This window comes from Vombatus ursinus, unplaced genomic scaffold (genome assembly GCF_900497805.2).
Source record: "Vombatus ursinus unplaced genomic scaffold, bare-nosed wombat genome assembly UNPS02014861.1, whole genome shotgun sequence".
Taxonomy (NCBI): domain Eukaryota; kingdom Metazoa; phylum Chordata; class Mammalia; order Diprotodontia; family Vombatidae; genus Vombatus; species Vombatus ursinus.
Genome location: NW_020954639.1, coordinates 15,573,475 through 15,645,563, shown reverse-complemented (window position 1 = coordinate 15,645,563; position 72,089 = coordinate 15,573,475). Strand labels below are relative to the sequence as shown.

The 72,089-nt window shown below is 37.7% G+C and overlaps 1 long non-coding RNA gene across 1 annotated transcript; it reads right to left on the bottom strand.

The window, feature by feature from the left end:
- Positions 1 to 22,899: 22,899 nt before the first annotated feature.
- Positions 22,900 to 52,532, bottom strand: LOC114027468. The gene is made up of 3 exons (XR_003567262.1): positions 52,433 to 52,532; positions 51,764 to 51,856; positions 22,900 to 23,056 (listed from the first exon to the last, which is right to left on the bottom strand). It is a non-coding gene; the product is annotated as an uncharacterized LOC114027468 (long non-coding RNA).
- Between the last annotated feature and the right edge of the window lie 19,557 nt (positions 52,533 to 72,089).

The following is a 72,089-nucleotide window of genomic DNA, read 5'->3' as shown; positions in this document are numbered from 1 at the left end:
AAAGTTCACTTCAACTTTTGAATCTGAATCATTTGATGCTAAAATTCATAGTTTTAAAGACAAATGCACTATTCTAAATATGCATCTTCTTTCCATCCTTCCATCTGGTAGTAATCTATTGTTATCCATGAGCTTGCATTTTCCTTTCTCTCTGACTTGGAATTCTGGATTTTTCTGTTACTCTCCCCAAACCCTTGTCTTCCTGCTGACAGATCTTGCAAGCTTCTTTGCTTTCTTGATCCTTCCCCACCCCTTATTCTCTTTGATCAAATATTTAAATCATATCCTAAAATTTCATTCCCTTTCCACCTTCTTAACTTCCCAAATGTGCCTTATCATCTTCCTGTTAACATTTATGTAATGAGAAAGTTTCTTTGATATTAATAGATAAGTCTTATAGTTCTAGTTCCTTCAAGGCAATTTAGTGTATGATGTACTGGATAGAGTGCTGGTCTTGAAGTAGAGAAAGACCTTGGTTCAATTTTGTCATCTAAATGCCTTCAATCTGTGTGAACATGAGCAACTCAGTTAACCTCTCTGGGTATTAGATTTCTCATCTGTAAAAAATGGGGATAATAATACTTTTACAATTTCTCTCAGAGGATTATTAGGAGTCTCTAATGATATAATATAAATAAAAACTTTGCACACATTACTAAATAATTGTCAATTATCATATATAATGATGGAACAGTACAGTAATACTACAAGACAGTATATGGGAGAGCTCAAAGATGAGTAGTCCTAATTAAAAACAAGGACAACAACCACCATGCATTCAGAGAAGGGAGATACTAATGTGGACTTGAATGGTTGATGGAAGGCCTTACACATGAATATCTTGGGTGAGTCCTTAAAGATGAGTAGAATTTGAATAGAAAGGGAAGAGTAGGAAAGGGAGTCTTATTTGCAATGGAAGTAGGAGTTAAGATCAAATAAGATGTTAAATAGGACAAATTCAGGGAACAGTCATGGACCAATTTAGCTAAAGTATTGCTTTCACATCAGAGAAGAGCTAAAGTAAAGCTTAGATAGTTAGGTTTAGGCCATATTATAGGAGAAAATGAATCCCAGGCAAAAAAAATTACATATATCCAACATACAATAGGAAGTCAATGAAGGGTTTTCAATCTGGAATGTCTCTAAAGCTTAATGGGTTGGTATAGGACCACATCCATACAAGGGCATGAAGGGACTTCATTTCATTTAAGGACTAACCAGAGTTCAACTGGAAATTCACTCCTTTTTCTGTTAGATTCCTTTTCTTCTTCTTCTTCTTCCCTTTTTTATTAGATTTTTTTTGTGCTCTATAACTATTTATGTTAGTTCCACATTCCTGCATATGTCTCAAATATGATTTGAGGAAACCATCCATGATCACATGTCACGTAAACTATGCATTGATTCCCTCAAAACATGGTTCTAGATGTAGTAGGTGCTAAATTTAAAAAAAAAATTATATCATTGAAAAAAATGTGTTGTAATGTGAGATGAAGTATTGGACAAGAGGGTAGAATAGAACTGCCCAGCTTCATGCCTTTCAAGGTCTTGCATATAAGAGCTGCTACTTTACTTAAGACAACACAGAGTCTATTGTGGGGACTATCTTCAAGTTGATTTTCCTTTAAACTGGTTATACTTACCATTATTCATTTTTCCTCCTCTGATTAGATTATTGTCTTTCATTCACTCCTATGTTACACCCACTATTGTAAGGTAGATGGTATTATTGTCACCTTAAACATAATTGGTATTTATTCAATTTGATCTTTGTTTGCAAACCCAAAGAGGCCAGATGATGGATGCTATGCAAAATGAACAGGATCTATTGGGCATTTTCAGCCTTCCTAACATGACTGCAGTTGTTTGTCAAATCAAGACACAAGCACTGCAGACTTCTTAGTGAAACAGGGACCAGTAATTTCCATTTCATTCAAGAGAGAGGCAGCAAGTCATTGGTATAATGCATTGACTTGCTCACCAGCTTTGCTCTCCATCTGAGATTTGGTTTGTACCAGCTAAATCTGGTCAGCAGATGGCAATGAGCATCTGGGAAGAAAGAAAAGTAGTTATTGGTATTGGGAAAGAAAACAAAACAGGGTCAGGGTGGGAGGGATAAAATCAATGAAGCTATGTTGTGGCAGAATAATATCTACCTTGTTAGAGTATTTGGCTGCCTTATTATTTGAGGAAGGGAAAGAAGGAGGGAAGGAAGGAAGAGAGAAAGGAAAGGATGAAGGGAAGGAGAAAGGATGTTAATGTATAACTTGAAAATTTTCAAAGTCCTTTATGTACATTATATAATTTGATCTTTATATGGTACAATATTTTTTTAAAAAGCCCTCTTATAAAATGTCTCCAATCCCTAGAAAATTATTTTTCACCCTCTCTTCATCCCTCCCCACTGAGCTCTACTCCACCTCTTTGCCTGGAAAAAAAAAAAAAAACAACTATAACAATTTCATTATATGGCCAAGATAGTAAAGGAAATTCTGAGTCTGAGGTTAGGGTGGGGTGAAGCCCAGCTGGATCATGGTATGCTCTTTGCTGCCTAGTATTGAGACTGAGGTTCACCACCTTTGTACTAGTGTACCATGGAACTGTGGGATATCAGGTTGCAGTGCTGCTCCCCTGCTGGGTCCTGTCCTTCCAATAGTTTCTTCTTTTTCTGTTCATCTTGGCTGTTCTGCATGCATCTGGCATTCCAGTCTGTTTCCTACTCCTGAAACAGGCCCCCTCTGAGAGGAGAGATAGCTAATTTAACCTGTGTGTCCTCATCTTGGCTCTTATCTGGCGGTTGCTATGGCAACTCCCAAGGCTCCCTGGCAGCATCCCTGACTGACCAGCCCTAGAAAGCCGTTCTGGGATTGACAGCACTATATTTGGGGAAATTCTAATGGAATCACAGTTTGACCTAGTTTTAATGCTTCACAATGAAAGGGCAGGGTAGTGATGTGTTCCTAATAGAAAGTGTTGATTATTGCAAGAAAGATGGGAAGACCATAGATGGTCTGTGGGGTTGGGGAGTGAGAGGAGATGTCAGCGGAAATAAACCACCTTTAGTGTTTGTTGAGCCACAGCAAGCGAAAAAATTTTTGAAAAGTTTAATACAATAGTTGACCTGCCACAGGTGGATTAAAAATCAAAATGGGCAATAGAACAATTTTCTGTAATACAAAAACAATAAGGTTCTCTGAGATTAAATTCAAGTAACCATTTTTATAAGAAATTCCACGTATTTCTCCAAAAAAGAGATTTTATTTTCCAGGAATGAAAATTACAAACAATTTAGACTCGAGACGTCTTTGTGCTAGTCATATTTTATTTTTCACTTAGAAAATATTTCCAAGCATTATACAATTTGTTTCTTATTTACTTTCAGGTCTTTCTTATAGAAAGGAGAGAGAGAGAGAGAGGGAGAGGGAGACAGAGAGAGAGAGACAGAGAGAGACAGAGAGAGAGAGAGAGATACTTTCCATCTCTTGACTACTATATTTCTGACTAAGAACATATTTATGCTAGGTAATCATTGTCAGAAACATTTTGAATGAACTGACCAATATAATTGATTTATTTTTATCATTACATTTAAAAAATACATGAAAAAACTGTTTCAATGCTATGCAGACATAGATTAAATGAATTCTAGATGTGTTTCAATCCCTCTTTCCTATCAGTTTCTTATAATCAAATGATTCCTCATCTATGTCAGGAAAAGGACTTGTTCAACTTATAAGAAGAGAAATTGAGGAAGGCAAAGAAGGAGGGAAGGAAGGAAGAAAGAAAGGAAAGGATGAAGGGAAGGAGAAAGAATGTTAATGTATAACTTGAAGATTTTCAAAGTCCTTTATGTACATTATATAATTTGATCCTTATAACAATCCTATGAAGCAGATGTTAGGAACTGCATGACAATGAGAATAATTAAACAGAGAAGTCATTTCAGGATGGTTTCTCTGAAATTTTTAAGGGTAGGTATGGCAAATATGTTTTGAACAGACTAGGCATAATAAATCATTAAGAATTTTTTTACATGCTGTAGTGGACAATGTGGGGCCTATAAAAGAAACCAAAGGTGTGGCCCTCTGCCTTCAAGAAGTTTACAATCCAGTTAGAAAGAAAAGACTGACACATGAAACAAATTAGAGCTATTAAGTAGTCCTGCTGGACTGACTGCAGAAATTTACCTGGAAGAAAGACCTCATAGTGAAAATATTGCTGGAAGACTCTAACTCCAGGGTTCCACAGTCTGTCTGTCAATTCACAGGAGAGGTATTTGCCTCTTCTCTCCCTCTGTGTCTCTGACTTATAGTGATACCAGGTCCCACCTATAATGGCCAAGAAAAAGACTGACCATTCTAATTCACTTTTCCTTAGTACTTCATGGTTGATAAAACAATCTTTTCATGACACACAGGATAGGTATTAATATCACCCCAATTTTAGCAATGAGGAAACTGAAAATGGGAGAAACTAAGTGACTTTCCCATGATCACAGAGTCAGGAAAGATCAGATCCAATGTGTTGAACTCAGGTCCTCCTAAATCAAAGGCCAGTGGTCTTTCCATGAACCAGGCTTTCCCCTTACGGAAGGCAGAGCATGGCACGCTGCTTCACAGACTATATGTTCACTGGGAAGCTAAATGTTCTGAGTTTAGATAATTATGTGAGACATGGGGTCAAGAAGATTAAGGAGTAGAGGACTGCCATGGGCTCATCAATGCCAGGATCCCACCCTGAACCTTCTGGACCTGAATTCCCACATGTGTGAAATGGGAATGGTAATATATGTACTGCTGATCTTTCAGGGTTGTTGTAAGGAAAGTATTTTATAAGATGTAAAGTTCTAAACAAATGCAAAGACAATAAATAGTAATGATGGTGATGGTAATAATGATGATGGAATTATTGTCTAGCCAAGAATTCTGGCACAGAAACTTCTATCCCATTAGAGGCCTTTGTTTGCATATCAGCGATAATTGCTGAGCTGATCCCATTTCAGGTTTTCTGCTCGAGGCCTGCAAAATCCCTAGTCACTCAGAGACCCTTTAACAGTGACTTTCTTCCTAGGATAGTCTCTTTCTGACACCTTGGTACTAAAATCTCTGCTGCTTTGGCTTTCTACAACTACTTTTATTATTCATTACTAATAAAAATTTCAACTGCCCCTACAGCCCTACCAATTAGTGAGGAATGCCTCACTCTAATGTCAGAAAGCCAGAGAAGACACCCACACAACATTTTCTCCACCCTCTTGAACCATTTCTTATTCATCATCTATATTTGTGTGTTTAGCTGTAGATTTGTATTAGGTATTAGGACATTTAAGGGTAAAGGTTATGTCTTCTCTGTGAGGTGGTGTCCTGCCTCTTAGGAGCTTTCAGGGCTTCAGTAAATGACTCATTTCCTGTCTGGCAAGGATTTCTGGATGTATTCTGTGCAATCCTCCATCTTCAGGGACATTTATCTCATTTATCAGAGGCCATTCATTATATTTGTGAACTCCAGAAATATTTGAAAATGTGTTTCAAATTTTGTATAGCTAACTTGGAGGGTGATTTACATCTACTCATATTAAGTCACTGGTCAGAACAATTTTCTTCTACTACAATCCTGTAACTTCTCTTGCTACAAAAAAAAAAAAACAACACAAAAATAGATATGGAGGTTAATGCTAATTTGAAGAAGGACTCACCAGACAGGGACAAGAGGAATTTAGCAACTTGTCAGCCCACATCTGCATTCACTCTTGTTGTAAACATAATATATTTTAAATTACCTATTTGGTGTACTATTCAATGTTTATAGTTATTTTCTTCTAAATAATAAGACAGTAACTGGCATTTATAGCATGTTTTAAGGTTTCCAAAGGGCTTTACATTCATGATATCACTTGACCCTTAGAGCAGCCCTAGAAGATACTTACTACAGGTATTATTATCTGATTTTACAATGACAAAACTGAGGCTTAGAGTGATTAAGTACGTTGCCTCTAGCCACACAGCTAGCAGATGTGGGAAGGAAGATTTGAACCCACACTTTGCATACTCCAAGTGCAGTTATTGTGGAAGTAAGTATAGGCTGGAAGCTAGGCCCATTTACCCTTGCTTGCAAACATCACCCCAACCTGGGAATATGCCTGGTATTTGACCCCAGGGTAGAGAAAATACATTGCAAGGTAACACTGGGCTTGTTTGAATTTGAACCAAAAATTATTCACACACGGACCACAGTTACTATTTAGCCACAACTCTCCCCTCTTCCCCCCCCAAAAAGAATGATTTCTTAGCTATAACAGAAGTTCTGATTTGTATGGAAGAAATATCCAGCATTCAAGACATCTCTGGGGAAGGGCAACCATGTGGAGCAGTTATCAATGTTAAGGTTCATCTGGAGACTTCTAACCTCTAACTCCAACTAACCATCAACAAAACCTATGCATACAAACTAATCATGCTTATGTCCTTTACCTTAGACCAGGAGAACCCTTTGAACCCAGAAGCTTGGACTAAGACATTTGATGGCAGTAACGGCTTTCCTGACTTTCTGTCTACATATTATCCTTCTCTATAGATTCCCTTCATGTGCTGTTTGTCTTAAATGATAAGAGTCTACTCATCAGAGATCATTTTTATTAGTGGTAGACTAAATTAAGGACCAAATGGACGTACTAACAATTGTTAGACTATATCTACAGCTATAATATCTCAGGAGTTCCAGACTTATGATTTCAATGGCATACTGAATAACTCTACCTGAATGTCATGAAAATATCTCAAACTCTATATGTTCTAGACTTAATCTATCATTCTTCCCCATGCCTCATTGATTCTTTTGACTTCCCCATTTCAGTTACCCACAACACCATTCTTGAAACCTCATTTTTATTTTTGATTTATCTTCTTTCTTGAAATGTACATCCAATCAATCACAAAAGTCCAATGAATTTATTACTTCAATATTTCTTGGCTACTCTCCCTGTCTTTCTCTTCTATCTGTTTGAGTCATCAATACCTTTGATATAAATTATTTGCAACCATCTTTTAGCCAGTCTTCCCACCTCCAGTCTCTCTCCCATCCAAATTGTCCTAAAGAATACTGCTAGATTAATCTCTATCCGTCTGAATAACTCTAACCCCATCATTTTACTGCTGAAAAATTTTAGCAATTACCTATTGTGTTCTGAATCAAGCCCCAAACTCTGTATGAAAGTTCATTTCAATTTAATTCAACAAATGTTTAAGTGCTTACTATATGCAAGGCATTAGAGGCAGTGAGAACCAATCTGAGTCAGGAAAACTTGGGTTCAAGTTCCCCTCTAATACATACTTTGTTACCTTGTCCAAATTACTTAACCTCTCAGTGCCCTAGGCAATCTCTAAAACTCAAAGTTTCAAGAGTTTTGATCTGAATTGCTGGAAGCAGTTCCATCACCAGAAATTCCCAACACTGATGAAATCTCACGGCTCTCTCCAAAATAATAATGTCTTGTATTGACACTGGGCTTGGCTGGGGATATAAACAATAAAAATGAAAGAATTCCTGTTCCTGCCCATAAGGAATTCATATCCTATTGAGAAGATGAAACCTGTACCTAAGTAAACATATAAATACAACGTATAAATAATGTAAATTCAAAAGAGACAGAGTTATTTTCTTGGCCTTGACCTTTAATACTTGATTTTATATTCCTTGAAGGCAGGCATTATCTTTTATTCAGCTTTTTATCCTTCCAGCACCTAGCAGAATGCCTGTCCAAGAGTAGGACTAAGTAAATATTTGCTGAATTTAAATGGTTAAGATAATTTGTTTTTTGGAAGTTAGATGGCAAATCATGGTCAGATTGACAATTAGTTAAAATATCCACAAGATGACAAAGTCAAAAAAGGTGGGATTGGTTTTGTATTTGGGAGACCTTGGAGAAAATTCCTCCACTGGGAGCATGGATGGTCAATTTCTAGGAGTAAACTATTAGAATTAATGAAATCTGTTCAGCACCGGCATACCAGTCTTCTTCTAAATCCCAGAACTGTCATCTGGGGAGAGGTTAGTTCAGTGACACTGAGCAGTGCTGATGGTGTCTGTCATTGGCCACAGAATTCACTTAGGTCCCTTTGTTTACCGGTTGCTGAGGCTGAATGGGGAGGTGGACATTCACAAGAGAATCAAGGCATTGACGAGAGAAGCAAAGATCCCACTTTTCATTTCACAGCATAAGTTCCTGATAATCAGCAACTTGAGTTGGAAGGGAGTTTAGACATTATTAGTTGAAGACCCTCCTTTTAAAGAAGAGAAAACAGAGGTGCTTCGACAAGGGACTAGCCCAAAGTCAAAGTAAGCACAGGTAAGATTTAAAACTTAGTTTTTCACCTCCAAATTCACTGCTCTTTCCACACCACATCATCCTTCATGCTCCAACACCACAGTGCTTGCCTCTATACATGAGCACTATTTGGTCTCTCAGGGGTTTTGTTTTTTTTTGCCCTTTTTCTGGCAATTGAGGTTAAGTGACTTGCCCAGGGTCACACAGCTAGCACAGGTCTGAGGCCAGCTTTGAGATTAGGTCCTTCTGACTTCAAAGTGGGTGCTCTATCCATTCTGCTACCTAGCTGCCCCTATTCACTCTCTTTCTAAGGTTAAAACACAGATGTGTATCCTGTCATATTCAGTTAATAGTATCATTAACTGGTAGTGGGAGGTTTCCCCCACCTGAAAGTATTTTTAGCCTAGTAATGGTATGGAAACTTTTCTCAGTTCTAGATTCAAAAGGTCTTCTTCCTTTCTAGCTAGCTTATTTTCCACAATAGGACACTCAAATTGTATTTTCCCTCAATTCCAGGATTGCTGCTTCTAGCTCTCTGCCTCCTGGCTATGTCTGACGTCAGGGCCAAATGCATCACTGCTGTCGTCTTTCCAACCCTCTCTGTGGACCCACTGAGCCTGAATGAAATTGACTTCCTTATGAGCCAGATGGAAATTGCCTCCTGTTAGGTCTCTCTGATCCTTCCTTTAGTAGGTCTATTCATAATTGTTTCAGCCTCAGTATATTTCAGATGCATTTCTGTGACAAGGCTCAAACTCCAAACATAAGTGCAAAATGATTTACTGAAGTAGGTGACATCAAGACTTTTCTGGAAGTGCCAAGCAGATTGGTTCCCCCCAGGTTCACTCTTCATCATCTCTACTCTCTCAAGCCCCCACTGCCATTATGAATTTGTGAGTGAAAGTAGGGATGTTTAGCTGAGCCCTAATGCTACCACTCTCTGTGAACTCAGCCTGGGGCTTTCTCAGACCTGCTCTTCTGCCCAATTCCTGTCATTATGAAGCCAATTCCTTTCCCCAAATACTACTTTTATGCATGAACAAGTGTATATGCAGGGGATTATCCTCCCCTATACCAAAATAAAAAGAATACTTATCTCCTATTGATACGGTCGCATTGCCTACAGTTCCTATCACTGAAGTTGATCCTTTGAATTAAGGTATTCTGGGTTCTTGTAAAAAAAAAAAATACTATCTGAATGAAGTGATATATTGTCTTCATTATCCATTAACATTATAATAGAAATTGTCTCGGACACTTACTAGCTATGTGACCCTGGGCAAATCACTTAACCTTGTTTGTCTCAGTTTCATCATCTGTAAAATGAGCTGGAGAAGGAAATGGAAAAACCACTCCAATATCTTTGCCAAGAAAACCCCCAAAGGGGTCAGGAAGTTAGGCATCACTGAAAAATAACTAAACAGCAACAATGAAATTGCATTGTTTCTCTGTTTTATTTGCCAGTCACCTACCAAAGGGCCATAGAAATGGAATATGGCATATTTCAATTTTCATATGGGTAAACAGGACAGGAATACACTATATCATGATATTTAAGCAGGACAGACCAGAGAAGATAGTATAGCAAGTCTTACGTGGAACCCTGAGCAAGTTACAGTAGCCTGGAAAAAGGATATGGACTATGAAAGAGGAGAGGGGAGCTGAAAGGAGAAAAGAGGGTCCCAAACTCAGACATCACCCAATGAACATTTTTCCTCAGGCTCAGATCTCTTTACCTACCCTTAAAGCTAGTGTTCTTCTCCTCATTTCAAATTTTCATTCCTCAAGTACAAGTAGCCATTTTAAAGCTTCCTATCCATTCTTCCACCCAGAGAACCATCCTTTCTAACAAAGATTTATTTTTTTAAAGAGAGATACAAAAGGGTAATTCATCAAAATTAACCACTGTGTCAACCAAGTCTAACAGCATATTCCGTGTTCCAGACACACTGTTCCCAATTTGTGCGAAGAAGGAAAGGTTTATTCTCACATCTTCACTGCAGGTCCCAGCTTAGTCATTATAATTATACAATGTTCACTTTCAAATTTGTTTTGTTCTTTCTGTTTATGTTGTTGTAGTCATCCTGTATGTTGGGTTTTTTGTTTATTTGGGGTTTGGTCCTACTTGCTTGATTTTGCTTCAGTTCATATAAGCCTTCCCTTGCTTCTCTTTATTCATTATATTCATCATTCATCATCATATATATAATATATATACATATATGTAGATAGATAGATAGATAGTATAATATTCTATTACATTCATGAATGACAATTTCTTGAGCCATTCCCCAAATGATGGTCATCTATATTGTTTCCAATACTTTACCACTACAGAAAAGTTTAACTGGAAGTCATTTTAAATGATATTGGTAAAACCATACCATAGGGCAGTTTCTCCAAAAATGGTTGATTGTCTCCTTTGCCCGAGTGTAGCTCTGAGCAACTCCCAAATGCAATCATCCCATTCTGAGTCAATTGCATCAGGTAAGTAATTTAACTTGAAATTGTTATTTCTTGGTTCTCAAAACATAACCTTAGGGTGATAAGGCAGAGTTTCTGAAGAAACACCACATCAGAAATTCAACAAATGCTATCTCCAAATGGCCTACTCATCACAGACTCAGCCCTCCACCAAACACTTAATCCTTGTCACACAGCTTTGATCCCATGGTTCCAAGCATAGTCACAAGACGCCAAGCACCCAGAAAACATAATACATAAACTCTCTTTTCAGAGCAAAAAATAGAGATGCTCACCAGTGAGGGAAATCCCAACAACTCTGAGGCATCCTTCCCTGGAGGTTCACTTAGGTCCTACCTTTATCCCTTAGCAATCTAAATCACTTAAGGCACCAGTCTGGCCAATTTATTTCAGCGAGCTTAATAAGCTTCTACTTTGTCTTAAGGGTACTAAGACAAAAACAAAGTATTTACTGCTCTTAGTGAGCCTTTCTACTTGAGAGGTGTAGATTACAACATGGGTTGATTTTAGGGCTTTGTTTTGCTTTACTGTTTTTGATCAATAACTATGAGTTCAACAGTGTAGGGAACTCCCTTTCCAAATGCTCAATGGAAACTGCTAGTGTATTTTTTTTTCTTTTTTAACAATTAATTTTATTTTAATTTATGGAATAAAACAAGCATTTCCATGACATAGTATAATTTTTAAAAATGATTGCACATGAAACTGCAAATCTACTATGTATAACTTGCTGTTCCTTTTAAATATACAACAAAGTTATCATTTAAATTTCTTAAAGTCCATTACTCAAGGTAGAATTACAGGCAATATATTATTATGGCAATAACTATTGATTACCATTAAGAATCCTATGTAATAGGGGCAGCTAGGTGGCGCAGTAGATAGAGCACCAGCCCTAGATTCAGAAGGACCTGAGTTCAAATCTGGCCTCAGGCACATAACACGTACTAGCTGTGTGACCCTGGGCAAGTCACTTAATCCCATTGCCTAGCCAAAAAAAAAAAAAAAAAAAAGAATTCTTTGTAACAACCAAATTGATTATCAAATATTGCAACAACTCAATGTTCACAATTAAACTTTCCCCTTGCACTGTCCAAATGCTCTGCTGGTGAGAACTAGCCAACAAAATGGGTAAAATGAACCAGTACTTTCTTTCTACTGATTATTTTCCTGTACATACTTCCATTACCATCAGACACTGCTACTTTGGCCGATGCCACTCCCCACTAGAAGTTGGGGGTGGGGTTGTGCTGCTGCAGCAACTACAGACTTCCAGACTTTTAACAACTCACAATATAACCTTTGTGAGGAATGAAAACACAAAGGAAAGGCAGCCCCATCCATGACACAGGCTTCCTGAACAGGCCATCTGCTCACAGCCACATGGGAACAGGTATAGAGATAAGGCAGCCATCACTCCTCCAACTGACTTTCTAGACATACTTTTGGATAGTCCTAAATGCTTCAAAGACAGAAAGGAAATAAGAGAGTTGGAAGTATCAGGAATTCCTTTTCTATTTATGGTTCAGCAGTCAAGGGGAACTCTTCATCATCTACCATCATCTCCCTCTAAGTTATTCATGACCAGAAGTAAGCTAATCCTAAATCTTGCCATAGTCACTCCTAGTGACCATGGATGGTGACTGGGGGTGAGGGAAAGCACTTGCTAATATTTATACAACCTATATTCTTACAGAACATCCTGGGGTACTGCAAAGTTAAGTGACTTGGCCATCATCATGTTGCCCTTAAGTGACAGGGCCCCAGGCCTTATACAGAAAAGACACCAGGCCAGAACCCAGTTGATTATGATTTCAAAGCCAGCCCTGAATCTGCTATGTCATGCTAACTCTCACACCATATAAACAGATAAGTAAATACAAAGTAATTTGAGGAGATGAAGATTGCTAACAACTGGAGAAATAAGGGAAAGGTTCAGGGAGAGTTGGTACTAGAGCTGCACCTTAAATAAGTTAAGTATTATAAGATACTGTGGCAATTAGGAAGTAAACTTCAGGTGTGGAAGGTAGCTCAAGAAAAGGTATCTTGATGAAAGATGGAACAACAAATTTAAAGAACATCTAGTATGCCAGTCTGGCTAGAATGTAGAGTGTATTAAACATTTTATTTTATTAAATATCTTATTAAACCTTTATTTTTTAACAATGTAAAATAAAATGAAAAGGTAGACTAAAGCAAGGGTCTTAAACACCAGACTAAGGAGTTTGTATTTTAACCTATTGGCAATAGGGAGCTACTTAAGGTATTTGAACAAGGAAAAGTCATGGACAAATCTGTGTTGTTGAAAGATTGTTTGGTAGCTGTATGAGAGATGAACTGTGATCTTTTGACCCAATGATACTACTATTAGGCATGCACTCTAATGAAGTTAAAGACAAAAGGAAAGGTCATATTTATAGATATAGGTATAAATAGATAGATATAGATAGTAGATAGATATTGATATGTGTCAATATATTGCTATCTATCTATCCAAAATCTTTATATCAGCACATTTATAGTATCAAAGAACTAGAAGGAAAGTGGGTGCACATGCATTGGGGAGTGGTTCAATAAATTATGACATATGAATATGACAAATATAATTGCATTTTAAGAAATGATGACTATTAGGAATTAAAACAAAACTTAGGAAAACACATTAACTGGTGAAAGATGAAAAAAGTAGAGCCAGGAGAACAATTGACATGACTAAATTAATATGAAAGAAAATGACACTACAAAACTTCAGAATTGTGATCAATGCAGTGAATATTCATAACTTCAAGAGACTAGTGGTGAAACACTCCTTTTGCCTCTTTGGGAAAGAGGTGGCGGACTGCGGTGCAGAATGATACGTACATTTTTAGACATGGCCAAAGTGTTGATTTGTTCTTCTTAACTGTGCTTTTTACAAGGAAAAGTTATCTCCAGTGCTTCACATGGTACCTGGCACATAATATGCACTTAATAAATGCTAGTTCACTTGACTTGATTTTTGGATGTGGGAAACATCACTAGAGAGAGGAATCATCAGAAAGTGACAATGACTTTTTGAAAAGAAAAAAACATCAGTAAAAAAAATCTAAAGTGAATTAGAGAGGGGAAAGATGGAAAAGAGGGAGTAGAAAACTTTAATTGGAGATAAGGGGATAGATTTTGTGGAAATAGAATCAACAAGGTTTGGCCAATGATTGGCTATGAGGAAAGAGGAAAAGAGAAGGATCTAAGATGACTTCAAAGTTGTAGACCTGGGTAACAGAAAGCAAGATGGTGCCCTTCGCAGAAAGATACGTTCCACTTGGAACATTTAAAATTTGAGATACTGAAAGGCCTTGCAATTGGAGCTGTCCAGTAGTCAGTAGCTGCTGTAGTTCTCACAAAGTTCTTTGTGAAGTTCTCACAAAGGATTCAGGATGGATTTGGGACTTATCTTCATGGACATGATAATTGAACCCATGGAAACTGATGAGAAAATTCAACTGCATTAACTTTAACAACATTGATAATGTCCCTTTCTCCTTATAGATAATCCAATGCTTACTCCAACTACTAAAATATAGGAATCACATTTGATGCAGATTGATTTGCAATTCTGGAAGGATAATTGCTGTAACATGAATAGGGTGAGAAATTCATCCTGCTATTCTTGGCCTCTGTTTCTTGAATTTACTCCATGAGCTTGTCAACCACCTCTACCAGACCTTTCAGACAGAAGGAAAATGTAGTACCTTACATGATATTTTAGTAGAACTGTCATAACTGATTTCTCAAAATGAGTCCTTGTAGTGATGGGACAAAGTCTCAGTCAATAAGTTAGCAAGCATTTATTAAGCACTTATTAAGTACCAGGCACCATGTAAAGGGCTGAGAATTAAAAAAGAGAGAGAGAGAGAAATGAAGCCAGGGCTGTCTCTTAAAGGTTTTCTTATTATCCAGCTTTTAATAGAATATTTATGCCTTACCATGTGAGAAAGCTACAAAAGCTGAAGAAGATGCAAGGCACATGGAGAAGGAGCAAACAGACATCCATAATTCCCCCAGCTGCTTAGTTCATTGGGAAGGAAGAAGAGATATACCAACATCAGAGAAATTTCCAGAAACCTAGACAATATGCCCACGCCCCAGAGGCTCACTGTAATCTTATTATTAATCCGCGAACATTCCAAACAGCCTAAATGTTTAGCAAGATTAAGTAAATCTACCATCACTGGTAACAGACACCAAGGAAAAACCACTGACAGTACTCAGAAGGTCACTCAAACTGTGTGTCTCAATTTCCTCATCTGTAAAATGGGGATAATAATAACTATAATAATTACTTAACAGAATTGGGTATTTTTGTTTGTTTTTTAGGCAATTGGAGTTAAGTGACTTGCCCAGGGTCACACAGCTAGTATGTATCAAGTGTTTGGTCTGAGGCTGGATTTGAACTCAGTTCCTCCTGACTTCAGGGCCGGTGCTCTATCCATTGCTCCACCTCGCTGCCCCCTTAATAGAATTGTTGTGAGAAACCATGAAGATAATATACATGAAATAACCTTACGGTTCTATGTAAATGTCAGTAATTAGCATTATGAACTGAACGACCATTTTCTGGGTGTTATAACGGATTCTTTTGAGGCTCTGGATTGAATTACATGGCTACTGAGGGACCTTCCCACTCTAAAGAACTGTGATTCCTTCCTCTTTCTTAGATATCTGTACATGGAGATACAATTTAACTCAACTGAGAGTAGTTTGGTGCTAGAACTTTCTACAAATAGTGCTTATTAAACTCAGTTTTCTCTTTTGCCTTTATCCTGGCTATTTTTGAAAATTAAGTTTTATGTTTTCATTCACTCCTACCAAAGAACATTTTCATACAAAGTTGAACAGAAAAAGTGGATTATGTTTGAAACCATATGTGTGTATTGCATACAATGAGCTTTTCAACTACATAATAAATTCAACATGTTACTCTCTCAGGGGTGCTGTTTATTGGCTTCCTAATGAACCTCCTTCTGTTCTCTTCCATTAGTTTTTAAAATGCTTCAATGACCCTCTTTTCTTTCTTTTCTCTTTTTTTAGCAACATATCCATTAAATTTCTTCCTCTATTAAAATAAAGAAAACTCTTTGTAGCCTGTAAGCAAGTCAAGCAAAAAAATCTACATATTGACCTTTTCTAAAAATGCAGATCTTATTCTGCACCTTGAATGCATCACCTCTCTGTCATTATGTGGGTAGCATATTTTATTATTGGTCCTCGAGAATCATGACCACTCATTGCATTAATCAGAGTTCTTCATTCTTTCAGAGTTAGTTTTCTTTACATTGTTACTATGTGAGTAAAGTGATGCAACTTACCGTAGTAATAATTGCTCTCCTGGTTCTTCTTACTTCACTCTGCATCAGTTCCTGAAAAACTTGTAAGTTTTTCCCAAGTTTCTCTGAAACTGATCTTTGCATTATTTCTTAGGAAGTAATAATATTCCAACACATTCATATACCATCACTTGTTCATCCAGTACAACTGATGGATAGCATTGTTGTTTACATTTCTTTGCTACAACAAGAGGACATTCTGTAAATATTTTTTGTACATACAAATCTTTTTTCCCCTCTTTCCTTGATCCTTTTGGTGTATGGAGTTAGTTGTTGTATTGCTTGATCAAAGACACATAGGTTAGTGATTTTTTGTCAAGTGAGATAACATTTATAAACTGCTTAGTACAGTGCTTGGCACATAGTAAGAATAGATGCTTATTCCTTTCCTCTCTCTCACTTTATATATCCCTTGCTATGATACTTATAACTTTAATATCAGTAGTGCTAAAAAAAAAAGACAAGGTTTTCTGAAGGTCTGCCTGAATGATGGGATGAATATATTTGTATTTTTCTCTTAAAATATATCAGATTCCATACACTTGAACTTTCAGGCATTAAAAACAACAATTAGAATAAGCAAATTAATAGCTTTTTCTGTTGGCTACCAGCTTGTGGGCAGGAATGGAAGGAGGAGGAAAGGTTATGAAAGTGTTCTGGGAGGGTTATCCAATAATGGAAGGAAAACAATTATCCACAGAACACTGACCTTCATGTGGCTCTATAAAGAGAAAAAAGATTGAAAGAGGTTTTGGTGGGGGCAGGGGAGGTGGGGGTGGGGGAATCATTGGTCTTTAAGTAAGTAATGTAATGCAACTTACCATAGACTTAGTGGTAATAGGCAATGGATGATTAACCTCAGGAATATAATCTTGTCCTCACTTCAATTAACAAGTAACAGAAAACCAAACACATAGGAACTGGCACTCATTTATAAAGACAGAGGATGAGATTACTGATTTGGTCTTCAGACTACATAGATGAAATGGGGAGCCATCATATATACATATGGGGGAAGTGACCAAAAAGCCTACCTAGGTAAAAATGTAGCCCTCTTACTTCTGCCACAATATATGAAATCCCCATCATCAGATTAATTTCTTTGTATTAATACTTTGTCTCCAGAAAGCCCTTGTTTAAGTGTAGGGGACCCTAATGGCTAAGGACATTGCTGTCTATTCTACAGGAAAAATGGAGCCACTAAAACTTTTTGTGTAGAGATTAGCATATTCCAAATAACATTTTTCTTTTTTAATTAATTAATTAATTAATTTTTAGTTTTCAACATTCACTTCCATAAGGTTTTGAGTTCTAAATTTTCTTTCTCTCCCTTCCCACCTCCCTCCCCAAGGTGGTGTGCAAACTGATATAGGCTGTACATATACATTCATATTGAAACCTATTTTTACATGAGTCATGTTGTAAAGAAGGATTAAAACCAATGGGAGGAACCATGAGAAAGAAGAAACAACAACAAAAAAAAGGGAGCAAATAGTGTGCTTCGATCTACATCCTGACTCCATCATTCTTTTTTCTGGATCCAAACAGTATTTTAGAAAGACAACTTGTCTGTCGTTGGTGGGCTAGAAGGAAGGTGGGAAAGGAGAAGGAGGGCCTGGAAACAGGAAAACTGGATAGGAGACTCTGAAGGTCTTGTGGACAAGCACACTAAGCAAGGTTGATGGCAGCCATGGGTCTCAGAAGAAGCTGCTGGTTCATGCTGAGATGAGCTATGAGTCAGAGCAGAGTCACTGTCATGGCAGTCCATCAGAGCTATGCTCTGGGCCCTGGTCAGACCACATCTGAATCACCAGGTTTAGTTCTTGGCACCACATTTTGGGAAGGATATTAAAAAACTCCCCCACAAGTCTTACTCATCATGGTGTGGGGGTGTATGTGTATGTGGGGGGGGAGAAGGTAACCCCAGGTTCTTTAAACCTCAGCCAACTGAACACAAACCCTGATAGAATTTATCAAGTCAGAAAGGTTCTAATAAGGTCCCAGCAAGAGACTGTGCCTGCTGTCCCAGGACCAAACAAAGTTACATTTGGGGAGACTCATCACCAGCAAGTTTGCCCCTAAGTGATATATTATTTGGCCATGGCAATCCAAGAAAAATCAAAAGAATCCTCAGTTCTGTGCAACCCCTATGACCTTCTGAAATGACAGTAGGAGAGAACAAAGGGTATGAAAAATTCCCAAATTTTAAAGACTTCTATAGACATTTATATGACTGTTAGGAGAAAGTTTGGGGATATTTGTACCATCTTCCTCCCTCTCTCATTTTAGTAACTGGGTGTGACGGGGGTGGGGAGGAGAGACACAAACAGAGAGACAGACAGAGACACAGAAATGGAGACAGAGAAAGAAAGATAGAGGCAGACACAGAAAGAGACAAAGACAGGAGAGAGACAGAGACAGAGAGAAAAAGTAGTGGAAGCAGAGAAGAAATAAAAATCTGCATTTGAGTCCTCCTCTCCTTACCAGAGGAACACTATTGTCAGATGCTGCTTCACCAGTCAGGAAAGGCCCAAAAATTAAGAGAAAAAGTAGTTCTCAGATCTGGGTAATTTTAACCTCTGCCCATTATATCTTGTTTAGTCAGGTCTTGTGAGTTATCTTCCTTGTTTTTTGTATCTAATTGTACCGTTTAGTGTCTCTTGAGGGTTAGAGGCTAATTCATAGCTTCTGCACTGCAAGCTCTATGCCAGGTGGACTTAGGGCCAGTGGCATTGTCTGCTTTTTTCAAGAAACAAGTAAGTTTTAAAGCAAGGGCACCCTGCCCTTAAATATAAAGTTGTCTTCTCAGTTCAGCCAAATAACACACTGGTCCTCATTCATTTCCTAAATTGATCATTGTGACTCAAGTGTCATGGGTAAGGGATGACTTTTTTTTCCAAGTCTACATCTCTTTATTATTAAGGTATAATAGCATTTATATAGGTTCACAAAGCATTTTACATATATCTCATTTTATCTCCACAACAACCCTGGGAGGTGGGTGCTATTATAAATGAGACAAGCGGGTTAAGTGACTTTTCCAGAATTACAGCGCTAATAAGTGAGGGAGCACCTAAGTCTTCCTGATTCCAAGTCCAGCATTCTATCCATTGAGGGGTTTCAAATACTTGAAGGGCTGACATGTAGAAGACAGCCTTGTTTTATTCAGACCTAGATGGCCGAACTGGGATCAATCAATCAATGATTTATTAAACCTCTACTTTATGCTAAACATTGGAGAAACAAACACTGAAGTGAGACAACCCTTTCCCTCAGAGAGCTTACATTCTATTGATGGGTGGAAATTACACATAGTAAATGTTCCTTTGCATAAAGAACAACTTAATAAATGAGTTTCCCGGGAAGGCAATAAGACCCACAAATGGAGTTTCAAATATATGCAATATGACAATTTGTTAGGGATGGTATCATAAATACTCTAGAAGTACATTACAATTCCATGACATTTTCCACTAGTACATGACATTTTAAGCCTTATTTAATGTATGTCTTGGTCCATGCTCACAAAGGACATAAGATCATAGCTGCCTGACAGTACTATGGTAGACCCAATGAGATAATAAAGGGATGACTTTTTAACTCCTCCCATTCCAATTCTCTTCAATGAATTATTTGTCAATAAATTAAATTACCAAGGATGGCCAAGAAGCAATAACCTAACATGACATAGTATAATAAGCATATATTTTAATGCTATAAGCCAGAGTTGCTTTCAGAAAATGTAAAATTTCAATGTAAAACTGGCATATTTATAGACAACTCAGAGACATTATGCTTATATACTACAAAAATTACCAAAATAAGATTTTATATATACATATATACATATTTGAATGTATTTACTTGCATGTGTGTGCATATGTATATATAGGAATATAGTATGTGTAGATATATTTTTGTCTTTGTGCACATATATGCACATTGTATATTTATACACACATGTACATATATACATGAGTGATCACTGACTTGAGAGTTATTTTAGCACCAGCTGTCTCTGGGTAGCCAAAGTATTGACTAGTTAGCTCAGAAGTAAAATTCAATACTAAGTCAGAAAAAAAGAAGAAAGATGATGCTGCATGCAATTACCATTACAATGCAACTGTATTGTGTGGCTTCCCATATAGGATTTATAAGGGAACATACACAGGAGTTCCACAAGATGAGAAGGGATGGATGGGTTGCAATTTATACTGTTGAAGGCTATGCCAACATTGCTGAGATTAAAGATCCATTGAAGCCCCCTGATATATAGTAAAGTCTTCCAGATATTCCTATATGTCAGTGATTGCATCAAGTCTTAGAATATTATAGGGTCTATATAATGCATGGAGGGGGAAGGGGAAAGGGAAAGGAATAAACATTTACATAGAGCCTATTATGTGCCAGAGACATTCCTAAATACTTTTTACAAATATTATCTCATTTAATCCTCATAACAACCTTGCAAGGTAGAAGCCATTTTTGTTCCCATTTACAGTTGAGGAAACTGAAGCAATCAGAGGTCAAGTGTCTTGCTCAGGGCCATAAAGCTAACAAATGTATAAGGTTAGATTTGAATTGAGGTCTTCCTGATTCCAGGTCCAGCACTTTATCCATTCTGTCACCAGCTATCAAATCCATATCTACTCACAAAACAAACCTAGTAATCTACACAGGAAAAACCAAGTGGATGTCTATTGCCCAGATCATGAGATTCACCTAAATGAAAATTCAATTTAGTTAGTCCATCAATACATATATCTTGGATAACAATAGCATACTATCAATGATCTGGATACAGAATTCAATAGAAGAAGAAGGGTGAAATGGATTGCCCTTGGGAAATTAGGCAGCACTCCTAGCAATTCCAAGCTATCCTTGACACAGAGAAAAGTATTAGTAATACCAATATCAGTCCAGTATTGCTATGTAACTGAGAATCCTGGCATACTAGAATATTTAAAGAATATAAAATTGTAAGCGTACCCAAAAGGCAACAGAGAGATGCATGGTGCATCCAAGTAAACTCAAACATATTACTGACATTGACTTCACACAAGAAGCAGTCAATCAATAAATAAACATTTATTAATCACCTACTATGAACCAGGCACTTTGTTAAACACTGGGGATACAAAAAGAGGCATAAGACAGTCTTGTCCTCAAGGAGCTTACAATCTAATGGAAAAGACAACATGCAAACAAATATGTAAAAAGCAAGTTATACACAGAATAAATAGGAAATAAATAAAAGAAGGAAAGCACTGGAATTAAAAGAGGGCAGAGAAGGCTCCTTGTAGAAGATAGGATTTTAGTTGTGAATTAAGGAAAGACATGAAGGTAAATAGTCATATGAGGTAGGAGAGAGTTCCAGGCATGGGGAACAGTCAGAGAAAATGCCAGGAGCTGAGAGATAAGAGTGTCTTGTCTTAGAACAGCCAGGAAGCCAGCATCACTGGATTGAAGAATATATTTGGGAAGTAAGGTGGAAAAAGACTGGAAAAGTAGGAGGGAGCTCAGTTAGGAAGGACTTTGAATGTCCCTTCTAACTTTGCTGAACTATAGGAAATTGAAATAATGGAATATCCAAGAATCACCATCAGCAAAAATACCAGCTCTGTTTTCGGTAGAGAAGTCAATAATACATTAAGACATTCCCCAGTGGTCTGTGGTTTTTGATTGCTTGTGGAGCTGTGATCCATGGGTCATCCTTATGTACTAACCATATATCTCCATATCTTTGGAGTCAAGAAAATCTGAGTTCAAATACAGTCTCAGACATTAGCTTTGTGAACAAGTATCTGCCTCAGTTTTCTCATCCATAAAATGGAGGCAAATATAACACCTATCTCCTAGGGTTTTTGTGAAGATAAAATGAGATAATATTTGTAATGTGTTTTGCAAACTTTAAAGCATTATGTAAATGTATTGTTTGTTTTGGTAACATTTATATAGCACTTACTATGTGTGAGGCATTTGGCTAAGCACTTAACATTATTATCTCATGATTCTTACAACAACCCTGGAAAGTAAGTGCTATTATTATTTCCACTTTGCAGATGAAGAAACTGAGGCAAACAGCATTTTAGTGACTCTGCCCTGGGTCACACAGCTAGTAAGTGCCTGAGGCTATATTTTATCTCAAATTTTCTTGACTTCAGGTCCAGCACTCTAACTGCTGCACCACCTAAATGCTCTGTAAATGTCCTATAACTTTATTGACAGGGGTTTGGACTGTGAGAAAGATAGGGATGGGAGAGGACACAATCAGGATTCTGATTAGGCTGTTGGGGGGTTAAATCCACATTCTCCTTTTTATATCAATCAAATTATGCATATTTTCAATGGTACATCATAACACCAACTTTTCATGGCTTGTAAGCATATTTCCAAGTTTTTACTAAAAAGCAAGTTATTAAAAATTGATGGGAATGCACTGGAATCTCCATTTTCATCCTTTGATTGATATTTGATTGTTAGAGTTTTGTTTCTCTTGTAATTGGAAACTAAAACAATAATAATAATAATAATAATAATAATAATTAGAATATACATTTATAGTGTTTTAAGGTTTATAATGCCATTTCTTTATAACAACTCTATTGGGAGTAGATAATACAAATATTATCTACTATCTATTATATATAATACAAATACAAATATTATTATATTCATTTTACAGAGGACACTGAAGTACAGAAAGGTTAAATGACTTACCTGAATCACGTAGTTAGTATCTGGCAGAGCCAAGGTTGGAATCCAGTTGGAATTTAGTTCTAAGTCTCAAGGTATCTCATTCTCTTTTGGGGAGGCAGGGGGGTGGTTTAAGGAGGAGAATGGGTTCTCCAGGTCAGGTCACTCATAGTTTGAAAGCTTTAACCTATTCCATTTTTTAAAAAAATAAATTAGATTAGTTCTCTTCTCTTTAAGCAGCATGGTAGCTCTCTACTCCCAGGGGCTTACCTTATTGTGTTAGACTTTGTGAGGATACCCACTCAGCTTATATCCTACTTCTGTTCTCTGACCTACCAGTCTCAGCCTCCCCCAGGATCAGGGATTACAGGCTTTCCTCTAGTGCTATTGCTACTATTTTATAATTACCAGAGAGAAAATATATTAAGCATGTAACTATAACCCCTATCCATCCTCCCAGGAGCAAGTACAAGCCAAATTCTAGAGCGATTAAAAACAATTAGAAAAAAATAATTAGGGTCTTTGTTTAAGAGGTTTTACCTTTCTTAAAGCTTTTTGTACCATAAGCAAAATTTTTAAAAGCATGTTCATACATCACAAAAATTACTGTATTTTGCTATGTTTCCATTTTAAAGCAGATACAACCCAAGGCCCAGTCAACTCTTTCTATTTGGTGCTATTCCTGGTAGATCTTTCTTAAATTAAAAGATTATCCTTTGTAATAAGAATCTGGTTAATGAATTTGTTAAAAGTTATCCCCTGTTGTTTGGGTTCTAGCTCAAAGAGATCATAAGCATTTTCAATTTATCTTTTGAGCTTTTCAGTCCCTTTAACACACTCATGTTCCCTTTTGGGCAGCATGTACCACATTGGAGGCTGATTGTGAGATCTTCTTCCAGGAGAAAATGTTTCTGCAGCAATAGTGTGCTGGTACTGGAATACCTGTTGGGGCCAGCCTTATATGAGGTAAAGTCATTCACCTTAGAACAAAAATTCCCTTTGCCAATACCTTCAGTAACATAATTTCTTCCACATATAATAATGTTACATTCCAAAGCTCAGTTTTTCAAGGAAAATAAGTGGCAGAAGAGTAACTTGCAAAGCACTTTTCTCAAAACAACCATGTGAGATAGGAAAGAAAGAAAAAGAAGGAAGAAAGGAAAGAAAGAAAGAGGGAGGAAGAAAGGAAGGAGTAAAGGAAGGAAGGAAGGAAAGAAGGAAAGAAAGAAGGAAGAAAAGAAAGAAGGAAGGAAGACATCCCTCATATGTACTAGGCATTATGGTAAGATCTGGTGATAAAAATATAAAAGAGAGACAGTCTGTGGCCTCTGGGAACTTACATTTTAATGGAGAAGAGAACATTTATAAGAGATGGTTACCATGAAATGGTGTTTTGGTTTGGGAAGTCATTGGGATGGTGAGTGGAGCCAATTGAAGTTAATTGATATGTCCTTTCCAGAGTCATGGTAGTAGTGATTTGATTACTATTATCAGAGCCAAAGGCAGAAAATGGTTTGACAGAAGCATGACAGGAAGATGGTAGGGGCAAAGCGGTGTATGGCTGGGTCCACCTAGATATGATTAACAATCAGGACGGCCCCAATCCTGCCCCAGGGCAGGAGTTGGAAGTCTAGATAGGAAAGCACCAAGGCAGTGTGGCAGGAAAATGGCTGATGGCAGTGAATAGTGCAGATATGTTTTATCCTTGCAAATGCAAAAACTGAGGCTCAGAGATGTTCAATTCCTTTTTGCAATTTCTCTTAGCACCTCTGACCAGAAAACACAGTACCTCAGAATACCCCTTTAAAGTTTTGATTAAGGAAATGTGAGTGGAGTTTCCTGGTCATACCAGAAAGAGGAATCACAAAAAATGACCCTTAGAATTATCACCTAAACAGGGTTGTATTGGTTTTAATTTATGTACTTTGGGGAGTAGGATTAGTTCTATTCAAGTTATCCTTATTACAGACAACTCATAGCTGCCTCACAAGCAGGAATCAGTATGCCTGGCTCTGAAATATTTACTATCTATGTGACCATGCATGAAAGAAAGAAAGGAAGGGAGGGAGGGAGGGAGGAAAAAAGGAAGAAAGGAAGGAAGGAAGGGAGGGAGGAAGGAAGGAAAGAAGGAAGGAAGGAAGAAAAAAGGAAGGGAGGGAGGAAAAAGGAAAGGAGGAAGGAAAGAAGGAAAGAAGGGAGAGAGGGAAAGAGGAAGGAAAGAAGACATATATCCTACATGCCAGGTACTATGGTAAGACCTGGGGATACAAATATGAGAAACAGCCAGTGACCTCAAGGAACTTAGAAATGTAGAAAGGAACCTGAGATCCGGAGATGTCATTAAATTGTTGGACTGGTACAATAGCACTGGCACTGTGATTCTAGGAGCCCTCCATCTCCTTCAGTGTAGGGGAAAAGAGTCCTGACCCTGGATTCAGAGAAACTTGGTTTAGATTTTGCCTCTGCTGCTTGTTACTTAAGGGATCTTAACAAATTAGTCTATCTCAGCCTCGGTTTCTTCATCTATACACCATGGGGGTGGGGGATGGATTAGATGGCCTCTTTGCTCCTTTCTAACTTTTAAGATCTATGACAGTTATAAACAGGGAAAACTCAGTTTCCTTCCACAGTGGTGGAAAGTGAACCCAGTGACAGAGTCTTACATCAACAGAGGCTTTGGGGCCTTGTGTGGTCAGAAGACAGCCCCTGCAGCCAAGAGAGTGCAGAAGGGACAGAGAGTAATGTCTGCTGACACCTTCTGGGGACAAGGAAGAACTACAAGAACTGAGAAGAAAAGCTATGTCTGACATTACCTGCTAGGAACAATGAGTTGGGCAGCACCAGGAGACATCAGCTGCGAGAAACACAGAGAGGGCCCTGCGTATTTAAGACTGGTTTATGTAGATCTTCAGGAAATGTTTATTGGGAGATGCTTATTCATCCAACTATTTTCATTAATGTTCCAAGGACTCTATTTTGTCTTTCAGTAAAAGTTGCTGTTGTTTTTTTGTTTTTTTATTTTTTTATTTTTATTTTTTTACTGTGAACTATTTTTGTAAGGAGAGAGTGTGTTGGTCTCAATATACATTTTCTCAGGTTTCTTGGGTAGAGGCTACAGGCCAAGAAAGTGAGAAAATACTACCAAAAGATATTTCCTTCATGTCGTGAGAGCCTAAGTAAAAGGGCACTTAATCTGTGTTTGTATCTTATCCCCCTAACAAGTCCATGAGGGCAAGGAACATGTCTTATCTAAACTTACATATTTCCCTCAGTACCTAAGATAGTGCTCTGTATACATTAAGTACTTCATAAATGCTTGTTTAGCAAATGAATTCAAGTTAAACATATTCTTAGAATTTTGGGTTGTTCCAGATAGTGTGACAGTATGACAGGCCATGTAGAATAAGGAAGGTATGGGTTCAAACACCACCTCTGAAACTTTCTAGATGTGTATGATCTTGAGCAAGTCATTTTCCAAGCTTCCACTGCCTTGTCTCTAAAGTGGGTACAGTAATACTTGTATCTATCTACATGACTAATGTGAAAATATGTTTAATAGGAATGAATATGTAAAGCCTATATCAGATTGCACACCATCTTGGAAGGGAGGATGGATGGAGGGGGAGAAAATTTAAAACTAAAAAGTTTATGAAAATGCATGTTAAAAACTAAAAATAAATTAATATTAAAAAAAGGAAAAAATACTTGTACAGAGAGGCTTAAATTAGATAAGGTAGACAAAGTCTCATGTAAGTGTTCCAGTGTCTTACACATAGCAGACACATAATAAATGTTTCTTAGAGAGGGAGTGTGTCTTAGCTGATAGAGTCTTGGATTTTAAGTTAGTTGGAAGATGGTTCAAATTCCTTATCCTGAACTTATTAGCTTGTAGCCTCAGTTTCCTCATTCATAAAATGGGAATAATACATTCAATACCTAAAAAATTTGCAGAATTCTTGGGAAGGTCAAAGAGATGATTTATGAAATGCACTTAAGCAAACCTTACAGAATATAAAAATGTCAGTTATTATTCCTTCAGTTCAAGTTTTCAGATTATCCCTGGAATTGGCTATAAAGACCCTAATACCTTAGCCATGAAAAGATGCTTTTCCAAACAGGGACCTCAATAAACTTCACCTCCATGAAAATCAAATACAAGGAAAATATCCTCCTGACTTTCTTTCAAATGAATTTTCTTGGACTGTGGGGACATCTTGTGGCAGCTTTTATGACCAGTTTTATCAGCTTCAAAATGTGAGTGTTTTTCTTTTTGTCTTCATCTCATACATAGGACCAAGATCACAGCATCTCACAGGAGCCTTGATTTGGAACTGGAAGGGACCTTAGAGGTCAGTGCATCAAATTCCCTCATTTCACAAATGAAGAAACTGAAGCTCAGAGTATAAAGGTGCATCACACAGGTGAAATCTTCAGATGTACATAGTTCTGGGCCTTCAGGTGCCTCCAAAGAAAACCATAAACTACTAAGAAAGTTCTCAAATGAAAGATTTGATGGGAGATTAAAGGAATTAGAATTATTTTTCAAGGAAAGAATAAGAAGAGAGACCAAGAGAACAACATATGTAATCTTAGGAAGACAAACAACTTTGAAACATGGTCAATTGTTAATCCAGTAGCCTGTAAACTCCCTAAGGTCAGGGATTTTTGTCTTTGTATTTCCATCACTTGATGGGATGGGCACAGTGTATGGCACATGCTAGTTGCTTAGTAAGTGAGTGTTGAATTAATCAGGAGCTGAGATAAAGAAAATCCATAGGTAACCCTACCCCCTTCCCTCCCCCCCCCAAAAAAAACACCTTATCCAAACATTCTTACCAAGGCTGCTAACACGAAGTACAACTGTTGAATTTGAGGGAGTGTCCCTTTTTCCTTTCTTTAACTCCACCAGGGTTTTGATAATAAGGAGAACCAACAGCAAGATGTAGTCAATATGGTGTGCAAAGCACTCAGCTAGGTACTGCTGGGATGTGGTTTAGATAAGAAAAGGAACTTTCAGCCTAACCAGGAAAACACGTTAATTCAGATGGAGATAATATCCAATATTGTATGATAAATGCATTAGAAAGGTATATAACAAAACGTCGCATGGTATCTAAGGAGAAAGATTGCCATACCTGAGTTTGAATGTTGCCTTAGGCACTAGCTAGCTGAGTGACCCTGGGTAAGTCACTTAACCTCCATTAGCTTCAGTCTCCTTATCTATAAAATGGAGATAATAACAGAGCCTACCTCCCAAGACCGTTAGGAGGATCAATTGAAATAATATATGTAAAGTGCTTTGTGGTGTATGAATTCAGTGAGAATTGGGGTCCAGGAGGAAGAGAGAAATATGGAGAAGAGCTCTGGCTGGAGTTTTGAATATGTATAAGTTGGAAAGGTAGGGTAGCACCAGATTGTGGAGAATCTTGAGGAATTTGGACTTTACTCAGGAGACAGTAGGGAGATACTGAAGACATAACTATGCATATGAAATATTATTCTGCAAGATAGATGGGAGGTAGTGGTGGGGAGTAGAGATGGGAAGACTTCTAAAGAAGCTGCCATGTCTATATGCCTGGTCCTGAGAGCCAGTATTAAGATGGTGGCAGATTAGTTGGAAGCATTAAGAAAGATATTGTGGAGTTAGAATTGATTGATAATATTCAGGGATAGAAGACTCCAAGATTATTAACATAGGGAATAAAGAAAATAGTGGTACCATAGGTGTAGAGAAGTTAGAAGGAAGATCACACTTAAATGATGAGATGATTTGGGATATGCTGACCTTGAAGGGCTACTGGAACTTCTAGTTGGAACAGCTACAGGTCTGAAGCTCTAATGAGAGGTCAGCACTGGAGATTTAAATCAGGAAATCATATGTATAAAAAGGGTAGTAAAAGCCATAGATGCTAATGAGTTCATCAAGAATGTATAAAGAGAAAAGAGAAGAAAGACAAGAACAGAAACCTCTTTGGGTAACACCCACATAAGGATGTGAGAAAAAGTGATAAACCAGTAAAGGACATAAAGAGGAAGCAATTAGAAAGGAAGGAGAACCAATACAGGTGTCATTAATACAAAGGGGAGAGGAATTATCTAGTAGAAAGGGCTGGTCAACAATTTCCAAAGACCGCCTAAGCAAAAAAATAGGAGGACATAAAAGGGCTAGATTATCTGCAGAATCCACCGTTAGTTTCCGAGTAGTATAGAATTGATCATGGTTTCATCCATCTTAAGAACTTTAGGGACATTTTCTGAGGAGTCTGGCAGGTCATATCTGTCAAGAATGAAATGTATTCTGGCAGCTAGGTGGCACAGTGGATAGAGGACTGACCCTGGATTCAGAAGGACCTGACTTCAAATCTGACCTCAGACATGTGACACTTACCAGCTGTGTGACCCTGGGCAAGTCACTTAACCCCAATTGCCTCAAAAAAAAAAAGAATGAAATGTTTTCACTGCAATTTACAGTGAAATGAAAGTCTTCCAGTCAGTCTCCACAAATGAATCCATCATACCTTTTGAATCAGCATATTTTTTGGATATAATCATAGCTTTGGTTCTTTTACTTTTCCAAATGCTAAATTTATCCCACAACACTAAAGGCATTAAAGGTGCCTACTTCAAAAAGGTAAAATCCATTTCATCAACACAGGATGGATCATTGGAGGAATCCAAGGCCTGGCATAGTGGATTAAAACTGTAATTTTATGTTCATCATTCACAAAAACAACAACAACAACAACAACAAACAAACTAGTATTCCCCAAAACAGTCATGGAAAAGATTGTTTTCTCTTGATCATTTGCCTCTTCATGCTAAATTTCAAGTTTCCTCAAATAGTTTAATATCATTAATTAAAATACCTTGAAAATAAAAATGATTTGTACAGAAAAAAGATGTAACTACATCCCCAAGGCAGCTCATTTGACTTCTATGTAACAACAATTTTTATTAAGTTTTCCCTCATATTGAAACAAAAATCTAACTCCTCTCTAATTTCCACCTATTAGTTGAATTTCTGCCCTCTGGGGCCAGAATAGTTCTGATGAATTCCTCTTCTGTCTTATAGCTTTTTAAACTTTTAATGACATCAATTATATTCCCCATCCATTCTTCCCCATTGCCACTCTTCATCTCTACCCCTAAATAATCTTTCTATCTCATAGTTATAACTCTTGAAACTGTCGTAATTTTGTTGTTGTTGTTGTTGCTGTTGTTGGGACTGAGGGGAAGAGTGACATTTGGTCTAGGCATCACATTAGCACAGGGCACGGTTCGGGAACCTGCAGCCTCAAGGCCACAGGTGGCCTTCTAGATCTTTAAGTGTGGCCTTTTGACTGAATCCAAATTTTACAAAACAAATTTGGATATCAACTGATACTCTGATACTTCTAATCTTAGAAAGTTGCCTGGAGGCCCTGTTAAGTTAAATAATTTATCTTAGCTTACATACCCAATATGTACTAGTGGCAGCTCTTGAGCCCACATCTTCCCACCAAGTCATCTCTCTATCCACTATACCACACTACACCTAAATGAAGTTATTCAATGAAATATTAAAAGAATGATCTACGTAGACCAATAGCACCAACAATCCCACTTGTATTCTTTCCCTTCTCTTGTACTTCCAATGCCTGCATGATTATGTAGGAATATGGCCTAATTGATTGGGACCAACCTAACCAGTGAGCAATGGCACTTAGCCCATTCTGGTGACCTAGGTAGAAAGTATATCTGCGGTGTTGGGCTTTGTTCTCCTACAAATGAGACGGCAGGGGGTAACATCCTGCTGTGCAGAAAGTAATTCATTCAATACCAAGCTGCTAGCTCTCCCCAAAAGGAGGGATAAATTCAGGCAGCATCCAGTCACTTCTATTCCAGGTCAGGATGACATGATGCACACTCATCAGCCTCTATCATCCACACTTTGCTATCCTATTTCCAGATGGTGTTCCATAGTCATTCAATTTGAATTGCTTATCTCCCTGGCCGGGTCCAGTGATTCTCTCATATTTGTGGGGAGAATCCTTCCTGCAATAGGAAGCTGTGTAAAAAAAGAAATGAGGAACCACTTCAATGAAAGTGGTATTATATTCACAGGGTCAGAACAGAAACATATCTCAAGACCCATGCTATCCCTAAATACATCACCAATCCTACTGGGGAAATGTGTCACCATAGGCAGTGTTAAATTTGGATCACCATGGGTGAAGAAGACATGAAATCCCTTCAATGTCATTTTCCTAAACTATGGGAGGATTCTTGCAAGGCAAGGAACTATATGAATACACAGGACCAGGTTTCAGATTTTTAAAATAATAATATTATTAATAATAATAGCTAACATTTATGTAGTGTTTTGAGCTTTGCAAAGAATTTTGCATATATTACTTCATTAGATATTCACAACATCCCTGTGAAGTAGATGCTATTGTTATCCCCATTTTATAGATGACAAAAGAGGTTAAAAGAGGTTAAACAACTTGCCCAGGGACATATGGCTAGTAAGTGATGAGGGAAGGATTCAAATTCAGCTCTTCTTGATCCTGAGTCCCAGTATTCTATCACTATACCACCTGGATGCTTCACACTTACATAAGTCAGTTGTACTCTAGCCACAATGTAAGAAGCATACAGGTTTTATAAATGGGAACCATTATTGCTGATTTCTGAAAATCACCTTTGATGTTCTAGGCTTCCTATGGTTGGTATACTAGAAAAGAATTGGACTCCCACTCCTGGCTTATACCAACTTATTTTGTGGCCTTTGGGAAATCACACAGATGGCCTCTCTAGGATACAGATTCCTCATCTCTAATAGGAAGCAGTTAGAAGAAATGAGTTCTAAAGTTCTTTCCATCCCTAAGAGTCTTTACAGCATTAGTGGAAAGAAAATTAACCTTGGAATTGGAGGACATGAGTTCAAATCCCATCTCCAACATTTGCTAATTATATGACCTTGGACAAGTCACAACATCCCAGGGGTTCTGTTTCCTCATCAGTAAAATTAGGGGGTTGTACTAGATGGCCTGTATTAGAGGTCCCTTCCAGCTCTAAATCTGGACATCTTGTAGTGGCAAGTGAAAAATTAAATTGGCCTTCAATAATTTTGAATCTTAAGATATCTAAAATTATGAAAACAGGATTTTGATCCATTTGGAAACCTGCTACTTCAAATGCCTTGACTATTCTTTGTAATGATCAAATTTGGTACTCAGGGAAGAGATGAGAAAATATTCCTCCCCTCCATTCTCTGAAGACGTGAGGATCTACAGGTATAGAATGTAGAATATACTATATACGTGCATATATTATCAGAATTATGTTGGTGATACATGAGTTAGTTTTGCTGAATTATTTTTTCTTCCATTTTTATTCTTTCTTACAAGGGATGACTAAGTGAGTAGGGGAAAAGAGAGAGACATACTAAGAAAGGAAGATGACATATAAACCAAGGATGCCAATGACACTTTAAAATATGTCTTATTGATATTTTTATATCACCTAGATTTCCCTCTGTATCCCTGCAATTTCTCCCCTCCAGAGCCATTGTTATAACAATATTTTTAAAAAGAACAAGAGAGAGAAAAAATCAGCAAAACTCATTAACATACAGAAAAAAAAATCTGATATTACATGCAATATTCCACACCCATGTACCTGTCCCCATCACCTCTGCACAGGAATAGGATGGGGGTGGGGAAGTGTCTTCTCATGTTTCTTCTTTGGGAACAAGCTTGCTTTCTGTAATTTTGTAGCATTCATTTTTTATTGTTTTGTGACTGTAGATCTTTCCATTTACACCATTTAATCATTTGGTTCTCATTACATCACTTGCATCAGTTCACAAAGGTCTTTCCATGCTTCTCTATATTTATCATACTTGTTGTTTCTTTTATAACATTCATGTACCATGACATTTAGACATTTCCCAATTGATGAACATGTATTTTATTTTCAGTTGTTTGCTACCAAAAAAAGTGCTGTTATAAATATTTTGGTATATGTGGCACCTTTATTTATCTTAACAATGTCAACGTCTTTTTTTTTTTTAAAGAAAGACTTTAGTTTTTACTTTTCCTTTTGAGGGTGGGAATCTTAATATTTTCTTAAAGTTTAAATTGCTTCATAATACAGATGGCCTTAGGATTTTTGTTACTTAACACATGTCTAGATGTATCCATTTGAGCCACCTTATTTTCTACCTGGGAGTAATTTTCTAGTGAGGAAGCAATCTGATCACACCTTTCATTTGCAGGGTCAGCAAATGCACCCCAGGTAATAAAATCTGCTATTCCTCTTGTACTATCAGAGCCAAATGATGTTAATGACTGAGGAGCATATGGAGCATGGGCCCATTCCCCTTAGCAATCTTGCCAGACTGGGTGATTTTCCACCCAATTGGTCTGATTGAAATGTGAAATTGTGGGGAAACTTCACTGAAGGTTTTGTGGCTTAGACTAAATCACAAAAGGTGCCTTCGTGATCTGGATCTTCTTCTTTCCAACGAATTCTGTTTTGATTAGCAGATGAAACCCCTTTAGTAGCCAAGGCTAGGTCAGCTCATTCTTTCCCAAGAATCCTTTATGCATCTAGTCTCTGCTTTAAGACTTCTAGGGAGGAAAATATGTTCTCACCCTTAGCAACCCATACTACTTTTTGAAAGCCCTGATTCAGGAATCAAACCTCTTTTTTTTATATCAGCAACCCATTTGGCAGTCTGATGAAACCTCTGAACCCTTTCTCAGAATAATATTATTAAATGTATCAAATAAAATACATAGGATTACAGAGGAAATTAATTCTATTGAAATACAGTTATCAAAAATATTTTTTTCAAAAGTTCATGGATCCCAGATTAAGACCCTCTGTAATTGTTAGCAAGTTCTTCCTCATATTAGACTTAAATCTGCCTTTTCACACCTTTCCAGTTATGCCTTTTGAAAGGCACCAAGCAGAATAAGGCTAATCCCTCTTCCACATGCAGGTCTTCAATTTCTTAATGACATCTATCAATCTTTCACTTTCCCTAAGCCCTACCCCCCCAAAAAAAATCTTCTCAGGCTAAACATTCCTGATTCCTTCAACAAGTTTCCATATGACATGAGCTCCGTTCCTTTCACCAACCTGATTTCTCAGTGGTCTGTGACCTTGCAAAAATAGCTACCCACTACTGACAACAGTACTCCAAAAGGGCTCTGAGCAGGGAAAATGTAACTTCTTCTGAATGCAGCCTAGCATAGCATTAATGACTTTCCAGCTGTGTGAACTTGGACAACTTGCTTTATCTCAGTTTCCTTCTGTGCAAAATGAGAGGATGTTCTTTGTTATCCCTCCCTGCTCTAAATCTTCGATCCCTTCTCAGTTCAATTTACTAATGGACTGGCTACATCTAACTGAGCCTCCATCTTATCTCTGGACAACGTCCATTTGTTTCACTGCTATGATAGGTAGTTTGACTGAATTTGAATTGTCAATTTCTTTAGGCTAACAGGAGTGTCTTCTTTTGTCCAATCTGTCTATTTTCTCATCTTGTCATATTGTTAGTTTGTGCTCTTCCTAAGTTGTGTCCAAATACCTGACTTGACTGATTGTTTTTATTAGCAAACATAATTAATAAATATGTGTCTATTGTGTGCAAGACATGGGTTGAAGAGCTAGAATGGCTGATTTGTTTCACTAAATTGACTAGATGTTTGGTTTGGTGCTACCTTAAACAGCTTTCATGGTAAGAGTATTTCTACTTCTAGGTAACCTTGACACAGAGTTGAAATGACAATGTCAAACACATGACTAATGAACCAATAATGAAAACATAAATATGGTCTTGAGTCAGGGTGGGCATGATGAAGAGTGCTAGAAGGTTCTTTCATTCCATATTTCTCACTGACTGATTTTTTCATTCCAATTGGTACAAGTGAAGGTACAGAAGCCCATTTGTCAGAAATACAGGCAAATGTTGTTTAAAAGAAATGCACCAAGCTTCTAGTGCACTTAATGGTTCCCCATCTGTGGGCCCCAGACCCCTGCAGGTCCAGGAAGTCATTTTAATGGATCTATGAATACATATATGCACCAACCATCTCATTAAATGTCTTAGTATACAAATAAGAAAACATGTCTTCTTTTGATTGAATAATCCAAACACTGTATATAGATATTTATGGCATTATTTAATTTAAAAGTATCTTTTCTTTAATGGTTTAAGATTATACAAGACTTTGGAAACATTCTGTATAAGCATTTACAAGTATTTGGAGATACTGTCAATATCATCATCATCATCATCATGCATTTATATAGTTAGTGCCTTAAAGTTTACAAAACACTTTATATCTTATATCATTTGGTCCTCACAAAAACACTATGAGGTAAATCATAGTATTATCCCCATTTTACAGATGAGGAAAACTGAGACACAGAGAAGTTAAGTGACTTGACCAGGTTCACATAGCTAATAACTGTCTGAAGCAGGATTTGAACTCCAAGTCTGCCATTCTAGTCATTGTTCCATCTAGTCAGAGAAACAAGCCCTGGCTAGATTAAGATGGAGGCAGCTTAAAACAAACAGAAAAGCACTGGCTCTGACATTAGAGAACATGGTCAAATCTTGACTCTAAGCCTTACTACCTATGTAACTTCAGGCAAGTCACTTGATCTCTCTGAACCTCCATTTTGAGAGAAATGGTTTTTTCTCTCTTATATTAATAATCAATTATTGAATTAGGACCATGTTTTTTTTTTTCAGAAGTCTGTAGGTTATTCAGTCTCTTAAGCGCATTGTTGATAGATGAGATCATCTAAATCCCCAGGATACATGCCTTTAGATCCTGGGTGAGAGACCCCACCCAAATAGAGAACCTCACAAAGAATTTAATTTAAGGTGAATTCTGGCCCATTGTGTTCCACTCTGGCAGGTTTGGGTCTGGGTGGGGGACTGGGGGAAGGAAAGGAGGGGAGGAGGTAGATCCTTTTGCTTAGATTACCCTAGATGGGGTGATATGGATATAGATAAGTCTCTTTGGTCAAGACTGAATGATTGGAGTCACGGTCCCCCAGCCCCTCATTAGAATAGGTCCACCTCTCATTATAATATTCATTCTTCTCATTGATAACCAGTCAAAATTGATTGCCACCTTCAGGAATAATCTCCTTTTCCAAAAACATATAAGCATTGAATGGGTTCCATGAGGGGTCTTTGGCATTCAAGTGTGCTATTGACCCCTTTTTTAATTATTGCAGCATGATAAAATGATTAATAAAATGATTAATTACCCAGAAACTGTCTCTTGAACTTTTTCTATGTCACAGTTTCCTTATCTATAAAATTGCGAGAGATGGACTACATGTAATCACTTATTCCTGAGTTTCATCATCCTTGAAAGTCAATTTGTAGAGACTAGCCTTCCAAAGTTCCTTCCAAATTTTGATCTGAGATCCTATGATAAAATGAAAATTCATTTATAAGTGCTACCAGATTCATAGTATGCTATGACATAATGTACTTTCACAATTGACAGATAACTAATGGTACGATTCTAATTATATGTGGATCTGTGACTTTTTATGTTTGAAAGGGGAGCCTTATACTCTCCCAAAAAACTAGGAAAAACTATCTTATTGCAAGTTCATCATGTCCTCCTCTGAACTCGGTTTCCTTTTTAGGGTACCTAGGCTGACCCTTGATCTTTATCTACCAGTTCCATGTCACAGATGTAAGCTGATGGATGACTTGAGGTTCATCACTGCCTTTTGACTCCTAGCTTTTTTCAAATTCTGCTGACCCTTTGGTTTATTTACTTCACATCTTGGTGAATGAACTTTGCTTGCCTAGACTCTGATTTGGATCTCCTCTGTGGGTTCGAAAAAGAAGCAGGTCTAGGTTTAACTTTGATCCATACTTAGCAAAAATCACCAATGAGATCTTTCAAGAAGATAGGAGAGTGAGGTGACTTCATTCCAGTAACAGGAGAGTCAACCTTGCTAAAGAAGTAGGAGCTAGTTAAGTTTCTCTAAAAATGGATCAATAGCAAAAACTGGGGAGGTGTTTTCTTATTGACTTTTATGTCTTTCTAGCAAGATAACCTATGCATTCTACTAATTGAAGGCACAGGATTAGTAAGAAAATACATGTTAGTCCATTTTCCAAATTCAAGAATTGAATGGCATTTTAATATGTTGTCATTTCCAGGATGCTGAAGCTTAGGGATAAGCATAATTTGTTCCTCTGGCAAAGGCTCTGGTAGTGGAGTCACACACATTTTATGACTTTGGGAGAGCCACCTAAATTATTCATTCAATCACAGCCTTTTTCCAATAACAGCATTAGGAGTCCGCCACAACCATCCATAGTCATAGCCAGCCTCAATGATCTATTACTTTTATGCCCAAATTATATTTATAAAAACGAAGGTGTCAAAGGTGATGGAAAATCAACTCTTAGAAGTTGAAGAGAAGTTGTACAACTTGGGTGACTTGGGAGGAGGGGAGATTAATTTGTTCCCTGACACACTGTTTGATTTACCAGCTGAATGACTCACACCCAGTTGGAGATTTGTAGCAAAGCTGAATGCCTAATTACAAAGATAAGCTAGATCTCTGGTTCAAAGATAGTCAGGAAGAAGAGCCTGCCAAAAATTGAGAAGCCAATTAGCGAAGTTTAAATCATAAAGTCCAAGTTGAGAGCTGTGATTAAATATGGACCACTCCTTATTAACTGCTAAGTAAGCAAGTTTTTTAAGCTCTTTTTATCTTTATTTCACTGCTTATTGAAGAGGTAGCCAATGTGCCTAGAAAATTTGTTTTTAAGGACTTAAAGCAAAAGCCAACCAGTGGAAGTTGTAGGTTGGAAAGGGGACAGACAGCAGTTAATAAATTTGATTTGCCTATTTATAAGGTACCAGATCCCATCTTAAAAATATCCCATCACAAGGGTGGTGTAGTGATAAACTGGAATTGAAGTCAGAAAGACTGGGGTTCAAATTGGCCTCAGATACTTACTAAGTATATGGCCTTTGTCAAGTTACTTTGTCCTCTCTGAGCATCAATCTCCTCCTTTGGAAACAGGGGTAATCATAGCATACATCATGCAAGGTCATTGTGAGAAAAATATGTGTAAACATATAGAAGTGTCAGTTATTATTAGGTATTGTTGTTTGTTTTTTTGGTTTTGTTTTGTTTTTTGAGTTTTTTGTTTTTGTTTTTTTTTGGCAAGGCAATTGGGGTTAAGTGACTTACCCAGGGTCACACAGCTAGTAAGTGTCAAGTGAATTCTCTGAGATTGGATTTGAACTCAGGTCCTCCTGACTCCAGGGCCAGTGCTCAATCCACTGCACCACCTAGCTGCCCCTAGTTTACTAAAAGTCAATGAAAATGGATACAACCAGTCATAGGAAAGGCAGATGATGGTGGAAAAAATAAAAACCTCCGCTGCTCAAACCTGATACCCCAGTATGACCAAAATGTTCAATGGAAACATGCCACAAGAATGGTAAAAACAGCAACAACTAACATTTACACAACATTTATTATGTGCCAGGCACATATCTAAGTATAGAAAGTAGACCTTGCTACTTGGAACAAAACAGTGGAATTCTCCTCTCCTAGCACTGAACAGTGTCCAGTGGAATCTTGTGACCAAATATTTTCTTGTTAATTCAAACAAGGCAACTCAACAAATATTTATTAAGCACCTCCTTATATACAGGGTACTGAGTTAGGCAATAGGTATACAAAAATGAAGAATCACATGGCCCTGACCCCAAGAAGCTTATAGTCCAGTTGCAATGACTCTTAACTTGGGGTCCATATGAACCCCAAGTTTTAATTTTTATTTAAGAAAAATCTATTTTTTCTCCTCCTAATCCCCCCAAAAAGAGAAAGAAAAGTTCCTTGTAAAATTATCCATAATTGGGGGAAGAGCCAAGATGGCAGAGTAAAAGCAGTGACTTGCTTGGGCTTTCCCCCAAACTTCTCCAAATACCTGTAAAAAATGGCTATGAATAGAGTCTAGAGCAGCAGAATCCACAAAAAGACAGAATGAAATAAATTCCAGCCTCAGACAACCTGAATGGTTGATTGGAAAGGTCTATTGCACAGGTTGGGAGAGAAGAGCAGTTTAGCATGGGCCTCACAGGCAAAGACCAGGTGAACTTAAAGCAATCCTCAGGGGATTGAATCAAGGGGAGCTATGGTGGTTTCCAGACTTCCCAACCCATAAACACCAAAGACAACTTAGAAAGTCAGTAGGAAAAGTCTGTCTGACTACAGGGAGAGAGGAGCTTGGTCAAGCCCCAGTCCCAGTGCAACTCCGGGGTAGAAGCTGCTTCCAGAGTTCTCAGCCAACAGACTGAGGGGGAATTGAGTGGCTGATCAGAAATGGATTGCAGGAATCTCTTTGCTGGTGCTGAGGCAGGATTCTCTTGCTTTGCCCGTGCTTGAATCTGGGTCGCAGTTGTGGGTAGTGGTCCTAGGGTGAGGAGGAGCACTACCATGGTGGAGCTTGTGGTGGTGGTGGAAAGGGAATCCTCCTCACAGTTCTAAGACAAAAAAGAGTGCTTGTGGTCACTCAGAGACCAGAGCCCAGGTCAGGAAAGGAGTAAACACCTTGTCCTTGATCATAGCATCTTGGACAAACTGAAAATTTATAGGGCCCTAGAAGTATCTCTGAAAACAGCTGCACAAAACCCCTGAATCTTGGGACAGTACATTCTCCACACTGGAAGCAGACCCCTACCTTAACAAAGAGTTTAAAACTGGGATCATGAGCAAACAGAGCAAAAGAAGTCAGACTATAGAATCTTTTTTTGGTGACAAAGAAGATCGAAATATACAACCAAAAGAAGACAACACAGTCAAAGCTTCTACATCAAAAACCTCCAAGAAAAATATGAATCAGTCCCAGGCCATAGGAGAGCTCAAAAAGGATATTGAGAAGCAAGTAAGAGAAGTAGAGGAAAAACTAGGAAGAGAAATGAGAGTGATGCAAGAAAATTACAAGTTAAAACAAGTTAACAGCTTACTAAAGGAGACCCCAAAAAAATACTGAAGAAAATAACACCTTAAAAAATAGACTAACTCAAATGGCAAAAGGGTCCAAAAAGCCAATGAGGAGAAAAATGCCTTAAAACACAGAATTGGCCCAATGGAAAAGGAAGTCCAAAAGCTCACTGAAGAAAATACTTCCTTAAAAATTAGAATGGAGCAATGGAAGCTAATGACTTTATGAGAAATCAAGACATTGTAAAACAAAACCAAAAGAATGAAAAAAGAGAAGACAATGTGAAATATCTTATTGGAAAAACAACTAACCTGGAAAATAGATCCAGGAGAGAGAATTTAAAAATTATTGGACTACCTGAAAGCCATGATCAAAAAAGGAGCCTAGACATCATCTTTCAAGAAATTATCAAGGAAAACTGCCCTGATATTCTAGAACCAGAGGGCAAAATAGAAATGGAAAGAATTCACCAATTACCTCCTGAAAGAGATCCCCAAAGGAAAACTCCCAGGAATATTATAGCCAAATTTCAGAGTTCCCAAGTCAAGGAGAAAATATTGCAAGCAGCCAGAAGGAAACAATTCAAGTATTGTAGGAACACAATCAGGATAACACAAGATTTAGCAGCTTCTACATTAAGGGACCAGAAGGCTTGGAAAATAATATTCCAGAGGCCAAAGGAGACAGGATTACAGTCAAGAATCACCTACCCAGCAAAACTGAGTGTAATCCTTCAGGGGAAAAAATGGATATTCAGTGAAATAGAAGACTTTCAAGCATTCCTGATGAAAAAACCAGAGCTGAATAGAAAATTTGACTTTCAAATACATGGCTCAAGAAAAGCATAAAAAGGTAAACAGGAAAGAGAAATCATAAGGGACTTGTTGAAATTGAACTGTTCACATTACTATATGGAGACATATTTGTAACTCATGAGACCTTTGTCAGTATTAGGATAGTTGGAGGGAAAAATTATATGGATAGATAGGCAGACAGATAGATAGATAGATAGATAGACAAATAGATAGCTAGATGGCACAAGGTGAGTTGAAGGTGAAGGGGTGACATCTAAAAAATAAAATTAAGGGGTGAGAGATGATTATACTAGGAGAAGGAGAAAGGGAGAGGTAAAATGTAGGTAAATTTTCTCACATAGACAAGAAAAAGCTTGTACAATGGAGGGTAAGTGGAGGAAGGTAAGAGGGAAATGAGTGAATCTTATTCTCATCTGATTTGGCTTAAGGAGCAAATAACATACACACTCAATTGGGTATGGAAATCTATCTTACTCTACAGGGAAATAGGGGGGAAGGGCACAAGAAAGCAGGGGGATGATAGAAGGGAGGGCATATAGGGGGAGGGGGTAATCAGAAGCAAACACTTCTGAGGAGGGACAGGGTTAAAAGAGAGAATAGAATAAATAGGTGATGGGATAGGCTGAAGGGAAATATAGTTAGTTTTTCACAACATGACTACTATGGAAGTATTTTGCATGACTACACACGTATAACCTGTATCGAGTTGCTTGCCTTCTCAATGAGGGTGGGTGGGGAGACAGAAAGGGAGAAAATTTGGAACCCAAAGTTTTAAAAACAAATGTTAAAAGTTGTTTTCACATGCAACTGGTAAATAAGATATACAGGTAATGGAGTATAGAAACCTATGCTTCTCTACGGAAAATAGAAGAGGAAGGGGATAAGAGAAGGGGGGATGATAGAAAGGAGATCAGATTAGGGGAAGAGATATTCTGAATGCCATCTTGGGGAGGGAGAAGGACAAGATGGGGAGAAAATTTGGAATTCAAAATCTTGCAGAAGTGAATGTTGAAAATTAAAAATAAATAAATTTATATATATATACATATATACATATATATGTGTATATATGTGTATATGTGTGTGTGTGTGTGTATATATATATATATATATATATATATATATATACCCATAGTCAAGCAGAACAAAATTCCTTCACTGGTTACATTAAAAAAAAAAGTAGATCTCAGGGCAGCTAGGTGGCACAGTGGATAGAGCACTAGCCCTGGAGTCAGGAGGACCTGAGTTCAAGTCCAGCCTCAGACCAAACACTTGACACTTACTAGCTGTGTGACTCTGGGCAAGTCACTTAACCCCAATTGCCAAAAAAAAAAAATTGTAGATCTCATTCTATACCCTGAATACATCACTTCTTTGTCAAGAGATAGATAGCATGCTTAATCATTGGACCTCTGGAAACATGAATGATCATTGTTTTGATCAGAGTTCTTTCTGCTTTTAAAGTTACTCGTTTTTACAGTGTTGTTGTTTTAAGTTGTTTTTAAAAATATTTTGATAATTGTATTTTGATAAAAATTAGTTTCCTTGGGGCAGCTAGCTGGCGCAGTGAATAGAGCTCTGGCCTTGGAATCAGAAGGCCTTGAGTTCAAATCCAGCCTCAGACACTTAACATTTACTAGCTGTGTGACCCTGGGCAAGTCACTTAACCCCGATTGCCTCACCAAAAAGCAAAAAATAAATACATTTTTAAAAAATTAGTTTCCTTTGTGGTTTTATATATCTTATTTTTTGCATTTAGCAACATTATTCTGAGAAGGTGACTATAAGCTTCACCTAAAGCTTATATAAATAATAAATATAAATAAATAAAAATATAAATAATTATATAAATGAACCTGCTGAAGAGGTTTATTACAAGAAAAAATTAAGAACATCTGGTCTGGTATGATGTGGCAGCCAGAGTCATAACTAGAGTGGGGCAACTTGAGCTTATCCATAGGGTAGTACCTTTAAAGACTACATGCCTTAGAGAGAACAGAGCTTCATAAGTAGTCAGAAAGAAATAGTTAAAATAGGAACCTATCAGTGACCAGTTTCCTTACTCCACCCCATAGCACCTGCAGTTCAGTCCTAATCAAGCTCTCTAGCAGCAACCTCATGGTATACTTGGGTTCTCTGTCTAAAGGGGTCAGTCAGTTTCCTGGATTCAAAAATAGATTGAAGGGTGATTCTGCCGTTTGCCATGAGTGAGGTTTGGGATGCAGCAGATCCTAACTCCTCCTAAATTCTACCCCTACAAATCACTTCGTGTATACTTGGTATGCAACATGTAATTACTTCTTTGCATGTATGCTATTTCCCTCTTCTCAGTACTACATAAACTCCTTGACAAGGATAGTTTCATCTTTGACTTTGTATCCCTAATGCCTATGCAATTAACAAGGCTTATTTAATGGAACAGGCATCCCAAATTCAATAGGGCCAAACCAAGACTCATTACCTCCTTGCCTCAAACCTTGCACCTCTTCCAAACTTCCTTGTTTCTTATGAAGGTACCACCATACTTCCAGTCATCTGTCTTTGTCACCTCAGAGTCATTCTTGACTCAGCCCACTCCTTCATCCCCTTATCATCCAATCAGCTGCTAAATTCTTCACAATACCTCTCACATCCACCCTCTTCTCTCCACTTCAGTCTCACTTAGGCCTTTGTCTTTTCTCCTCCACTGTTGTGATACTTGCTAATTGTTATCCCAGCCCTGCATCTCTCTTCTCTCCCTCTGTCTTCCAGGCAGCTAACAGCATTATCTGCATAAAGATCAGGTCTGACCATGACACTCATGTTTAAAAAACCTTTTCCTGGAGGATTAAATCCAAACTCCAGTCCTTCATAGTCTGGCCTACCTTTCTAACCTTATTTATATTACACCCTTCCAGGCATTCCATATTCCAGTCAAACTTAATTATTAGTTTTTCATTAAATTCTTTATCCCACTTCCCAGTTCCGTGTATTGGCAAAAGTCATCCCCAATACCTGGCACATACTTCCTTCTCAGACCTATCCTTTAGAATCCTGACTTTTCTTCAAGGATACATGGAGTTTTCCCCTTTTCAGGCAATCAGCAAGCATTTATTAAGGTCCTACTATGCACCAGACAATGTTGTTAGTAATCTCTCTCTCCTCTAAAATTACCTCACATTTACAAATTTTAACACGTTACACTCCCTAGTGTCAGTAGAATGTATCATCCCCGGGGGCAACCAGGTGGCTCAGTGGATAGAGCACCAGCCCTAGAGTCAGGAGGACCTGAGTTCAAATCTGGCCTCAGATACTTGACAATTAGTAGCTGTGTGACCCTGGGCAAGTCACTTAACACTATTGCCAACCAAAAAAAAAAGGATCCTCCCTGAAGGCAAGTATTGTTTCATTTTTTAAGTATCCCTAGTCCCTAGTAAACAATCTTACATATAGTAGGTACTTAATAAATACTTAATTAATAAGATCGAATTATATCTAATGGGAGGCATATCAGAACTTCTGGAATATGCTACAATTGGAATTTCCTGTTAATAAGAGGTGATTTGGGGGAAATCATATTCACTTACCTTTGCATGGTTATTCAAAGTTTACAAAACTCCTTCCTCACAACAGCCCGTGAAGTACTTCATTTTACAAATAAGGAAAAGGAAAATCAAGCTAAACTTAGAATCACAGAACTTAACCCTGGTGACCATGTATCCCCAACACCTTCAATTAGTAAGTGAGGAAATAGAAGATTAGCCAGGTGTAGTGATTTTCCATATATTACAGAGCTGAGTTGAGACTAGAACCTGGATTTGCCCATAGTCACACAGCTAGGAAATATTGAAGAAAGGATTCAAATCCAGGGTTCTCTCACTGTACCATCCTGATTCTTTTAGGCCACTAGGGCCCCACTGGGTACAGTCTTGCTATAATCCATTTAATGGTGTATAATAGACCTGCTATAATACACTCAATTTACATATTGTGGCCCACATGTGGAGAATGGTCAATTTATGGATAAAAAAAGCAATATTTAGCTACTTTGTACATTGCTTAAGGTATCCTTGAATTTAACTCTAAAGGAACTCAGATGCAAGTGAATAATTGATAATAAGAATGAGTAGATTCCCTTGAGATATTTTGTGAAAATATGTCAATGAAAATCATTTTTTTCTTCTTACAGTTCTCTAAAATATTTGAATGGTCCATAAATAGGTTGTGTCTTGGATGAAAAGGCTTTAATTAAATTAAGGGTTTTTTTTTTTTTAAATTCTCTTCCTTGACAAGGTCATAAACCCAGCAGTTACCTCCATTTTCTCAATTTCACCACTCTGTTCCTTCAACCTCACTGATGCAATTGGCCTATGCACATAAACCTCAAAGTCTGTCTTTGACCCAGAGATCCTAGGGAAAGCAATCCTTTCCTGTCTTTTTCACACATTTCATACGTGATTTTGAATAATAGAGTAACAAGATTTTAGGAGAATCACAACTGAAGATAGCTCATAGGTCAGTATAAAAAGAAATAGACACAGAATCATAGAAATTCTGAGCTGAATGGAGGACTCAGAGGCCATCTGTTTCAATGTACACCTGGGCAGGAATCTCCTCAACACTGTACCCCAACAAGTGATCATCCTAAAAATAGCAAGTAGGAAGTACCATGTTTCCTATGATAACTTGTACAAGAGAAATGCCCCCCACAGAAAAGAAGGGAAAGAAAAGAGGTGAAAATGAAAATGAGAAGAGACAAAGAAAAATAAAAAATCAAGGACGTGAATGACCAGAAAAGGACATTGTCATGGAAAGAATACCCACATCGAAAAGATCGTAAATTCATTTAATAATTGATTTTATTTTTAATGAACTGCTTAGATATGAAGACAAAGGGTAACCAGATGATCAGTCAGGTTTTGTTGTTGTTGTTTTCTATGATAAATGATTTTTTCACCTTTCTGAATCTGTATTCTGATATGCTGAGTGAACACTAGAGTGCAGTATTGAGTAAGGTTCCACTTTCACTGGTATTAAGAAATAAAAATCCAAAGTGATTGGAAATCCAAAGTCAGGAAATGTGACACAAATAGAGAATGAACAATTACTGAAATACGTCACCAGCAAAGTAAAATTTGCTACAGAAAATTTACCAAGAAACTCAATATATATCCCTTTGCAAACCTCATGGAAATTTTGAAGATCAATGATTCAATTTTTCCAACCCTTAACTGAGAACCAAGCTGAGAGACCGATCTGGGTGCTGGAGGAACAAAATGGAGCAATCGTACAAGCTGCGCCGTAAGAGAAAGCTTGATTCAGAATACATTTCTGAAATGGAAAATTCCTCCAAATGCTTCTGTGGTGCACTAAATACCATAGAAGCATACATGAGCAAAATAAGCACATTCAAACTTTGATTCATTAGTATTTGCCATAAGCCAGATTTCTTTTTCTTCTCCATACTCCAATTTTAGAAGAAAGAGGTAAATTTAAAAAATAGACTGACAGCATGAATCTGTTCAATCAAACAGGTTGTGGGAGATATCGTGGGTTTAATGCAGAATTGGCTCAAATCTTCTAAACCTTCTGAATCTACTTCACCTCACAATCATAATTAATGCTTAGTGACCTTCAGTTACTGCAGAGTTGCCAATTATTAACAAAAGTTCAACGATGCTCAACTATGTTCCCTTTACCATACTTCCTGAAGCAATAAAATGGGCTCAGACAATTTTTAAAAGATTTTGAATAAGGTTTGAAAGTTTTTTAATGTTAGAATTGCATTTCATCAGAATATTCCATTCTACTATTCATCACCTAGTATTCTGCCTAATCGATCTTAATATACCTAACTTATAGCCACAGTGAGCAGGGATAGGAAGAAAATACCTAATGTTGAATCATGTGACAAACAACTCTATCTTGCAAACTGCTGACTATTTACTTTGATGGACCTGTGATCAAATCAATGTGCATACTTTCTCTAATGACCCATGTTTTATATCCTAAGTGACTATTGTCCATGCCCTCTCATGAATCTGCCACAGGGGAATCTACTCAACCAGCTGAGAGCCTTCTTTTTGTTCTCTGGATACTATACATACTACTAGACTATGCATCAATTATCACTTACTCTCACACTATGTTAAGTCTTTGTCAATAGAAAGGCAATGGGGCAGTAAGGGTTTAGCTGTCTTAAGCTTTAAATTCACTTTATCACTCTAGATACTTAGGGTTTTATAATTCATGGACATATTACTAAACTTTTTCTACTTAAATTTTTTAGATTAATTATCAATTTCAATATACTATCAATTAGAATTATAGTCACTTCCAATGGCAGCAAAGATATGATCCCTAGTGGCTTAAAAGAGTTAGTAGGTTTTCAAACTTTTTGATACTCTTCCCCAAAGTTGCTCAGGCAGTCTCTACAAGGAGCCATTGGATTGGATCAGAAGCTAACGTTTTATTATGTTAGTAAGCCTGCCCCAGTTATCTCACTAGTTGTGAAATGATGTGGCTTCTTTGTACAGACATACAAGATAACCTTTTATTGATTTAGTCTTCGAAACCTTAGGAAAAAAGAACTTATATGAAGTAAATTGAGATTCAAGCCTGTGCTGGTCTTTGACATAGATGGCGTTGGCTATCAGCTTGCATGGCCGGATTTAAGTTCAAGTCTATTCAATGGATACTTACTAAGCATGTATTGTATACATAACACTGAGTAGATACTCTCCTTGGAGGCCTTCAAGCAGAAGATGATGAAGCACTTGTTGACAGTAATAACAATGGGAATTCCTTTTGTGGACTATGATTTCCCTTCCAACTATGAAACTCAGTGATTTTGTAAAATTACACAGTTATGCCTATGCCTCTATGTCTTGTCTGGGTGCTTAAATCTTCAACCCAACAAAGTTCTCATTCTTTTTGGCTAAAGTGTTGTGATTCCAGGAGAACCTTAATACATTGTACATGTTACCTGGGAAGGGAAATGTCGTAAGCTAGCAGTTCTCAAAATGTCATCCGTGGACTCCAAGGGGGTTTTGGAGACCACTTCTTGGGGTCCATGAGGTTAAAAGTCTTCATAATAATCCTATTATTTATATAACTCGCACAAACAAAAGCTCTTTGGCATCCTGAGACCAAAAATTCTGAAAACCACTGCCCTAAACCATTATCAGCCTCTAACAAATTAGTAAGATTAGCTCATCAAGAGCAGTTGTCTGTCCTCTTGGAGAGGACTGTAGAAGGGCCTAGGGAAATGAGACACAAGACTACAGGATCATAGCTTTGGAACTAGCTGCTACCTTCAAGACCAGCTAGTCCAAACCCTTTATTTTATAGATGAAGACTGTGAAGTCCTAGAGGTGAAGTGACTTCCTCAAAGTTTTACTAGTTGTCAGTGGGCAACCAGATCTGGAACCCAGGTCCCTGGACCCCAGATGTAGCAATCTGTCCACTATGAAACACTGAACTCTATTTGGCGAAGAGAAGAAGCAATCCACAGAACCACGTCAATAAGAGAACCATTGAAATAAGAAGGTGTGGATGGATGGGAAAATATTTTTTACTGGTTATTGTTTTACATATCTTCTAAGGCAATGTTTAACTGATCTTCCAGCTGTCAGGAAGCTGAAGAACTTATATCTCAGAGAGCCTAGCGTACAGATCTCATATTTACTGATGTTCAGAAAAAAAAGGGGGCTCACTTAAAACATTTACTTCCATTCTCCAATAAACAAGCAGGGTTAAAAGGAAAGCATTATTTTTCATTTTATGTTTGTATACCCAGTGCCTATCAAAGTAATTTATACACAGTTGGCAAGTTGTTATAAAAGCATAAGTCTACCAAATGTCAGAACTGATGTTGCCATGTTTGTCCCCTTCCTTTCTATGCAAATAGTATGACTGTTGCTTTATCCCTCTGAATTTTTGTACTTTCTGCTAACCGTTTTATCCCATGGAATCCAGTACAGAAGTAGAGTCATTTATATTGGTAAACCATAAAGCCTTATATAAATGTAAGTTATTATTATCCCTTGATCATCTTTGGAAATCTCAGCCAGAGTAATAAGCCACAAATTGACTCTATGATTGTAGTGGATATCCATGACTTTGGGGTACTCAGTAAATATTGATGATTTTTGTGAATCATTTTTTTTTTGTGCTCTGGTCAAATCGAGAACTTTATAAATAGAAGAAGCGTGAGGTAGATTTAGGATAATGAAAACTGAATTCATGACTTTCACTTTAACTTGACCTTGAACAAATTACCTTTCTGTATCTTTTCTTCCTCTGTCAAATGGGGTTAATAATGCATGTCCTGCCTATACTACACATATGTTATGAGGGTCAAATAAAATCATATATGTTAAGATTATTTTGAAAAGTTATAAAGCATCATTTAAACAAAAAGGTATCATTAACATGTCAACAGATGAACCTTTTGAATGCCAAGTAATTGATATATGACAATAGTTTTGTGACTATAAATTAGATGTCATTGCTTTAATCAAAATGTCTCTCCAAGCCTCAATTTCCTCATTTATAAATAATTAACAATATGTTTAGTACTTTCCTCATAGAGTTATTGAGATTCAAATAATAATAAGTAAGTAATGCACTTTGCAAACCTTAAACATTATAGAAACGTTGTTACTATTTTTTTAAAAATATTTTCTTCCCAATGTTTTTCACTGTTTCCCTTAAGAATCTTGACCTTATAGTCCTCTAGATACATTTCATTATTATTTTTTAGTTATAGAAAGTAATCCCTCTGTAATTTGATTGGTATGGTGCTAAATAAAATTTTAAAACATGCATAGTATTATCATTTGTGTTTTATTGGTGAGACCTTCTTTAGTAAGAACAATATCCTAACCCCTATCCCCATTGTAAGTTAGGCTAATTTTTCCTTAAAATATAATGACACTGTTGAGGTCAGAGCTGGGAGAGAGTGGTTCAGGTGTGAAAGAATTCACTTAAATCTTCTATGTAGCCATTGGTGATGAGCTCAGAGTAGACCCCAAGAACATTGGGGTGCTACTTGAAATGATAAGGAATAGACGTGTGGGTCCTAGTGTCCTGAAAGAATTCACTTGGACAGTCTCCAAGTTAAAGAAAGGCATTTATTGGGGTGATCACCCCAGCAGGGCTGCTCCCCATGAGGCAGAGCCCCAATACTCCACATGGGAGGCAGAGCATAGACCACAGGCCTGCTCCCCTAAGGGAGCAGAATGCCCATGCTTCCCATAGGAGGCAAAGATGGTTAGCTTGGTTAGAGGTATGGTTTAAATACAATGTTATGGAATAGAGGGAAGGGGACCAGAGAATGGGAGGAGCAAGCATGGCTCCAAAATGCCTGGGATATCAGGCGGTCTGAAGGTGATAAGCAAAGAGAAAAAGAAAGGGGAGGGGAAGAGTTGTTCTGGAATTGAGGCTGCTTTGTGAAAACACACATAGTCTTCTTTGACCACTTTTCTGGCTGGTCACATCCTGCATCTTATCTCCTATCTCACATCCTGCTTGTTCCATCTGCTTCAAGCACTCCTTTCTACCTCATCAAGACCATGCATTAGTCTTAGTTGACTCAGGGGACAGAAGATTCAGGTTATTCATCTCACTTCCTGCTCTCCTGAGGATACAGCAGCCAAGAGAAGCTTCAGGGACAGGCTGGTGCTTGGCTGGTAGATCATGATGGGCAACTCAGGCAAAGGAACTTCACTCAGATGAATCACTCCAAGGTATCCTGGTTGCCTATTCTCTTTCTTTCTTTCTTTCTTTCCTTCTTTCTTTTTTTTTTTTTTTTTGGTGAGGCAATCAGGGTTAAGTGACTTGCCCAGGGTCACACAGCTAGTATGTGTTGTGTCTGAAGCCAGATTTGAACCTATTCTTTTTCCTTCTCTAGATATGGCTAAGTAAATGTCTTTTTGTTCATTGTTGAATGACCTATGAGTTTCTCATTTTGCTTTGATATCAAAATTAAACTACCAGGGGACTGGATTGAGTCAGGCCAACCTGGAAAACTTACCCATGAGTATTTAAAAATTTTCCTATTATTTAGCCTTGTCTTTAAAGGGTTTTTGTAGTTGTGTTCATTTCATTCCTGTGTGAGTATTGGTAGGTAGAGCTCAAAATATTTTTATCTATTCTCTAGTTCCTTTAATTAGAATTCCTCTTTCTCTCTCATCCTGTTGGATTTTGTTTTAGTAATACCTAATATTAATCAACCATATATTAAACATAATATTACATATAACACATTATATTTACCAATCATATATTATATGTTATACCATATATAATAGCCTTAATCAACTATATGTTGTATGTTATATTTAATATTAACAACCATACATCATATATTTAATGTAACAAATTATATATATAATATTAACAACTACAATATATTATCATGTGTTACCAATATGTTATATATAACAGAAATGTTGATTTTTCTGGTTTTATTTTATATCCTAGTACCTTGCTGAAACAATTGTTTCATTTAGTTGACACTAGGTTTCTCTTAAGTAAAACATCATATCTGCAAAAAAGTAATAATTTTGTTTCCTCTCCGCCTAAGTTTATTCAATTTCTTTTTCTTTTGATCTTATTACTGAGATACTGTGATTCACGGCATAAAGTTGATTTCCTGCTTTTCAAAGTATTTCTGGTTCTTTCCAGTAGATGGTGCTAAATGGGACTGCAACTGATTTTTTTTTTAATGTGGGCTTTAAAAAAAATCAATATATGTTCTAAACAGCGTCATAAAGGGTTAACAAGTCATTTTCAGTCATTATTAGCATTATTAGCAGGGGTTCCCATCCTCATACACCACTGCCCTCAAGCAATCTTTAGGGATTTCAAAATCTGCATATAGATGTGCTTTTCCAGTAGATGACCCCCAGGGGAAATTGGGCAATGGTCCTAGATATCATAGAATGGTTGACTGCTGCCAGGAGGACAATGGGTTGGTGAATTTTATTTTGTGAAATCCATAGAGGGGAAAAAGAGAGAAGGAAAAGAGATGTTTTAGCCTGAGTAAATCAAAGGACTATCTCAAAAAAAAACCCAAACAAACAAACAAACAAACCTCAATTTAGAGAGTCCTCACTCATCACTGCTTCTTTCAGTAAAGTCTGGTGAGTGTGTCCAGATGAGGTTATATTGTCGCTCAGTGGTGCATCTGGAGGGACAAAATAATAAACAAGGAAGGCCATGTTACAAAGCTCCTGATGTTTTAAAGCTTCAGATGTCTCCCTTCCAAATACACATACACCATCACCACAGCCCTTTGCTAAACAGAAATAATTTAAGGAAAATATTGAAGTGGATTTGGCTTCCCTTTCTTATTGAAATAGCCTTTTTCTAGCCTGTGCCTAACTCCTTCTGTATGTGCTTTGAAGTGATAAAAGGTGCCCCCCTTAATCAGGTTCTGTTATTTACATTCAGGGCAAATCTGCAGGCTCCTTTCAGCTGCTCAGACAGCAGCCCTCCTGTTTCTGTTTTTATTTATTTCCATCACCATTGCATTCTGATTAATCTAACCATCCCCTCCACACTAGCTCATCTTCTCATTTGTCTATGAGAAAGGAAAAGCCACCCTCCTTTTGAACAGACAGATGCCCGTGTCAACAGGCAAAAGTCTACCTCTTCTTCTCGGAATTGTCAAGGTATGAAGCACTTTTGCCTTTCTCTACTGCCCCATGCCCCATCCCCCAAAGGAAGAAGAAAACTTTGCACTAGGTGAATCATCACTCACAGTAGGGAGAAATTGTCTCCCGGCAAGCCTCCCCGCTGTGCCTGTAAAAGTGCTGCCAGCATCACTGGTTTGTTCCTGCTGAATAACAATGCTAGCTGCCGGGCTGTTTCCCCTCCCTCCTGCAAATAGATTAGGCTGCTTCCTCTTAAGTGTGTGAAGACATTACCCAGAAGCCCCTGGGATTCCATTATCAGCAGCAAACAGATGGAGCGTATCAGGGCCACGTCAATCATGCCACACCTGTTGATTGAGCATTAGAGCCAAAAAATTAATTGCCTAGAAATTTGAGATCAGCAGAGTCGGATCGGGTAGGATTAGAGAAAAGAAAGGGAAAAGAGGAAAGTCGGGGACAGGAAAAGAAATAGACAAGGGAGAACCTGTGTTAGGGAACTCTTATCACATCAGCACATCTGAGGATGTGACTTATGAAGCATCGGATGTGTTGGGGGATCCTAAAGAAGACAGTCCTATTAGAACAGAAGTCTACAAGGTGAAAAACAGGGAATTATAAGGAAAGGGCATGATAGAATTGCTTTAGGTTGGGAGACTTCAAAGCCACTGGGAGGAGTCCTGGCTTTCTCTTTTTCCCCCTGAAATGACTTCTGATATTGACAGCATTTTTTCTCTTCTTTATTGCTTTAAATCATGAATGTTGGCTGAAGGGAGAGTGTAGGGTGACATTAACTTCCCACACTGTTACTGTTAGGAATCTCAAAATATGAAGGTTAGAGTTCAACCCCACCCCCACCCCCACCTCCTCCAAACAATTCCTACTACCTTCATAGAATCTTCAGGTTTTCTTTAAGCTGAATGTCTGATACCAGCTCTAGGGTTTATGCCTGGCTCAACCTCTTACTCCATGTTATCTTTGACACTAATCTGTTTTGGCCTCAGTTTCTTTATTTAAGTGAGAATAGTTGAAAAAAAATGAGGTCAATTCTAGCTCTAATATTCTTTGAATCTGATATATGGATAGATGTGTTTTATTGGTGACATTTGTCTTTACATTCATCACATTTACTTCTGAACACTCTTCCCCAAACACATGCCCACACAATTGATTCCCCTTTGGGGAATGGATTGATGTGTTGTTTTTGCCAAACTGCTTTTTATCTCTCATGCCTTTTTTTTATTGTTTGTTTCAAGGGTGGCTTATTGGGTAGACGAATGGAAAAAGATGGACATGAGAGTGATGCAAAACACACACATACATACATACATACATATACATATGTATATGTGTATATGTATGTATGTGTATATGTGTGTGTATATATGTATGTATATATGAAGAAGGGCTGGAGTCAGACTGTGAATGGCTTTAAAAACAAAACAAAGAAGTCTGTGTTTGAATCTAAAGGCAAAGAGGAGTCACTGAAACTTCTGAAGCAAGGAGTGATGTGGTCATACCTGCACTTTAGGAATATTAGTTAGGAATACCATATGAAATCTGTGTGAAAGATGGATGACAGAGACAGACAAATAAACCGGTAGAGTCAGGGAGAAAAAAAACAGAGATAGAGGACAGAAACATAAACAGAGACAGAAGCAGAGTGTTGAGAGACAGAGACAGAGAGAGAGAGAGAGGGAGGGAGGGAGGGGGGAGAGGGAGAAGGAGGGAGAGAGAGAGAGACAGACAGATAGACAGACAGACAAAGACAGAGAGTGAGAGAGAGAGACTTAAGATAATCTCAGCAAGAGATGAAGAAGGCCTGGACTGGATTAGGGTACATATGGTATGAATGAAAAAAAAAACAGATGTATGTGAGAGATGTTGAGGAGGTAGAATAGACAAGATTTGGCTACTGGTTGAATATTGGAAAAGGGTTCAGGAGTGGGAATGAAGAGTCAAGGATAAATCCTAGTTTGAGAATCTGTGTGACTGGAAGAATAGTGTTGCCTTTGACAGATACAGGGCAGTCAGAAGTTAGGGTGGGTTTAATCAGAAATATAATGAGCTCTTTTTTTATACATACTGAGTTTGCAGTGCCAAAAGGACATCTAAATGGAGATGTCAAGCAGGCAGTTGTGGGTGCAGTGCTAGAATTCAGGAGAGAGTTGTGCACTGGAGATGTCAATGTCAGTTTCCCCAACCATGAAGAGGAAGTTTGATTTCATTCTCTCTTCTCTAGGTCTTTCATTCATTTTAAAGTTACTTGGAGTTCAGATTCATTATCCTGAGTTTTTCTTTTATATTGCTCTATACTTTTTATATTTTTTATTTTGGTTCTACATATTTCATCCTGCATGGATTACTATAAATCTTCCCATGTTTTTCTGAATTCTTAATATTCACTACTTCTTTTTGAATGTTATATAATGTCGTGTGTAATGTATAGGTATGCTAGTTTATTTTACAGCCACGTAGTTTAAAACTGATATGGAAGTCAGGGCAATACAATTTGTAGAGGGTTATTTTGGAAATCAGGAGGAGAAGGATTTCTGAAGAGATATAAAGTAATGAAACATTCAGTAATAAGTCCCTCCAATTTTCTTTTTATTATCAAATGAGAAAAAGAGAAGGGTATAATGCAAAGACCACTAGATTTGTAATCAGAATTTTACTTCAGATACTATCTCTACAACTTACTAACTATAACTACAATTCCATTAAATTCTCTTAACTTGGGATCACTGGGCTGAACTCACTGATGCATTCTTCAAATCCCAGCTAAAAAGTATGTATAGAATGATTCTACATACATACACATATATGTAAACACACATATTTGTGTTTAATGGTAGCCATCTCGAGGGCAGTGGGGGGTGGAGGAAAGGGAAAAAAAGAAAGTTACATTATAACTTTATTATATATTTAAAAGGAATAGCAAGTTGTACATAAAAGATCTATAGTTTCATGGGCAATCATCTTTTTTTTTCTACTATGTTATGGAAATGCTCGTTTTATTTCTTAAGTTCAGAATAAAATAAATATTTAAAAAAAAATAGAATAACAGGAACCCAGATTCAAAAACAAAAATAAATCCCAGCTATTGTTCTCAAACTATCAAGAAATCTCTTGATGCTATGGCAACCTTGTAGTATTCCCTTGGCAGTTAGGTGATATGGTGGATAGAGCCCTGGACCTGGAGTCAGGAAGAACTGTATTCAAATTCAGCCTCTGGCACTTACTAGCTGTGTGAACCTCAAGAAGTCACTTAATAGTAATAATTATAAAATAATAATAATCAGCATTTATATAGCACTGATTTGCAAAGTGCCTTACATATGTTATTTTATTTGATCCTCACAACAACCTTATGAGATAGGTGCTTTTATTATTATTCCCATTTTACAGATGAGGAAACTGAGACTGAAAGAGAAGTGACTTACCCAGAGGCGCACATCTAGTAAGTATCTCAGGCAGAATTCCAGCTCAAGTCTTCCTGATTCCAAGACTATCATAATCCATTGTGCCCCTAATTGCCTAGCTATTGATTCAGTGCCTACTATGTGCCAAGCACTGAACTAGAAGCTTAGGGGTACAAAGGCCAAAAACAAAATGAAACATTCCCTGATTTCAAGAAACTATTATTCTTATCGGTGGATACAAGTTACAATGAAAAAGCATAAACATGATTTGAGAAGTAAGGGAACATAAATTGGAGGCTCCTATTGTAAAAGGGGGCAGCTAGGTGGTGCCACAGAGGATAGAGCACTGGGCTTGGAATAGGAAAGACTCATTTTCCTGAGTTCAAATCTGGCCTCAAACACTTACTGGCTGTGTGATCCTGGGCAAGTCATTTAACCCTGTTTGCCTCAGTTTCTCACTTGTAAAATGAGCTGGAGAAGGAAATGCCAAATCACTCCACTATTTTTACCAAGAAAACCTCAAATGCAGTCATAGAGTCAGATACAGCTGAAATGACTGAACACCCACAATTGTAAAAAGGATTCCCTCATTATGAGTAAAGAGGATTGGTGTGGGTATCCAACAATGAATGAAAATCCCTTCCCACTAAGATTACAGTGTTCATGGAATAGTAGAGCTAGACCAAGAGGAAACCATACAGGGGGTCCGTAAAGGTCATTCAGCATAACCCCTCCTCATTTGATCGATGAGGAAACTGAGGCCAACAGAATTTTAATAATTTGCCGAAAGTTACACAGTTAGTAACAGAGCTCACATTTGAACTCAGGTCCTGTGTTTCCAAATCCTACGTTCTTTCCCTTTCACCAAACCGCTTCTGTGATGAACTTGGGATGGTACAATTCTGTTATATAATTCTATTACAGTGTGATTCTGAACCCCCAAAATGAATGATCTGCTGTATCTGGTCTACTTTAGAATTAATAGCCCTGGAAGAGAATTTTCTCTGTTTTCTTTAGAAGAGAAAGGAAAAGGAATTTCAGTAGATTCTGAGCCTTTCCAGAAATCTCACCCTCATCACAATAACAATAAGGACTGATGAATCACCCACTGTGTGAATGATATACTTTTAGAAATGCAAGTAGGGTTTTACTTTTTCAGTATCACAGAGGAAGGGGCAGCTAGGTGGCGCCATAGTGCACAGAGTGCCAGACCTGGAGTCAGGAAGACTTAACTTTCTGAGGTCAAATCCAGCTTCAGACACTTACTAGCTGTGTGACCCTGGGCAAGTCACTTAACTCTGTCTGCCTCAGTTTCCTCGTCTGTAAAGTGAGCTGGAGAAGGAAATGACAATCCGTTCCATTATCTTTGCCAAGAAAACCCCAAATGGGGTCACAAAGAGTTGGACACGACTGAGACAACTGAATAACAACCACAATCACAGAAGGTAGATGATTTCATGAGTGTATTTCCTCCACCAAGGTACTTCCCAACTTCTCTGTCCCTTTGGCAATCTGGTGAAACCTATGGACTCCTTCAGAATAATGTTTTAAAATGCACAAAATAAAATACTCAGTATGAAAAAGGAAATGAATTATATTGAAATACCAAAATACTAAAACAAGTTAACAGACACCAGTTTAAGAAATCCAGTCCTAATAAATGACCATTATGAGTTTCTATGGTGTCACCTCCCCACCCCCCTGTGTGGCCCACCTCATGGTAATGAACTCCACACTTAGCTAGGTGGTCCTGTGATGACCAACATATAGGCCATCTCTGGGCACACCCTTAAAGTCTTTCCAGTCTGGATGGAATTTCTATAGCTTATTTGTTCTCTAATAGAATAGCCTTTAAGAACCTAGAGTCACCTCCAGTTTTTGGCCACACGCCAGAGACTGATTTTAGTGGAGGAGAGAGTCCCTAAGATTTAATTAAAAAGATTTAGTTTTTGTACGTGGGCTCATTGTACTTTCCACCTTTAGGGTAAGGTGGGCATTTAATAAACACACTATAAACACTTGATTCCAAGTGTTCTTTAAAAAATTTTTATATTGAGGCTTGATTATATAATAATAATAATAATAATAATAATAATAATAATAATAATAATAAATGTGCTTGGATTTCACAAATCTTGCATTACCCCAGGGACCCAGGTTCAGCCTATACTTTTTCATGTACTAATAGATTCCATCACATCATAAATCTTTGTCTAAACTATCAGCCTGGGAAATATAAAACTAACCAAAAAATTCTCTCTCAACTATTCTTCAGTCACATGGTATAATTATAAAGACCAAGCTTGGCTCTGAAGAAGAAATGAGAAAATGCCCCTCTCTCCCTTCTTTTGCAGAGATGGGGGTGAGAGAAATGATTATTTTTCTCTTATATTAATAACCAATTACTGAATTAGGATCAAGATTTTCCCTACCTATTTCCTCATTCAGAAACAAGTCCCTATAGCCAGTCTCTGAAGGACAATGCTGATGGATGAGATTGCCTAAATCCTTTGGGTATCTGTTTCTTGATCTTGAGTGGAACCCTACCCAACTAAAAGACCTTACAAAGAGAATCCAGTTTGGTGAGTTCTTGCCCTTAGGAAATAAGTCTCTATCCTTGGAATCTTCCATTAGAATTTAGGGTGACCTAGCTTATGAAGGGGAAAATCAACCAGAATAGTCTGAGTAGAGATGAATTCTTTTGCCCAAATTGCTGGAAGCAGCTGAGTCTCATGATGGGATCATGTTTTCAGCAGGAGGAACTAGAGATTTTTGCCCACCTCCTCATTAATATGTCTACCCCCTCATTGATTGTTAACCAGTCAGAGTTGGTTTCCACCCTCAGGTACATTCCCTTTTCCAAAGGCTTTTTAAGCATTGAATGTTCTCCAGGGAGCATTTTTGGTTTACAAGAGAAAGCCACTGGCCTCAATCTATTAATTATTTGCCAGCCATATTTAATAAATTGATTATTAATTACTCCAAAACTATGTCAGACTTTTTTCATTCGTCACAGGGGGGATTATATCTGTGGAATGTTGCATATAATGTCAAATTCAATGTGTTAATTAATTTTGCAAACCATTTTTCCCCTTTCTCTTCTATTCTTTGTTATGTGGAATAACCCTTTGGGTAGGAGAGAGGAAGGAAGGGATACCTGAATACATGAAAATGCTCTAAGAATAAGAGATATTATTAAAAAGTTAAATTTTTCATAGTACAAAAGGCATATGATACATTTCACACTGACACATGCACATTCATGGTTCCCTAATTAAAAAATGAAACACCCAGAGAGTTATAGTTAAGACTTGAATGGTTAAAGAGAAATGGTCCTGGGTTCCCCTTGCTTGCTCACAAACCCTGGTCCCATTTGTTCTCTCCCTTCTTTTCTACCATATACATATATACATACATACATACATACTTAAACACACATATATGTATGTATGTGTGTCTATACATGCACATATATTGTTGTTGCTATTCAGTTGTATTGCATTCTTCATGACCCTGTGGACCATACTGTCCTTAGAGTTTTCTTGGTAAAGATACTGGAGTGATTTGTCATTTCCTTCTCCAGTGGATTAATACAAACAGAGGTTCTGATTTGCCAGGGTCACACAGCTAGTAAGTATCTGAGGCCAAATTTGAACTCAGGTCTTCCTGACTCCAGGCCCAGAGCTCTAGATAGATAGAGATGAATTTGTTTATATGTGTGTGTATCACATATATGTGCATATAGGCATACATATATGCACATATATACATATATATAAAACATTTATATACACACACAGACATACATCCATCTGTGTGTGTGTGTATTTTGTTCAAGACCTGGTGAAATTCTGCCTGACTGAAGATCAAGATATTTCTTAGTTGTTGAGTTTTTTTCATGTGTATTTACAAGCTCTCTCACTTTTCTATGTATAATACCATTTAGCCAATAGCCAAGGTCCATCCTCTAAGAGAGGAAAGCCTGTGGTACTGAAAAATACATTATTTTGATAGAAAAAGTCACTGCATGTCTATAAAATGCTGCTTAAAGCTTTTCTAGCTCTCTGTGGCACTGGCTAGGCTGGAGAAAAACGATCTTTAAGTCCCTTAGAATTACTCCTCAATGGTATTTTATACCCTTGAAGTGAAATGGCCTATTCTATCAGGTAGAGATCTATTGCACAGGAAGATGGCAGTTTTAGTGAATGTTGTTTACTATAAAATATCACTGACACCTAGACTCATCTGCTGTGGTCAATGGGGAAGTTTCATCACTGGATACATAAATGAAACAGATCAGATGAGACATTTCCCACTGAAAGGTATGAAGCCTGCTACAATGGGAAAAAAAGCGCTAGGCCAGGATTCAGGAGACCTGGGTCTATTCTTGGCACTGTCAATAACTATCTGTGTGAGTGTAGACAAGTCACTTCGTCCCCTTTGGACTCAGTTTTCTCATCTACTAAATGGAGGCACTGGAACGGCCTCCTTGCTGTTCCCCTCCCATGACACTCCATCTTCTGACTCTAAGCATATTCACTGGCCATCCTCCGTGCCTAGAATGCTCTTTCCTCATCTCCGCTCTTGGCTTCTCTGACTTCCTTCAAGTCTCAGCTGAAGTCCTACTTTCTGCAAGAAATCTTTTCCAGTCCTTCTTAATCTTAGTGCTTTCCTCCCCCAGAGATTACCCCCAAATAGCTTGTATGTACTTTATTCATACATAGTTGTTCGCATGTTCTCTCTTCCTTTGCCATGTGCACTCCTTGAGAAAAGAGTCCATCCCCTCTTTTTTTGCATCCCTAGCACTTAGTAGTGTGCCTGGCACATAGTAGGTGCTTAATAAATGCCAGTTGATAGAGTGACTGGTTAATCTCTAAGGTGCTCTAAGATTAGATGACATATATTCAGGAACCTCAGTCCCCCACACACTCAATTTAATGAAAGTAGAATTTCAAAATGAATATTCGACTTGAACATTTCTTTCATTAACTCCTGTAATTGTTTTGTTTACTGACTTTAGGACAGGGATTCTAAGGATGTCCTTCACGGACAGTTACATAAATCCATGAATAAAATGTGTAGGTGGGAGCAGGGTGGATAATGGATAAGTTGGTAGTTCCTTATTACTGAAGCCTAACTGATTATTCAGAGCCTGACTCCTGATTCTGCCTTGTATTAGATGGTATAATAAGTGATGATGATGAAAAGCAGTGTGTGAGGCATGTTAGACTGAGAGATGGGTTAAAGTCCAGCCTTTGACGTCTGCTGTCTGTGTGACCTCGATAAAGTTCCTTATGGTCTAAACACCTCAGGCAACAATCTAAGAATTATAAGTTGTACAGAAGGTGCCCATCTAGGAGCTCCCTATATCAGTAAAAATTATTAAAAAAAAGTACAAATACTCTACATAGGTGTCCTCATTTTGACCTCAGAACAACCTCATAAGGTAGATACTACCAGCATTTTTATACACGTTTTATAGATGAGGAAATTGGTTGATTTCTAAGGTCTTGGAAGAGTCAATGATTTGCATACATTCAGCAGCCTCAGCCCTCTTCAAGCTTAATGTAGTGGGACAAGTACTTGGAAAGAAAGTGTTATGTTGGCCATTTCTGAAAGGTTAGTTACTTACCCGTGATCATTCAGCTAAGAGGTGTCGGAGATATGATTCAAACCCCAGTTTTCCTACGTCCACAGTTAGTACTTGTTGCTGATTTTTCAATGGGGGATTTCTCTGTTAGAATCTATCACCATCACCCCGAGATTAAAGTTTGTATTTAATAGTAACACTGGATAGTATTTATATAGTACTTTGAAGTTTGCAAAGTGCTTTACATATGATTCCATTTGATCTTTACAACAACCCTGTGAGGTACTATTGTTACCCCATTTTACAGATGAGAAAACAGGCTTGTGAACACACAACGCCCAGAATCACACAGCTGGTAAGTGTCTGAAGCAGGATTTGAACTCAGGTCTTCCTGATTTCTAGTCCAGCATTCTATATAATGTGCATTGGGTGGGGCATTAAGCATCTTAGTCAACTTTGTCAACTTCTGCAATTTGTTGCAAAATACTGAGTGATTGCCCTTGATTTCCCTCTTCATATTCAACTGTCAAATTCTATTGCAAGAGTTTTCTTCTATATATTGTTTCCATGTTGTGTCCTTTATTCAAGCTCAAACCTATTTAAAAATCCTAGCTCCTACATAATACTGCAAAACAAAATCCAACTGTTTGGTTTCAGGGTGGTATGACTGGTGGTTACTGTGCGAGTGGTAGATTTGTGATTTGAACACAACCCTCTGGCTTTGTGAGAGCCAGTCAGACTCAGGCAAATGGTGGTGGGCTCTTTCTTTCCCTCTAAATCCAGAAAAGGGAAATAATGAAGTTCCTCGTGTCACATGAGCAATCAATATTCATTTTGTTAATTTATGTTAAGCTACTGAAATTTGTTTCACCTGGCATGTAAAATTCAATATGGTACTTACATTCAATATGGTACTTAATTCAGAAAATAATGTTTCCCAATAGTGTATTTCTATTACAGTGGCAACATGGCATAGTAGGGCATGGACAGGATTTAATGTCAGAAGACCTGGGTTAAAATCTTGACTCTTCTACTTAGAATGTGTATGTGATCTTAGACAAGTCATTGAACCTCTTTTGGCTTTAGTTTTCTCATCTATCCTGTGAAAGAGTTGAACTAAACTCTAAATTTTATAATGAAACTAGAGGAAGAATACAACTATTAAGTCTCTAATAAATTGACCATCCATTCCATTACCACAGCTACTCCATTTATATAATGCTTACTTAGTGTACTAGGCACTGTGATAAGCATTATATAATTATTACCTTATTTGATCCTCACAACTGTTAACCCCATTTTACATACGGAGAAACTGAGGTAGGCAGAGGTTAAGTGACTTGTCCACGGTCACCCAGATAGTAAGTGTATAAGACTGGATTTGAACTCAGGTCTTCCTGACTCCAGTCTGGCACTCTATCTACTACATATCCTAGCTGTCTTGATTCTTGCCGAGAATCATGCTTGATTGGGATTTGGTTATAATCATTCAAGACTGCCGTGGATGTCATAGGACTGACATACCCTCAGTAGGGAATATTCCTATTTTTGAAGCAATAAGCAACCAATATCCAAAAAAAAATTCATTTAGCAAGAAAGATAATTATGATATAGTGGCAAATTAGGCTGTATTTATGTGATACTACCATATATTTGTTGATTGGATCAATGATTTCTATTAAATTGGCCAATTTGTTAATTCAAACAACTGTTTTGACTTAAAAAAAGGTAAGTTGGAGCCACGTCGTGAAGGATTTTAAATGCCAAGCAGAGGAATTTGCATGTAATCCTAGAGCTCATAGGAATCCACTTGAGTTTATTAAGCCATTGGGGAGTGATGTGGTCAAAGCTGTGCTTTAGAAAATAATGTGGGCTGCTGAGGAGGGAATAAATCGGGGAGGGGAGAGGCTTCAAGTTGGGTGGGGGACAAATTAAAAGAGTTACCATAGTTCAGGCAAGAGATGATGAAGGACTGAACCAAGGTGATGGCTATGTGAATGCAAAGAAAGAGATAGACGTTGGGCAAGTAGAATAAAGATTTGACCATTGTATGGATGAGGGGAAGGACACTGAGGAATCAAAGATGTCTCCAAGACTGAGAATTTGGGTAACTCCAAGGATAGTGGTGTCCACAACAGAAATAGAGAAATTTTGGGGCAACTAGGTGGTGCAGTGGATAGAGTTCCTGCCTTGCAGTCAGGAGGACCTGAGTTCAAATCCAGCCTCAGACACTTGACACTTACTGGCTGTGAGACCCTGGGCAAGTCACTTAACCCCAACTGCCTCACCAAAAAAAGCAAAAAAGAGATAGATAAATTTGTTTCCAAGACGAGTAGGCTTGGAGGAACAATGAGTTCTGTTTTGGACAAGTTAAGTTTTAGATCATGTCATGTCCCCATATGTTCCGTGATGGCAGGAACTCTTTCAATTTTTTTGTATCTTCAGTGTTTAGCAGTACCTGGCCCTAAATATAATAATAAAATAATAATAGGTAATAGATAAAAATGGGTGCTGGAGGAATGGATTCTCCAATCAATTTCAGCTAGATGAAACATCAATCACTTTTTATCCAAAACTGTTCTGTAAAATATACTGTTATATTGTTTTATTACACAGAATTTTCATAAATCCATTAGAATTCATCCTTGCCCAAATACACAGCCTATTTTGTATATTGTTCAGTCTTTTTTCAGTTGTGTCCAACTCTTGGTGATCCCATTTTGGGTTTTCTTGGCAAAGATACTAGAGTGGTTTGCCATTTCTTTCTCCATCTCACTTTACAGATGAGGAAACTGAGCCAAACATGAAGAAGGGATTTGCTCAGGGCCACACAGCTAGAAAGTGTCAGAGGCCAGATTTGAACTCAGGAAGATGAGTCTTCCTGACTTTGGAGCTGGCACGCCATCCACTGCACCACCCAGCTGCTCACACAGCCCATATTCCAATTTAAATTTATGAAATACCTACAGACATTAGCTTTAGAGGTATGAAAGTTCTCTCTTTTATTTTGGTGACAAAATGATTAACTATGAACTTGATCAAGGGAGCAGAACTGGCTACCACACAACCATGTTTCAAAGTGTTAAATTGTAAACTATATGCTAAAGTTACTAGCCATTCCATTAGCCATGTATAGTTTTGCTTGAACATTAGTTTAGTTCTATTAGGTTCTTAATCATTTCACTTCAAGCTGAGAGGACTTTACTAGCATTTTTAATAATGGCTACAAAGGGAAGAGACAAATGAATTGAGTTTGAATAACAACCAAGAACAAACAGGAGCATCAGGAATGTACTGCACACCTGTCATAGTGGGGTCTGAATTCCTGATTTTATGATTGAATGCCATGAAAATGACACAAAGGAGCAAGTTGGTCCCAGGCAGGGTAAACAGAGGGCTGCTCCAGAAGGGGCAGATTCATGAGGTGAGGAGTTTGGGGGCTTCTGGTTGGCACCAGCTATGTGCTGATTTCTGCCCTTCTCTGTAAACAGCTGAAATGATTCTCAACATAGCAGCTCTCACCGACATTTCCTGGGAAATGAAAATACTTCCATGTGGATCAACACAAAAATCCTTATGCCTAAACCTGAGAACAAACATATTGCTTTGTTTGCTGCATGCACTTTAAACAACCAGATGGAAATTTTGAAAGGCTGGATTTATCAATGTTCATCTCCTCTATATCATAAAACCACAGGATTTACAGGAAAAGATAATCACATTGAGTTCTTTTCTATTTTTTTAAAAGACATGATATAAATACTGAAGAATAAAGTTATTTCCATTTCTATAGATGCTGAATCCTTTTGTCTTTTCATCTAAAGTTACCAGACCATGATCAGAATTTACAATTCTGAACATGATTTTATTTTTATATTCAAATCATTGGTTCTTCCCTCTCTGCCCTCATACCTCTCCTACTTACCTTACTTCATTCAAATGACATTCTCATTATTTTTAATTTCTCTGGATCAAATATAATCATCTCCCCTAAGTTTTCTGTGGATTTTCCTGCATCTTTAGTGTTTTGAATGGCTCACAAATGCTTTTTATACTTTTCTTGTTTGTCATTTTATAACTTTTCCTTTCAGTTGTGGTACATCAGAGAGACTATAGTTGTAAAAACAATTATCCCAGTCCATATACCTATCAGGAGGAAGCATACTACAAGATTCTATGGCATCATACTCTGCATGAAGGTTTTCTCCATGAATAATTCTTAGTTTATCTAGAATTAAGGAGTAAAGGATTCCAAAATAAATTTTTGTTTTGTTTTTCAGCTTGTTTATCTTTTCTGAGTTTCAGCCTATTGTTCCTGGTTCTATTCTAATGTAGCCCAAACTACAGTATGATGTCTGATTTGACTTCCTATATTTTTCCCACCCACTTTCTTCCTCATTTCTGACATTCCCCTTTTCTCTTCTCAAATCACATACTCACTCTTAGGTCTGCTTTTTGCTTCCAATTTGCTCGTTTTCTCCTCACGCTTACTCCAGCTCTCTGCTCTCCTGGATGTTGTCATGGGGAAAATCAACTGGTCCTTTGATCAGGTGACTATAACCTGATCAGAGAGGAGAGAGCAAGAGGAGGGAAGGGATAGCTGCCTCTGTGTTTATACCATTTCGTATCAGCTACATTGTAGTTCTCTAACACTTAACATAATATCTATCACATAAAGAATCCATTTCATGTATATAATACTTATGTATTTTTAAATTCCAAGTTGTAATTTTTAATATTCTTTTTTAATGAAATGAAGTTGGAAAATTTCTTTTGCTAATTAGATGTGTCTGGACATACAATATAGACATAATGAAAGGCAATGACATTAGGCTGGAAAAGTAGACTGGGTAACAATAGCTGCCATTGCCTTAACTGTTCAGCCTCACCTTATCATGGAGTGCTGCAACTATCAGCTCTTGAATCAGTTATCACATACATTTGCGACATGATGGCTTAAACCAAAAAATAGAATTAGTTCAGTGAAGCTGGCATTCTGCTCTGATGGCTAGCTTTAAGGATGTCAATTTATTGACTCTTATCTACTGTTTTCACAACCATCTGCCTATTCTTTGAGGTGTTTCATTTTAAAAGGAAATTTATGCTCATTAAAACATTACTTTTTATTTTTTTTTGACCCCAGACATGTGATTTCAACAATGGAAGGCACTCCCCTTGTGATGCTCCCTCCACCAATGCACATTGGCCACTCATCTGTAATTTAGAGCTACAGAGTAGACTGGGCAAGAGAGAGATTTAAGTGATGTGCTGGAGAGTAAGAGAGAGAATTTGAACACAGGACTTCCTCACTATATGCCCAACCCGCTATGGACTGTATTACGATATTTATTTAGGGGTAGGGAAAAGAGGCCTGACTTGAGTTATGATTTCATTGGTATAGGGAACTACTGAAGATAAAACACCTTCCATCAGTGCAGATGAGCACCTGCTTTGCAACTCATAGTTTTAGGGAGTTGGACAGCTAGGTGGTGCAGTGGAGTCAGGAAGACCTGAGTTCAAATTCAGCCTTAGAAATTTACTAGCCGTGTGACCCTGAGCAAGTCACACAGTTAACACAAGTTAACCCTGTTTGCCTCAGTTTCATCATTTGTAAAATGAACTGGAGAAGGAAATGACAAACTACTCCAGTATCTTTGCCAAGAAAACCCCAAATGGGTTCACAGAGTCAGATACCACTGAAACAAAAAAAGTGAATTGACCAATGCCGCACCACTAGTATTTGTCAGAGGCAGATCTCAAAGCCATGTCTTCCAGAGGCCAATTCTCTCTCCATAATGACACATTGTATCTCAATTTATGTTATTAATAGTAATAAACTTTTATTACTAATAATTTTTTTTAATTTTTTCAAATTATTTTAAATTTAAATTTTTTTAAAAAGTAATTTTATTACTAATAATTTATTACTAATAAAAGCTCTGCTAATAACAATCTAAACCAGGGATGGGGAACCTGCAGCCTCGAGACCACATGAGGCCTTCTAGGTCCTTGGGTGTGGCCTTTTGACTGAGTCTAAGTTTTACAGAACAAATCCTTTCATTAATGCGATTTGTTCTGTGAAGTTTGTATTCAATCAAAGGGCTGCACTTCAGGACCTAGAAGGCCACAGGTTCCTCATCCCTGATTCTAAACCCACTTGAACTTTGTAATTTTTAAAGTCAATTTAAATTGCTTAAGCTGGAAAATTTTGAATTACTTTTGCATATAGCTGTTCACATTTTTTTATTCAAGTGTCTGATTTTTATTTATGTGACTTCCTACTTGATCTCATGTTTCCTGTTCTCAGATGATAGAAAAGGTGATAACAAAGTACTCCAAAAACATCTGCTCATCCAGATGTCAGAATAAACAATACAAGGACACTCAATATCTATCTGAAGAACTTTGCAATTTATTGTAAGACCTGAAAGACACTAATCCAGGACTACCCAGAACAAGTGCCCACGTCAAAGAAGGTGCTGTGCTTTATGAATAAAGTAGAGTTTCAGCAGTTCAAAAGAAACACGAGATGCACAAATTTAGAGACATCTCCACTCCAAAAGTTCATATGGACTATTTGTGCCCAACAAATAGAGCTTTCCAAGCTCATATTGGTCTGATTGACCACAGTTACACATACTGTACCTTGACTCCAACATAGTGATATTATTTTGGTCCTCTTCAAACATGAAGGACAATAATTAACCAATCCCCACCATGAATGGTTTGTGATTTTTGAAAAAAAAAATTAAATCATCTGTCTTACAAGGAACGTATAACTTCATGACCTTGATTCTCCAAAGTGTGATTTAAAGCCCAGAATATTATGAACTCAACTGTGGAATATCCTAAGAGTTTTCAAGGGGAGAGGTAATTTTGGATTCTTTGATGGTACAAGTGCTCAAATGAGGATTTGGAGGGCATAGCTTACATTCTGCAAAATGAATTATTCAGCTCAAAAATGATCAAGAAAGATTAAATAATGATACAAAGAGTGCTAAAGAGAGTTCAACTAGGGTTAGGTGATGGGAACTTTGTCTCAGGTTGTTGAATTTAGAATGTACTAATAGCTTTTGTCCATCAATAGGAAGAAATAATAGAGCTTAGGACCTACTGGAGCAAATAAAACTGAGCACTTAAAATAGGAAGTTTCCAGATGTCAGGCTTAGATGAATTCCTCCCTTGCTCCCCACCCTGTACTGCCCTTTCTTCTCAACTGATTTTATGACATTTGACTCAGACATTGTTTGTTGATAACTGTCCAGGGAGTGAAAATGACTAGTTCTAGCTCTCTAAAAACCTGGAACACAACTGGGCAGCTAAATGGAGCAATGGACAGAGTGCTTGATCTAGACTCAGAAAGACCAGCAAGAAATCTGACATTTACTAGCTGTGTGATCCTGGGCAAGTCACTTAATCACTGTTTACCTCAGTTTCCTCTTGTGTAAAATGGGAATGATAATAATAGTACCACTTCCTGGGGTATTGTGAAGATAAAATGATATTGTATTTGTAAAGTGCTCTTCAAACCTTAAAGGACTATATAAATACAAACTATTAACTATTATTTAGTGTTACTATAGTAACAATGATATTATTATAACAACAACAGTTGTATGCACTATAAAGTTTTCAAAATGCTTTACACATAACACTTCATTTGATCTTCATAACAAGCCCATGGTATATGTGCTATTGTAATGGCCTTTTTACAGATGAAGAAACTGAGGCTTCTAGAGGTAAAATAACTTCACACAGCTTCTAAGGCAGGATTTCAATCCTGACTGTGAGTCCAGCACTCTTTCTATTATACCATGCTGCCCCTGTTTAGGTGCTAAACTGTGAACATGATGTACTGGAAAATTCCCTCCTCTTTCAGATAGTGAATTCAATGGAGGGGGTTGTAGTCCAGATTCATTGGTAGTTGGAACAGCTACTAGAATCTAATGACTGGAACTCAAATAAGTGACAACAAAGTGAAAAATTCTGTGACTAACAGGTCATGAGAACCAGGCTCCTTGGCATCTCGATGGGCAGCAGAGCAGCTGTAGGGATTCCTGGATCCAGTGAGGTGTGTCTGCCTAGTAAGTCTGAGGATGAAGCTCTAGGTGGCCATAGCTAGTTGTATTAACACTGCTGTGAAGCTATCACTTAGCTCCTCAGCAATCTGTTTTGAGGCAAAAATCTATGAAGAACAGTGTCCCAGATGTCCGCATTTATTTTTTGTTTGAATGATGACTGACTGACTTGAGTACAAAGCAGAGCTGAGGCCCAGTGAATGAAAGTATGTAACTACAAAATTCCAAAGGGGAAACATGGCCTTCAGATTCCATTATTTAACATTCAATATTTATAGGTCTTATGTATATGGTTTGGATGATAAGCCATACTTAGGCTCAAAAAATGTTAGCGCAGAAAGGGATCTTTTTCTAGGCCATCTCTGTTTTACTGATGAGAAAATCGAGGTCTGAAGAGATGCAACATTTACCCCAGTTCATGTGGCTAGTTAGAATAAGAGCTGAGGAGCAAACCCAGGTCCCCTGATTTCTAATTCAGTGTTGATTCTACTAGGTTACATCTTTTCATTTCTTAGGGAGCAAAAAGTAGCTTTCTTTCCTCTTCTAGGGAAATCAGTTAGTAACAAAGGACAATGATTTATAAAAGCACCAGACTTTCACTGTTGTGAGGCCCCTACCAGGTGGACCTGACTCTCAGCAAGAAGCTTAAAGTAAGCAAAATGCAACTTGGATACATCTAGCCTCTTGACTTTCCCTCTTTCCCCTTTCCCTTCTCCAATTGCCTATTAGATATCCCTAACTGCATGCACCACAGACTTTTTAAACTCAACATGTCCCAAACAGAACTCATTATCTTTCCCTCTATCATACCTTCCCTTCTTCCTAACTTCCCTTGTATCATCAAGGGCACCAGCATCATCCCAGTCATCTAGGCTCCCAGCCTAGGTATCATCCTTGACCCCTCAATCTTGACTCCTCTCTCTCTCTCTCTCTCTCTCTCTCTCTCTCCCTCTCTCTCTCTCACTTCCCATATCCAACCTGTTGCTTAGACTGGCCAATTTTATCTTCCTAACATCTCTCATATCTGTCTCCTCTCCTCTGATATTGCCACCACCCTGGTGGAGGCCTTTATGTCCTCATGCCTAGACTGTTACAATGGCCTGCTGGTTGGTCTTACTGGCGTAAGTCTCTGTCCAGTCCAGTCCAGTCCATCCTGGACTCAGCTCCCAAAGTGTTTTTCTAAAGCTCAGGTCTGACCATGTTACTCCCACTCAATAAATTCCTGTGGCTTCCTATTACCTACAGAATACAATATAAAATACTAAATTTGGCATCAAAGTCCTTCATAACTTGTCTCCCCCCGCAACCACCTTTCCAGTTTTCTTACACCTTGTGCTATCATCCACGTACTGACCATATACTGGTCTCCTTGTGTTCCTCTGATTCAATATACTCCATCTCTTCATTGAACATTTGCCTATCTTCTATACCTGGAATTCTCTCTCTTCTTATCTGCACCTCCTGGCTTCTTTCAAGTCACAGCCAAAACCCAGTCATCTACAGCAAACCTTTCCCAATATCTTTTAATTCTGGTGCCTTCTTCTGATGGCTTTATTCAGCCCCCTTAATATTAGTATCTGCTTCCTGTTTTCTTGTTTGTATATAGTTGTTTGCATGTTGTCTCCCCAAATAGATTGTGAGCTTCTTGAGAACAGGGGCCATCTTTTACCTTTCTTTGTATCCCCAAAGCACCATACTTAGTACATAGTAGGTGTCTAAAAAATGTTTATTGACTGACATTGCTCTTCCCTTCTTCTCATCCTACTCCCCAACATATAGAGATGCACAATACTGAAAGAAATAACTTTTTTGTGACAATACTGTCATGAAATTTTTCCCTTTAAAAGCTCATGAACTTGATGTATACTAAGTTGTAAGTGGTCCATAGGTTTCAAAACTATCAGGATTTCTCGGTGTCCTAGGTCAAAAAAGTCCTGAATGTGTATCTGTGAGATGCACAGCAAAAATATTCAGAAGTGTTAGTGAATTCAGCAGGTTTAATCATAGGAAATCATTAACATTCTAAGTGTACATTCTTTTTTAAATTAATTTATTTTGAATTATCAATGATCACTTCCATAAGCTTTTGAGTTTTAAATTTTTCTCCCCCTCCCTTCCCACCTCCCTCCCAAAGACAGTGCGCAATCTGATATAGGCTATACATATACATTCCTATTGAACATATTTTTGAATTAGTGATGTTGTAAGTAAGAATTAGAACTAATAGGAGAAACCACCAGAAAGAGGAAACAAAACACAACAGAAGAAAAAAAATAGCAAATAGTATGCTTCAATCTGCATTCAAACTCCATAGTTCTTTCTTTGGATGTGGATAGCATTTTCCATCATGAGGCCTTTGGAGATGTCTTAGATCCTTGTATTGCTGAGAAGAGTTAAGTCGATCAATATTAGTCATCGCAAAAAGTGGCTGTTACTGTATACAATGTTCTCTTGGTTCCGCTCCCTTCACTCAGCATCAGACCATACAAGTCTTTCCCGGTTTTTCTGAAGTCAGACTGTTCATCATTTCTTATAGCACATTACATTCATATACCACAACTTGTTCAGCCATTCCCCAATTGATGGGCATCCTCTCAATTTCTAATTCTTTGCCATCACAAAAAGACCTGCTATAAATATTTTTGTATATGTGGGTCCTTTTCCCATTTGTATGATC